This window comes from Helianthus annuus, chromosome 14 (assembly GCF_002127325.2).
Source record: "Helianthus annuus cultivar XRQ/B chromosome 14, HanXRQr2.0-SUNRISE, whole genome shotgun sequence".
NCBI classification, from domain to species: domain Eukaryota; kingdom Viridiplantae; phylum Streptophyta; class Magnoliopsida; order Asterales; family Asteraceae; genus Helianthus; species Helianthus annuus.
The window spans coordinates 108730413-108802501 of record NC_035446.2 but is presented as its reverse complement, the minus strand read 5'-3'; the positions used below and the strand labels follow the sequence as shown (position 1 = coordinate 108802501).

The following is a 72089-nucleotide window of genomic DNA, read 5'->3' as shown; positions in this document are numbered from 1 at the left end:
AAAAGAAAGACTTATGTGGCTGTCCGATCGGATGGTAATCCGATCGGATTGCCATTCGGTCCGAGTGCGCATAACTTGGTTGCTCCATTCAGACGGTTGTTCGACCGGACGGCTGTCCGATCGGACGGCTGTCCGTTTAAACTCCCAATGTTTGCAAAAATCCTAAGTTTGAAAATTAATGGTGACGTCTCGGTGCAGACTGAGGCAACAGTTACTTGTCATTTCACAGACATTCTAAGCGGTCGGGAATCACCCCAGTCCGACTCGTTTGTCTGTTGGTGACGGGTTTATGTCGGAATCCATCCCGTGATTGTCTTAAGAAATGTTTAGCGGACGAATCGCTAGTCATACCGCAATCTGAAGAAATGTTTAGCGGACGAATCGCTAGTTATACCGCATTCAGATGTGCATATAGACGAAAGCTTAAGGTTTGTAGAAAAACCTGTGTCAATTGAGGACCGACAGGTAAAGAAGCTTCGAAGGAAGCATGTACCCATTGTCAAGGTCAGATGGGAGGGCCGCAGAGGTCCTAATTATACGTGGGAGTTAGAATCCACGATGAAGGAGGAATACCCTCAATTGTTTCAGTAAATCTCGAGGTCAAGATTTCTTTTAAGGGGGTGAGGATGTAACACCTCGAAAATTCCTGTCCAATAGAAGAAAGACACGTGTCATTGAGGACACGTGTCAGGAATCCGGATCAAATAAAGAGATGTATGGTAGGATTTTAAAGAGGGCGTTATGTTATTAAAATACCTCTGAACGACCCAAGGGTGACATGTTATTAAAGCACCTCTGAGCGACTCGAATTATAAATCCCAAGGTCCATAAATCATTTGATAAACATCTTATGTTCTAACCGGTTGATTTCCGAATAAATAAAATTTCCATCTTTATATGGAAAATGGACTATTGATATTGTTACTACAAGAAAATCTAATTGTAATCCTAATCTATTTGGGAGATATTGATTAATCTTGTTCAATTCAAACTTCCTTGGTTTTTCCGTCAAATTACTCCCACAAGAATCCACTATGAGAAAGGGGAGATGTAAGAGCCCTTCTTCCATGCAATGGCTGTGCAAGAGGTCCCACAAACTGAAAAGAGATAGCATGTTTCGGATATTGTTGGTTGCATGGTCAAGACTTAAAAGTTTTCAAACTTTTGTCTTCTGGCCATCGCTTACGGACCGCAAGACCCCAGGTTTACGGTCCGTAAGCAGGTTACCTGGGTGTGTTCAGCAAGGTCGGTTACGGACCGTAAAGGTTTAGGCTTACGGTCCGTAAGGAAGGCATACGGACCGCAAGGCCATGTGCTTACGGTCCGTAAAGGCGTCGCTGGCAGCAGATTTTGGACAGCTGCCTGTCCAACCCGTTTAACCGACTTAAAACGTAAAATTATGAAACCATTGGCTTGCTAGGCAGTTTATAGGCCTCTAGGAACACCTGGGATGATCCCCTAACCATTGTAGACTTGCTTGTCACAATCTTGGACCTCTTGGCTCACTATATAAAGACTTGAAATTGTAACCATTGGCACTTGCTCTCTTGGCACTTTTGTTCAAGACTCTCTGGAGCTTTCCTGGTCAGCAACCCATTTTCTTTAGGTCCCTAATCCTTCTTAGGACTCTTGTAAGTGCTCTTAACCTCCTTTAATCCATTCTAGCTTAGCTAATTAAGTAAAAGTCAAACCATCGTAATTAAGGTTTGACTTCGTGATTAATCATAATGTGCTCTGTCAAATCACGAATTAAAAATACCTTTAGGAAGGTAATTAAGTGGGTAACAAACCCTTAAAAGGGTATTTCCCGATTCCCACTCTAAGCATGTCAATTGTCGAGTCAAAGCTAACTATAAAAAGTCAACAGGATGCTAAATTTCAAATTAATACATAATTAGCAATGTAGGTTGCATATAACCTGTTTGAACATTAATATAACTTGGTAATAAGTGTAAGAACATGTTCCAACATGTTCAACTCGACAATTTTCTGTTTAGACCCGGTTCGGAACCGAAAGTCGCATAGTTTGACTTTCACTTTGACTTTCAGTTCTGACCCGTTTTAGTCAAGATTAAGATTGCCTTAGAGCTTCTTTTGGACCTAATAACATGTTAGTATATCCTCCAGTGATTATACAACTCGGTTCATTAGATATCTTGTTCATATGCATGATTCCGCTAAATGCACATATGTTGACCATTATGCCCAAAGGTCTAAGAATCATGATTTTTGAAAATGTAAAAGGGTAGACATATTAGTTACTGAAATATAGACTTGTCTCCAAAATTCAACATCAGTTTGAGGTCTAGATTAGAAGTTATGCTCATTAGCGTAATTAGAAGCCTTCTTAGTAAATAATTAGCGTATTTAACACATAGCCTATCAAAACCCAGATTTTTAATCAAAACTTTATACCCACTGTTATATAATAATATTTTGGGAATTTTAAAGATTTTTATTTATTTTTAGGCTGAGCATAACTTAGGGTTCTAAGCTTAATTCGGCTTATGCCGGTTTTGCCCTTTTCGACTATAAAATGAGTTTTACAAAACCTTTTGACCCCAAACCTTTTTCTACTGAATTATTATGTTAAATATAATATTTTGAGCCTTCTGGAATTATAAAAATATCAGCTTTTCTTTTAAAACCCGGAAATGGCTCCAAATCGCCTTTTTAGGCATTTTTACGACATTGTATATGTCAAAACTAGTTTTTATGGAAAAGGTCTAATACCTACTGATATATTTAATAAAAATTTATATTATAACAGTAAACTAAAGTTGGAAACTCAGATTTCCAGTTTTGACCCTTTAAGCTTATGTGAGATTACCAAAATGCCCTTTCGGTGCATAAGATGGTTATAATCAATAAAATTCACATATATATGATACCCTACTGTTATAACATAATAAACTAAGTATAATTACTGATATATTCAGATATATGACTCAGAATCTTAGTTTAACTCTTTTATACCCTTTAAAATGACCAAAATGCCCTTATAAGGCGTAAATTGAATTTAAAACCATTTAGGGCATAATTGGACATACCTTAATGATATTACAACATATTTGGTGCATATAATCACAGGAAACTTGCATATGACTTATATGGTTACTCGTTACGCACTTTCGCGTTCGGATCGGCTTATGTGACTAGTTCACGTATACTAGCCGAAACGGGTCAAACCTTATCATCTTAGTCTCTAAATCCAGAATGTGTTTAGTTTACCCATATTATACAAGTATCCAAGCTTGTAGGGTCTAAGTCACATTCCTTCCCGGTTTTCGCATTCCTCACGATTAAACCATATTTACTCTTTGAAGCTAACCGGTCTAGGCTTAGGCTATATTAAAGACCCATTAGGATTCTAATAGGTTATTCTAAACCTTCGTTCCAGAATAGGAGCCCAGTAAAAGACACTTGCATTTTTGCTTTTGTGGTTATACTTGCTCAGGTAAATACTTTTAACTTATTTTCCCTTATATGGGCTTGGGGGTACGGTATATAAAATACCGCTTGGTCGGGCAATTGACCCCAACTCATTAGTAGTTGGGTACTATCAATGTGACCCGTTTGAAAAATTGGTTTTGTTTGTTTTTTTACGCCTTTGGGAGCTTAATGACCATGTCCCGGATATCCTTGGCATCATTTTTGGCCACGACCTTGACACCCGGGTGTAGGCGTACACCCGGTACTATGTCCATATTATTAAGGTATAAACGTTGGCTTCCCGCCGCGGACTTATACTAAGTGGTGTGTCATTTAACCTTAAACCCGATACGACTCGGGCGACTGAACGCACAACAAACATGTAAATCTTTTACAAGTTTAACTTTGATTAATTATTCCCAAGTTATAAAATGTTTTGTGCCTTGTGCATTTAAAATCATTTTTTCCAAACCTTTTCAAAATGAGTCAGTTAAATTGTATTTACCAGTGCAAACTGACGTATTTTCCCCAAAAAGATTAAGTGCAGGTGCTACACATAATAGGCTGGTTTCTCCTTAGCATCGTAGAGTCTCGCAAGCTTTGGGATGCATTTATCTGTTGAACAATTTTCTTCTTTTTACTCCGATCCGCCTGTGGATCTATTTCGACTATTTGTGATACTTGATATTACACTTAATGGTTGAGATAAATCTATTTTCATTTGCTTCCGTTGTGCATTATAATTTGTGTTGTTTGACAATGATGATATCAACTACGTCACGATACTCCCCCGCCGGGCCCACCGGTGACACGTGGAAATTTGGGGTGTGACAGGTTGGTATCAGAGCCAACACTGAGTGAATTGAACACTAGCCTTTTGTGTTTAATCTCAGTGCACAAATTGCACATTCTTCGAGTTCCAAGTCTAGACATTGAACATAGGACCAACTCTGTTTTGTTTTATTTTGAGTCTTTTTGTGGTTGTTATCTAAATCATGTATGCAGGTCATCATGCCACCAAGATTTCTCCGCGGTCGAGGCAAGGGACCCGTCACGGGTCATGATCACGAAGCCGGGCCTTCGCACCGGCGTACCCCATCCATTACTTTGAGCACAAGCCCGCAAGAACCATGGAGGCTCTATGTTGAACCTGGAAGACGGTCTGTCTCCCTTAGCTCTTCACCTTCTTACCAGCACTCCTTTGGGCCCCAATCGGAAAACGAGCCCAACAACCACCCGCCAGCCTTCATACCGCTACAGAGATCCAACTCGCACCATGCGTATGGCGATCCCACTCCGATCTTTCAGAGCCGATTCAACCCGGCTAACATCTTCCCTGAACTTGTGGGTCATAACCCACTTGGTCCTGAGGATCACTTCCCAGGCGAACACGCCGATGATATGGATGAAGACACGGATCCAGTGGAGCCCGCGTCCGGAACACCCAATCACCCGATAGAGATCTCTGACGGGTCATCATTTCACGGATCACCTTACCGTGGTCCAGATAGCTTCCAGGAGAGGTTTAACCAGTATGACTGGTATTTCACCCCGTCCGAGCACTCGTCGTCCCACCAGCAGTATCAGCAGCAACAACCTCAACAGGATCCATCCGAGGGTTCGCGATTCAGGGCAGTCACGCCACCACCGCCACCGCCAGTAGAGCAGCAACCGCCTCCGGAGCCGCCGAGGCGGAGAAGGTCGAACGCACAGATGTCCGTGCGAGGAGGAATTCGGATCAGTACTCCCCAGCCTTCAAGTGGCAGCCATTACCCGCCACTTCAGGAAGAAGAGGACCCACAGATGGGTGGTCCATCAAGCCCTATTCCAGACGTCAACTCTGTACCTGTGATACCACAATTGGGTTTCGATAACCCAATTCCTGCATACGCCGGGTCAGCAGCGTACAACCCCTTCGAGCAGCCGGCGCATACCCACTACAACTATAACTACGGTTATGCGGAGGTAGATCCGTATCAAGTAGCTCGGGATTACAATGCTCTTCACCCTGAAGGACCATACGGAGGGCCATGGACCACTGGTTACCCGACTTATGGGTACCAGCATCAGCCACCTCCTCCACCGGTGTATCAACCGCCACAGCCACAGCTTCAGCAGGAGGTTCTTGATAGGTTGAACCAAGTTGAACAGGAGGTTCGAGAAGACCGCAGAGAGCGGCAAGGCTTCTTCAAGGGTCTGTCAGATTTGCTAAAGGGGAAGTCCAAGAGGAGGGGTCATTGAAAACCCTTGTTATTTTTATTTAAGTTGTAATTCAGTCCCTGCGTGGACTTGTTGCTTCAGTATTCAGCTCCTGCGTGAGCTTGTCATTTTGTACTCTGCTCCTGCGTGAGCATGTTTGGTTAGTTAACCCCTGCGTGGGTTTGTTCTTGTTTTCCGCCCCTGCGTGGGCATTTATTTTCATAGGAGTCCCGTTTTGGGCAAATTTTGTACTTGTTTAAAACCATTTATCAGGTGTTTTAATTAAGTTTTCATTTTGATTAATTATCTACATGAAATATGAAAATTAATGAAAACTTAAAAAGATCTGCCATTATATTAAAATTGGTAAAATCTAAAGAGAACCAAGACCTAGCCTTTTGATTTATAAAAAGGGCTAAGATGGTAGTTCCATAATTAGGTTAAGATCCATAATTAACATCTCAATTTAGGACTATTCTGCGTTAATTATTAAAGAATCTTGGAGGTAAAACCTAGCCTTTGTGTTGTTGCAAACCTGGCCAAAATGGTACAACCCACATAATAGATTCCAATTATTGTTAACATCTATTGATATGTTAACAATCTTGGCAAACTGTGAATCAGTAAAGTCACACAGGCCATCCCTCATAAAGGGTTAATTTTAAATTCCCTTAAATTATTTAACCACTTCTTTGAAGTGAAGTGCCTGTGGGCAATAATTAAATGTCCTCCGTGACTAAGGACAGTGGTAGCTTATGACTCCCTGTTAATAAATGGTAACGAACTATGATTCAACCTAAAACACCTAGATACTATAAAATCTTGGTTTATTAAATATTCTAACTGTCCTTGTGACTAGGCCTTATGTGCTAATAATAGAGTATCATAGGATAATAATAAAATCCTAAGGTTCTAACAAATTAACCTAAAATGGCAATTTAAAACCTTGGTTAATAAAACATAAAATACTATAAGAGCCTTTAAGTGAAAACTTTGTCCATTATTTATATGTAGCGTTTGAAGCTACATGGCTGGATCAGATGAACTCAATAGCCATCCGGTAGGGAACCGTGATGATGCTAAATTTCTTGTAACTAGTGCTGAGTTAAAAGCAATCGTTAATGAGGCAGTAGCAAAAGCCTTAGAACGACAGTACAGTGAGTACAGTGAGAGCCGTAGTAGAACCCTGATGTGTGTAAAATGCAACATATAAATCACATCAATTAAGGCATAAAACTAACCCTTTTTAAGTACTAATGTTGGAAAAAGAGTGTTTTTGTCTTCCTTTTGTATTTTCAGGATGAAATGAGCTCAAAATCACAAAAGAAGCAAAAAGACAACTAATTCTAGCATAAATACAAGAAAAGGAACAAAAGTAGACTGCCCGGACCCTTAACGGCACCTCCCAAGGCAAAGAAGAGAAAACAGAAGACTGAACACGCCCCGTGTCCAGCGAACACGGGGCCGTGCCCAGGAAGCAGCAGAAAAGACAAACTAGTAGAAGCTTCCATTGCCCACCACGGGGCCGTGTCCAGCGGGCACGGGGGCGTGGTGAAAGTACAGCAGGCGCATTAATTGTAATTGCGAATTACAATTAATGAAGAGAGAGAATGTCAGACGGGCACGGGGGCGTGTCCAGCGGACACGGGGCCGTGCCCAGCCTTCTGTTCAGCCTATAAATAGGGGTGCTTGGCTTCATTCCATCTCATCCCTTGGCACACCACCTCTCCCACACTTCATCCACCACCCACCACCACCATAACACCATCATCCACCACCATCATCCATTGTCCATCGTAGAGTGTGTGAGTCGTCTCGGGATCCAAGATTGATAGTGAGAGTTCTTGACAATCAAGGCCATGTTTGCCTAAGTCTCTTACATCACTTGGTGAAGACAAGTGTTTAGTATAATACTTTTTATTTTTAATCTTTTGCACTTTTTATTTGGTTTTGTATTAATGACTTTAATAACTAGTTACTTATGTTGAAGGTGATCTTTCCTTATCGTTTGTCCGTGGTGTCTTGGCGTTATTTTACTGTCTATATAAAATAAAAGATTTTCACCATTCATATCTCCACGGTCTATATGGAGGTATGTTGGCTACCTGGTCGGGGGTTAAGGGAACGGTTTGGTAAGGGTCTTGCCCTTGTTCAGCGTTTAGAGGTCCTGCTTGGGACCTGGGTCAAATTTAGTAGGATCTCCTTCAATACCCATAGGTATTGGATGGCGGGGATCCAAACTCTTTGACCCCCTCATAAGTTAACTACTATTAATACTATAACCCGGCTATTTAGGACTGTATCCCTGCTGACTCAGACTACTTAGCCGAGGGTAACGTCACCGCCAAAAGCGGGGCCTACCACAATTTGCATTAATAACTTAATTCATTATCTTTCAATAATCCGACCCTTTAGGATTGTATCCTTGCTGACTCAAACTACTGGGTTGAGGGTAACGTCGCCTTCAAAAGAGGGGCCTACTACAATAACTAAGATAATCTCTTAAACAAGTGCAAAAGTGCGAAAATAATCAAAGGTTATACTAATACACGTGTCGGATCCAAGTGATTCATCTTGTCTATCTGTTTTTATTTTATTTTTCAGCATTTAGTTAGTTTTTATTTTTCTTAGTTTAAAACATTTTTCTCACTTTTTGATTTGATTAGACGTTGAGGATAAACCGGTATTAAAAGCTCTTGTGTCCTTGGACGACCTCGGTATCTTACCAACACTATACTACGTCCACGATGGGTGCACTTGCCCATATGTGTGTTTAGTGTTAGTGAATATCGTGTTTTATAAATTTAAAACTTGGCTAAAAGTGTAAAAAGGGGCTTAAATATACATCAAAATTATAACACACTTCACGCACATCAAGTTTTTGGCGCCGTTGCCGGGGACACAAGGATTTTATGAAAGCTTAAAATCGACGGCCTAATCAGTTTTTCAAAACCTTTTTAAAATGCGCGCACATTTTTCTGCATTTTAGTTTAGTTTGCGTTTACAGTAGCCTGAACACGGGGCCGTGCTCACTGAACACGCCCCCGTGCTGCATATTTTTAGAGTAGATACCCAGATACAGAGTCTGAACACGGGGCCGTGCTCGCTGAACACGCCCCTGTGCTCAACGTGACCAGTAACTTTAATTAAAACGCCCAGATACAGACCCTGACCACGGGGCCGTGTTCACTCAACACGGGGCCGTGTCCAGCTTCTGTTTCCGTCTTATATTTGTTTTCTGGTCCCGAGACTCAGTTGTGGTCTGTTGAGTGATTCTTATGGATCAATACTCAAGAGGTTACAACTACACCTATGATGAGGATGATTATAGGGGTAATTATTGCACTAATTGTCGTAACGCATGCTCGGTTCAATATAATACTTCATATCAACCATCCAATTCATACAACTACTATGAGGAGCCCAGGTACGAGCCATCAACTTCATACATATCCTATGAAGACCAAAGGTATGAACCTCCTCCCTCATACTCATATTTTGATGAACCAAGGTATGAGCCTTCATACTCATACTTTGAAGACTCAAGATATGAGCCACCACCTTCATATACTTATTATGAGGAACCATGGCGTGAACAACCCACCTCATATGAGTACTATGAAGAACAAAGTTTCGACCCTTATCCATCATATACTTATAATGAAGAACAATGGTGTGAACTATCTACTTCATATGAGAATTATGAGGAGCCAAGGATCGAACAACCGGATTCAAGCTTTGAGGATCCAAATTCTTTTTCTCTCACCGAAGTGACCAATAGGATATTAGAACACATTAAAACTATCGAACGTTACATGAAAGAATCTCACGCAAGGGAAGAGGAATCCCGCGCAAGAGAAGAATTAAAAAATGATAATAACGTAGAGATAGTTGAAAATGTAAAAATGGAAGAACAAGAAAGTGAAAAACCGACACATGAGTTAAACAACGGAAAAGGTGAGGTCGATAACGCTAAAATTCAAGAAGAGTCTAATTTTGAAGAAATTAATCTCTTGTCACCTACTTTCGAAAATCATTGTTTAGTAACCCCTCATGCTAAGTTTTTAAAAGAGTTAAACACTAGTGCTAAAATCAAAGAAATAGTGAGTGTTAAGTTAACTAATGATCAAACCTCGCTAATAAAAGAAGATCCTTTTGAAATTAACATTACACCGGTTCCATGTTTCTTTCAAAATTCCTTTATTAGTAATATCACCATTGATAAAGATCTTTGTGTTAACATAATGCCTAACTACATTTTTGAAAAATTAAGTATTAGTGATTTTACTCCACTTCAAATTCCCATTTTTCTATCCGATCGAAAAGTAATGAAATCAATCGGTGTAGTTGAAGATGTTTTGGTTCAAACAAATCAAATGGTAATCCCAACCGACTTCGTCATCCTTGATGACACTCCACTAGTCTTAGGAAAACCTTTTGTACAAACTCATAAAGCTTTGAAAAACCGGAAATTCAACAAACTACCTCTTCAATTAGGGGCATTCAAAAGGAGCATAGATCTTGAGCGTTCAATGAAATATCCTTTTGGCAATAATGACCCCCTAATTGAAGATGAAGCAGAACCACCCGATACGACTAACGAAGAAGACCACTTTGTCGAAGAAGAGATAGCCATAGAACAAACTTTAAGGTTCTTAATCTAGATGAGCCACAAAATAAGGTGTCTTCTAAAGACCCACCCATTGAGCTCAAAGAACTTCCTAAAGGTTTGGAATATGCTTTTCTAGGCAAAGATGGTAGTTTACCTGTAATTATTTCATCGAAATTAAGTAACGTAGAAAAAGAGAAATTAGTTAACCTGCTTAAAAAACACAAAAACGCGATCGCTTGGAAGCTTGTAGATATTAAAGGAATAAGCCCTTTCATGTGCACGCACAAAATTTTAATGAATGATGACTACAAAACGGTAATTCAACCACAACGAAGAGTGAACCCCAATGTTCAAGAAGTGGTTAAGAATGAAGTCATCAAACTACTTGACGCCGGACTAATCTACCCTATCTCTGATAGCCCGTGGGTAAGTCCCGTTCAAGTAGTCCCAAAGAAAGGAGGAATGACGGTAATAACTAACGAGAAAAATGAATTAATACCAACGAGAACCGTCACAGGATAGAGAGTTTGTATAGATTATAGGCGATTAAATGAAGCAACAAGGAAAGACCACTTTCCTTTACCCTTCATTGATCAAATGTTAGAAAGATTATCCGGTCATAAATTTTATTGTTTCTTAGATGGTTTTTCAGGTTACTTTCAAATACCGATAGCACCGGAAGACCAAGAGAAAACAACTTTCACATGTCCATACGGAACTTTCGCATATCGACGCATGCCATTCGGTCTATGTAATGCGCCTGCAACATTCCAACGTTGTATGGTCGCCATTTTCCATGATATGATCGAAAAGACATTGGAAGTCTTCATGGATGACTTTTCCATCTTTGGAGACTCATATGACCAATGCCTCGATAATCTTGAACGAATGCTATCCCGATGTGAGGAAACTAACCTCGCCCTTAACTGGGAAAAATGCCATTTCATGGTAACAGAGTGAATAGTACTCGGTCACAAAATCTCAAGCGAAGGAATGGAAGTTGATCGAGCAAAAATAGAGACTATTTCTCGATTACCTCCTCCATCCTCCGTACGAGCAATCAGAAGTTTCCTAGGACATGCCGGATTTTATAGAAGGTTTATCAAAGACTTTTCAAAAATCTCAAGGCCTCTAACAAAATTACTTGAAAAAGATGCACCCTTCATCTTTGACAAGGAATGCAATCAAGCATTTCTAACCCTCAAGGAAATGCTAGTCAATGCACCTATCATGATAGCGCCAGATTGGAAATTTCCTTTCGAAATCATGTGCGATGCAAGTGACTTTGCTGTTGGAGCAGTCTTGGGACAAAGAAAAGAAAAGCATTTCCACCCAATTTATTATGCTAGTAAAACTCTTAATGATGCAGAAGAAAATTATATAACTACAGAAAAAGAATTACTAGCAGTGGTATTTGCTTTTGATAAATTTCGTTCTTATCTTGTTCTTTCTAAAACAGTAGTCTATACAGACCATGCAGCCATCAGGTACCTCTTCAAGAAGCAAGACGCAAAACCCCGTTTGATCAGATGGATTCTACTCCTCCAAGAATTCGACATCGAAATCAAGGACAAAAGAGGAGCAGAAAACACTGCTGCAGATCACCTCTCACGCTTAGAAGACCCAGCTTTGGAGATAACCAGAGACGAGCAAATTACCGAGAAATTTCCCACGGAATCCTTGGAAATGATGGAGAGTAGACAAGAGCCATGGTGTGCCGACTACGCTAATTTCCTAGCTAGCGGTATAGTCACCAAAGGATGGCCACATCATCAAAGAAAGAGATTCTTTGCTGATGTAAAGCATTACTTTTGGGAAGACCCCTATCTTTTCAAAATGTGTGCCGACCAGCTCATCCGAAGGTGTGTCCATGGTAACGAAGCACGAAGAATTCTCCGTCATTGTCATGAAGGTCCATACGGAGGACATCATGGTGCCGCAAGTACCGCACGAAAGGTATTTGATTCTGGATTTTACTGGCCAACCATTTACAAGGATGCACAAAACCTTGTAAAAACATGTGATGCCTGCCAGAGATCAGGTAATATTTCTTCCAAAAACGAAATGCCTCAAAATGGCATTCTCGTCTGTGAAATCTTTGATGTGTGGGGACTCGATTTCATGGGACCGTTCCCACCTTCAAAGGGAAACAAATATATACTTGTGGCAGTCGATTACTTGTCTAAATGGGCGGAGGCCGAGGCTCTTCCAACAAATGATGGAAGAGTAGTGGTAAAATTTTTGAAAAAACTGTTCTCTCGCTTCGGGACACCAAAGGCTTTAATAAGTGATAGAGGTACCCATTTTTGCAATCATCAACTCGAAAAAATATTAACAAGATATGGGGTCTATCACCGGGTCTCAACAGCATATCACCCTCAAACAAATGGGCAAGCCGAAGTGACTAATCGAGGTTTAAAACGAATACTTGAAAAAACCGTAGGAATAAATAAAAAAGAATGGGCCGACAAGTTAGACGACGCTTTATGGGCTTTTCGAACTGCTTATAAAACCACTATAGGCACAACCCCATATAAACTCGTCTATGGAAAAAGTTGTCACTTGCCAGTAGAAATAGCTCACAAAGCCTACTGGGCAATAAAAAACGTGAACTTAGATTTAGAAAATGCCGGTAAAAATCGATTTTGTCAAATAAATGAATTAGACGAGCTAAGGAATTATGCATATTCTAACTCCGAAATTTATAAAGAAAGAATGAAAAATTTACATGATAAATATATTAAATCTAATGAATTTCGGGTTGGAGATCAAGTTCTATTGTTTAATTCACGACTTCGATTATTTCCTGGTAAGCTAAAATCTAGGTGGTCAGGACCTTTTTCCGTCACCCATGTTTTTCCACACGGTGCGGTAGAAATTAAAACTCGAAATGGGATACCATTTAAAGTCAATGGCCAACGACTAAAACTCTACCGAGGATCCATTGAGGATGAGGAAGAGGAGATCTCACTTCAAACGGTTAACGAATAAACTCATACCCGACATGTTACAGGTAAGTGTACGTTTAAAAACCGGTAAGTCTTCTAGCCATTTTCGGAAATAAGGGGCATGCACACGAGCACATCGTAAAAAAAAAAAAAAAAAATTCAAAAACTTTGCTCGGCACGGGGCCGTGTCCGCTGGACACGGGGCCGTGTCGAGGCAACTGTCGGGATAAAACCCTCTTTTCCTATCAGTTACACCATTCCACACGCCCCGTATAGCCGAAAACGCTCTGGTTTTAGGCGATTTTCTGCAGTTTTCCGACGTCACTACCGCGTTTAACAACGTCAAGGTATGATTCTATCATCTCTAGTAGTTAGATTAGTTACTTGCATGTAGTTAAAACATCAAAATTGGGGAAAAATCTAGGGTTCTTCATGTTCATTCGGATCGAACTCAAAATTATTGATGAAATTTGTTAGTAGTAGTTTAGATTAGTATAGTAGGAAGTAAATAAACATGTATTGTTGATAGATTCGTTCGATTTCCAACTAAAACCCCAAACCCTTGTTCTTGAACCGAAAAACACGAAATTGACAGGGTAAACGATTTGTTTTGGGAAAAACGACACTTAGGGTTTCATTTTCGGGGGAAACCGCTACTATTGGGCTAAAAATTTTCAGGTTTTCGAAACCGGGACGAAAAATGAAATTTTTGGGTTACAGACGCCTGGACACGGGGCCGTGTCCGCTGAACACGGGGTCGTGTCCAGCCCACTGTTTGCAGTTTCGCTCCAATTATCCTTGTTTCGTACTAACTTTTGATGTATTCTTTCAGATGTCGAAATTCACAAGGTTTAACGCAAGCGAACTTGACGCTAGGGCACGATACGAGATACTACAAACAAGACCGGAGGAGTACCCTAGACGGGCGTGTACCGACTTGCTAACCATGGTGAATCAACTTGACCGATTCAACAAAATTGTGAGAGGTCCACTGGCTGTCGCATTGAACACCCGGCTTCGGTCGGTGCATCAATGCACGATGGAATTCTACAGCACCTTCATTTTCAACTCAAGGTGTGAACCGTTTGACCATGAGGCGGTCACATTCCGATGTGGAGGGACCATGTTCACAACCTCCATGGCACAGTTTGGAGCTATCATAGGGCTATATAGTGAAGAGGAATCGGGAAATGAAGAGAATACTGGGGGATTACGAGACTTGGATGCAACTGAACGCCAAGCCGCATGGGCTCAAATAGGTGAAGGAATCTACAACCCGAGCAGCACCAAAAGCACCAAACTGAGGGACCCGCTTTACCGCTACATTCACAGGCTCCTCACCTACTCGCTGAACCAGCGTCACGACAATAGTGGCGTTGTAGGGTTAAAAGATTTGGTTGTCCTTCACTGCATCCACAACCAGAAGCCTCTCGATGTTCCTTATCTCTTGTTACGGAACATGCACCTAAATCGCCTTGCTCACGCTCCTACACCTATCTTCTTCGGGGGATGGGTGTACCGTCTTTTCAAGCATTTCACGAATATCCCAAGGTCCTTTGAAAGGAGTCCATGGTCGGGACGAGTTGACTACCACATTTGCCGAGCCATGAACTTGCTTTATGAGGCGGAAGACGGAACAGTGAGCTTTCAAAGGACGCAAGGCTATGCATGGAACCCGCAGGAGGCTCTAGTTCTTCACGCACCACCTCCACATTTTCAGTACCCACCCCAAGGCGATCCGGGTCAATCCTCCTCTCAAGGAGGCGGTTTTCCTAACTTTCAAAGTTTACATGATCTTTTGCAGGAAAACCTCATGTGCACCAGGAACACCTACAATCTCGCCAACAACACATACCACCGGGTTGGAGCTATCGAGCGCAACATTAACGATATACAAGATGATATCGGTAGCATCCGGGAGTACATGGCGAAGCATGGGGATGGAGGTGATGGTAGCGATGAAGACATGGAGTAGGAGGCTTGAAGGAACAAGGGGCAGGTTGGTGATAAGCCCACAGGTTTAAGTACCCTTCTCTATCAAACAATTTACGGCCTGCGTGCCGCTTGTTGAACAATTTACTTTCCTTAACTATTTCTTTTATCTTTGTTTTATTTTTACTTTATGCGTGGAGACAATTAACGTTGGTAATTTAGGATGGTTTATGTTTGTTTGGTTTGGTATTGAGTGATTAGACAGGTACAATGCAAGGGTTAGAGTGCTAAACATTAGCACTTGCAGCCCCGAAATGGAGAAACCGGGAGACAAAACCTGTTTTTCAGGCTCACAGACTGTCCACACGGGGACGTGTCCAGCCGACACGCCCCCGTGTTCATCTCCCAGACCTGCTGTTTGGTTACTGACCTGCAATTTTTTGCCAGACACGAGGCCGTGTTCACCCAACACGCCCCCGTGTTCATCTTCTGTAAGTTCTCAGTACTGGCAGTTCGCCACGGGGCCGTGTCCAATGGACACGGGGCCGTGTCCAGACTGCCAGTAACAAAAATCTTTGCTTTTTAAACCACTTTTACACATTCTAATCAACCAAAAACCTTATTTTTGGACACATTGAGGACAATGTGTAATTTAAGTGTGGGGGGATGCTAAAACCTTGAATTTTGCAAATCCTAAACACAAGCCTTACACAAAACTCTATTGGAACCGCTAAACACCCCAAATTTTTTCAAAAACTTTTTCATTTTTTTTATTTTTATTTACTTGTCTTAGTTTAAGTTGGGAATAACAAGTTCTAAAAAGGTTATATTTTTACAAGTTTACAACCAATAGCGTCGTGATAACAAAGAACCAACATAAGAAAATTATGAAACGGCATAACAAGTCTAGTTAAAAATTCGATTATATATACTTGATCACATTAAAAACCCATTCCCACAAAAGTGAGTTTTGAGCCTTTATTGAGCATAAAAATATACATATTTAGATTAAATGCTCATTTTTCGTTTCTTGTGTGAATAGCCGCTTGGTTCTTACAAATCTAGAACTTGCCACGACAATACATTCCCGGTCCTTACCAACTTAAACCCACGTAAGTAAATGATGGAGGCATTAGGACTAACCATTTTTCTTTCAAAACCATTATTTTTCATTTTTTTCACCTACCCAAAATCCCCCTAGATAGCCCCTTTGAGCCTAAACCTTTTCATTTCATTACCCCAAAACCCTTTTCACTCACCAAAAACCTTTTTTATTTTTCACCCTTTATTTTAGTAACAAGCTCGGTTTTTCGTAAACTCGCCTTTTTATGTGATAAAAAAAAAACAACAACAACAATGATGAAGTCAAAAACAAACAAAAGCTATATAAAAGCTTGTTTGGAGAAATACTTTAAAATAAAAAGTCGCTAAAGACAAGGTATTTTACGAAAACCGACGCTTTTACGATTTTTCGCCCTTTTTACTAACCACTAACCCAACCACCCACCTTTAACCCAAGCCTAACCCTTCACCCAAAAGTCCTCTTGATATTTACAAAGGTAAAAAGTTAAAAAGGAGGAGGATTGATTGCTTGGCAAGCCTATGGAAGGCGTAAGTTCCATGCCGCTCTCGAGTGATTCACTAAAAATATACACCTTCGGCCGAGTGTTGAGTGATCCCCGTGAGGTATGTGAACTTGTATATAAATGGAATTTTAATAAGGCATGCTATGCCCAAATAAGTAATTTATCTTATGAAACGTTCAAAATAAATCATAACGAATAGGATTGTAAATAAATAAAAATAAAACTTACAAAGACCTTGGATTCCCGACACTCTAGGACAAGCTAAAAACTTTCTCTTCTACCTATTCCATTTGGGAGTGTAAGCCACATTTAAAGAGTTTTGCTTGAGGACAAGCAAAAGTTCAAGTGTGGGGGTATTTGATGTGTGTAAAATGCAACATATAAATCACATCAATTAAGGCATAAAACTAACCCTTTTTAAGTACTAATGTTGGAAAAAGAGTGTTTTTGTCTTCCTTTTGTATTTTTAGGATGAAATGAGCTCAAAATCACAAAAGAAGCAAAAAGACAACTAATTCTAGCATAAATACAAGAAAAGGAACAAAAGTAGACTGCCCGGACCCTCAACGGCACCTCCCAAGGCAAAGAAGAGAAAACAGAAGACTGAACACACCCCGTGTCCAGCGAACACGGGGCCGTGCCCAGGAAGCAGGAGAAAAGACAAACCAGTAGAAGCTTCCATTGCCCACCACGGGGCCGTGTCCAGCGGGCACGGGGGCGTGGTGAAAGTACAGTAGGCGCATTAATTGTAATTGCGAATTACAATTAATGAAGAGAGAGAATGTCAGACGGGCACGGGGGCGTGTCCAGCGGACACGGGGCCGTGCCCAGCCTTTTGTTCAGCCTATAAATAGGGGTGCTTGGCTTCATTCCATCTCATCCCTTGGCACACCACCTCTCTCACACTTCATCCACCACCCACCACCACCATAACACCATCATCCACCACCATCATCCATTGTCCATCGTAGAGTGTGTGAGTCGTCTCGGGATCCAAGATTGATAGTAAGAGTTCTTGACAATCAAGGCCATGTTTGCCTAAGTCTCTTACATCACTTGGTGAAGACAAGTGTTTAGTATAATACTTTTTATTTTTAATCTTTTGCACTTTTTATTTGGTTTTGTATTAATGACTTTAATAACTAGTTACTTATGTTGAAGGTGATCTTTCCTTATCGTTTGTCCGTGGTGTCTTGGCGTTATTTTACTGTCTATATAAAATAAAAGATTTTCACCATTCATATCTCCATGGTCTATATGGAGGTATGTTGGCTACCTGGTCGGGGGTTAAGGGAACGGTTTGGTAAGGGTCTTGCCCTTGTTCAGCGTTTAGAGGTCCTGCTTGGGACCTGGGTCAAATTTAGTAGGATCTCCTTCAATACCCATAGGTATTGGATGGCGGGGATCCAAACTCTTTGACCCCCTCATAAGTTAACTACTATTAATACTATAACCCGGCTATTTAGGACTGTATCCCTGCTGACTCAGACTACTTAGCCGAGGGTAACGTCACCGCCAAAAGCGGAGCCTACCACAATTTGCATTAATAACTTAATTCATTATCTTTCAATAATCCGACCCTTTAGGATTGTATCCTTGCTGACTCAAACTACTGGGTTGAGGGTAACGTCGCCTTCAAAAGAGGGGCCTACTACAATAACTAAGATAATCTCTTAAACAAGTGCAAAAGTGCGAAAATAATCAAAGGTTATACTAATACACGTGTCGGATCCAAGTGATTCATCTTGTCTATCTGTTTTTATTTTATTTTTCAGCATTTAGTTAGTTTTTATTTTTCTTAGTTTAAAACCTTTTTCTCACTTTTTGATTTGATTAGACGTTGAGGATAAACCGGTATTAAAAGCTCTTGTGTCCTTGGACGACCTCGGTATCTTACCAACACTATACTACGTCCACGATGGGTGCACTTGCCCATATGTGTGTTTAGTGTTAGTGAATATCGTGTTTTATAAATTTAAAACTTGGCTAGAAGTGTAAAAAGGGGCTTAAATATACATCAAAATTATAACACACTTCACGCACATCAACCCTATCTACACCGCATGCTAAACCAAAGAATCATTCTGAAGCTCACAACAAACCACCACCTACTCCACCCAAATCTAAGAAAGATGATGACCGACACTCCTCGAATGAAAACAGTGTTCACCCCAAGAAGATTGTGTTTGATGAAGCCCCACGTGCTAAGGGTTGCATGTATAAATATTTTGTATCTTGTAAACCTCGGGAGTTTACTGGAGAAAAAGGGGCAGTAGACTGTATGACATGGCTTGATGAGATAGAGAAAGTGGTAGACATCAGTGGTTGTGCTGAAAGGGATATGGTTAAGTTTGCATCCCAGTCTTTCAAGGGTGAGGCTTTAGCTTGGTGGGGGGCGTTGATCCAGGCTTCTGGAAAAGTTGCCTTATACAATATGACATGGAAGCAATTTGTTGCTCTTGTTAAGGAAAACTATTGCCCTCAGCATGAGGTTGAGCGAATAGAGTCTGATTTCCTGTCTCTAGTTATGAAGAACTTAGACTGCCAGGCATACCTGACCAGCTTCAATACTTTGTCCAGATTGGTTCCTTACCTGGTAACCCCGGAACCTAAGAGAATCGCGCGTTTTATTGGGGGTTTGGCCCCAGAAATCAAGGCCAGCGTGAAGGCTTCTCGACCTACCACATTCAGATCTGTCACCGATCTATCCTTGTCTCTCACTCAAGATGGGGTGAGACAGAGAGCTTTAAGAAATGCGGATTCTGACAAGAGGAAACGTGAAGATGACAATTCACGTCGGTCGAATAAGAAACATAAGGGGAACCGTGATGGTAAGAAAGGGTTTGAAGCCAGGAGGAATGAGCATCAGTCGGGCGATAGGCCCAAGTGCAAGATTTGTAGGAAGCACCATTTTGGGAGGTGCAGGTTCGAACAGAAATCCCAGCCCAAGATGTGTGGGATATGTAAGTCTTCTGAGCACAGAACTCTTGAGTGCAAGAAGTTGAAAGATGCAACTTGTTACAGTTGCAACGAGAAGGGGCACATCAAGACCAATTGCCCAAAGAATGTCAAGAAGACTGAAGATGGGAAGAAGACCAATGCTAGGGTCTTCCAGATGAATGTACAGGAGGCCATCCAAAACGATAACGTCATAACTGGTACGTTTCTCATTAATGACGTTTACGCAAGAGTATTGTTTGATTCTGGAGCAGATAAATCTTTTGTGGATAGTAAATTCTGTGAGCTGTTAGGATTGCCTGTTAAAGCCTTAAGTGCAAATTATGAGGTAGAGTTGGCAGATGGGACTTTAGAAACCGTCTCAACTGTATTAGATGGATGTGCTATATCCATTAGGAACCACTCTTTTCCTCTATCCCTGCTACCCTTTAAGTTAGCCGGCTTCGATGCAGTATTGGGCATGGATTGGTTATCGCATAACCAGGCCCAGATTGTATGCAGTAGGAAGCAAGTAATAATCAAGACTCCATCTGGTGAGCCACTCACCATTCAGGGAGATACGCGTCATGGATTGCCTGAGCAGGTGTCTATGCTCAAAGCGTCCCAATGTTTGAAGAATGGTTGTGTCATATATATGGCACATGTAACCATTGATGAGCAGAAGCCCAAGATTGAGGACATTCCCGTTATATCAGAGTACCCTGAAGTTTTTCCAGAAGAACTGCCTGGTTTGCCACCAGACAGGCAAGTGGAATTCAAGATCGATATCGTTCCTAGAGCTGCACCTATTGCTAGAGCGCCTTATAGACTAGCACCAACGGAGATGAAGGAATTGAGAACGCAGCTAGACGATTTGCTAGCCAAAGGTTTCATTAGACCTAGTTCGTCTCCTTGGGGAGCGCCGATCTTATTTGTCAAGAAGAAAGATGGTTCGATGCGTTTATGTGTCGATTACCGAGAGCTTAACAAGGTTACTATCAAGAATAGGTATCCTTTGCCCAGGATCGACGATTTGTTCGATCAACTTCAAGGAGCAAGTTACTTCTCCAAGATCGATTTAAGGTCAGGGTATCATCAGTTGAAGGTTAAGGATGAAGATGTGCACAAAACTGCGTTTAGGACTCGTTATGGTCACTACGAGTTCCTAGTGATGCCTTTCGGGCTCACAAACGCACCTGCCGCATTCATGGATCTCATGAATCGCGTTTGCAAGCCATATTTGGACAAATTTGTCATCGTCTTCATCGATGACATTCTCATTTATTCCAAAAATCAAGCTGATCACGAGAAGCACCTCCGTTGTATTCTGAAACTGCTTCATCAAGAAAAGCTATATGCAAAGTTTTCCAAATGTGAGTTTTGGTTGAGAGAAGTCCAATTTCTTGGACATGTGGTCAGTGAGCGTGGTATTCAAGTGGATCCCGCTAAAGTTGAAGCTGTCATGAATTGGCAGGAGCCAAAGACACCTACGGAAATCCGCAGTTTCCTAGGTTTGGCAGGATACTACAGAAGATTCATCGAGAATTTCTCAAGAATTGCAGCACCCCTAACTTTGCTGACTCGCAAGAATAGCAAGTTCAATTGGGGACCTAAGCAGCAAGAGTCATTCGACATTTTGAAGCAGAAATTGAGTAACGCTCCCGTGTTGACGTTACCTGATGGGATTGATGAATTTGTAGTCTACTGTGATGCATCACTTGATTTCGTACGAAACCACTTGATTTCGTACGAAATAGGGTTCACAAGATTGATTTCGTGCGAAATAGACACTTACTATTTCGTGCGAAATGATGATGACATCAGCATATCGGCCACCATTTTGTCAAATTGATCCAGTTTTTGTTCGAATTATGGTCCTATTCTTTCAAGGATTCATTAAAACAGTGTTTTACGTGATATATGTGAAATTCAATCCATTTTGTCCGTTAAATCTCGATTAATTTTGTAAAGAATGAGTAGAAGTGAGAAAATTTGATGAAAACAAGCTGAATTGGTATGAACTCTTCGTCCTGAGCTCTGATACCACTTGTTGGATCGTCGTGTGACCCGAGCGAGTCAATCAGAAGAGTTTTACATCAATACCAAAGGCGGAATCAGTGATATCGACGTGATTACAGCTTGATTCTTCCTAATTATCTTTCTTTTATTGATTTCAAAGCTTTTACAGATCGTTTGACAAATCGGCAGCACCTCTGCTCAGAAATCGGAAAGTTACAAATGAACCAGCAGCTCAGGTATTTATAGACTGGGTATTTCGCACGAAACCAACATACTTCATTTCGCGCGAAATGACCTTGTACCATTTCGTACGAAATGACTTGCTCATTTCGTGCGAAATGACTCGGTACCATTTCGTACGAAATGAATTGTTCATTTCGTGCGAAATGACTCATGAACATCCAAATCCTAATTTCTAACCTGCTGAGCACTGATTTATCCTATCTAGACTCAAGACTCTATAAAGACGAAGTTAACAGACATTAGTGCACCAACATATACTAAGGTTTAAGGATTTTATCCCATTTGGTTTTTTTCTTTAGGGTTCTATATCGAGTAACAGTATCGTAACGAATCAAACTAATACTGATCTGTTAGGATTTGAGTTTGAATTGTTGTAAATAGTTAAAGATGGAAACTGTCACACCCCAACCGATGGCGAAAACATCGGGGTGCGAGCACTAGGCGTTCAGATTGCTCATGAGATTTCCATAACACTATTGCGACGATAGAGATTAATAGATTTCATGCATAAGTTTGCCTTAAACAAAATCCAACATCAACATCAAGTACAAAACATAACAAAGATTTTTCAAATTATTCAATAAGTTTCTAAGTTCACTAGGGGTCTGTTTGGTATGGGGTAATAGAATAGATGAGAGAATGGAATGGACAACGGAATGAAATGGATCATTCCATTCCATTGTGATGTTTGGTTACTCATATGTGAATAGAATGAATTATTACTTTGTACAATTTGATAAACAAAAAAAGATGAAGTAACGAAACATAACTGTATTAAAAACGACAAAAATATAACTGACTCAATAATAATGATAATAATAATAATAATAATAATATATTAATGATAATAAATTAGTAATAGATTTTTCATATATATTAATATTAGTATGAATATTAATAAATATAAATATAAATACAAATACAAATAAAAGTATAATAATAATAATAATAATAATAATAATAATAATAACATATTTCTTTCCATTCCTTGAGGGAATGAAAAAAAAAAACACCTACATACCAAGGAATGGAAATTATTATATTTGGAAGGAGTTACATTCCATTGGAATGCTCCATTCCATTACCACATGATAACCAAACATGTTTATTTTCATTCCATCAGAATGATCCATTCCATTCCATCTTCCATTCCTTCATACCAAACGCTACCTAGGTGACGTTTCTAGGCATTCCCCTAGCTTGATTTCCATGATCCATCGCTACCTATCAACCTGCAACATGTATTAAAATATCAATACAAAAGTATTGGCGAGTATATAAGTTTGATAATAGAATAATAGATTAAAACAACTCATATCCATAGTGTAAGCAATAAAAATAGTTTCAGCCGTGCTAGTGTCGCAGTCCACGCAGTGATAGCCCAAGTATCCCGATGCTTTAGTGTTTACCCAAGACTCAAGGTAAAATAGAATCCTCCTAACAATACCCCCGAAGAATAATGGGAGAGGTGCACCCCCTATAGCGCTACTATTGTTAAGGCGGAACTAAACACCCTAGATTAAACGTCACATAGCACAAATAGAATACTAGAATGCACAAGTTTTCAGAAACACACAGGATAGAGTATAGATTGCCAAAAGTATTTAGTTTAATAGAATACATGTTACACCCCAAAAGTTTAAAGTAAAAAGGGGATCGAGTATACTCACAGTGATTGCTTAACAGTCGCAACTGTTATTGGATCAAAGGGAGCTCTTTAAGGATTAACCTGATTAGGTTACAATAGGATAAGAGTCGGGCATAGTATCGAGTTTGAACAAAGTGTTTAACCAGTCACCGGATCGGCTGGCTGTCCAATCGGATGGCTGTACGATCGGAAGGCTGTCCGATCGGATGGTCAGTCGGTCGGATGACCTTTTGTGTGTGAGGTGACAGTGTCTGCCCCGATCAGATAGCCATCCGATCGGGTTACCACTCGTTCGGGTGAGACATTCATGAATAAAAGAAAGACTTATGTGGCTGTCCGATCGGATGGTAATCCGATCGGATTGCCATTCGGTCCGAGTGCGCATAACTTGGTTGCTCCATTCAGACGGCTGTTCGACCGGACGGCTGTCCGATCGGACGGCTGTCCGTTTAAACTCCCAATGTTTGCAAAAATCCTAAGTTTGAAAATTAATGGTGACGTCTCGGTGCAGACTGAGGCAACAGTTACTTGTCATTTCACAGACATTCTGAGCGGTCGGGAATCACCCCAGTCCGACTCGTTTGTCTGTTGGTGATGGGTTTATGCCGGAATCCATCCCGTGATTGTCTTAAGAAATGTTTAGCGGACGAATCGCTAGTCATACCGCAATCTGAAGAAATGTTTAGCGGACGAATCGCTAGTCATACCGCATTCAGATGTGCATATAGACGAAAGCTTAAGGTTTGTAGAAAAACCTGTGTCAATTGAGGACCGACAGGTAAAGAAGCTTCGAAGGAAGCATGTACCCATTGTCAAGGTCAGATGGGAGGGCCGCAGAGGTCCTGATTATACGTGGGAGTTAGAATCCACGATGAAGGAGGAATACCCTCAATTGTTTCAGTAAATCTCGAGGTCGAGATTTCTTTTAAGGGGGTGAGGATGTAACACCTCGAAAATTCCTGTCCAATAGAAGAAAGACACGTGTCATGGAGGACACGTGTCAGGAACCCGGATCAAATAAAGAGATGTATGGTAGGATTTTAAAGAGGGCGTCATGTTATTAAAATACCTCTGAACGACCCAAGGGTGACATGTTATTAAAGCACCTCTGAGCGACCCGAATTATAAATCCCAAGGTCCATAAATCATTTGATAAACATCTTATGTTCTAACCGGTTGATTTCCGAATAAATAAAATTTCCATCTTTATATGGAAAATGGACTATTGATATTGTTACTACAAGAAAATCTAATTGTAATCCTAATCTATTTGGGAGATATTGATTAATCTTGTTCAATTCAAACTTCCTTGGTTTTTCCGTCAAATTACTCCCACAAGAATCCACTATGAGAAAGGGGACATGTAAGAGCCCTTCTTCCATGCAATGGCTGTGCAAGAGGTCCCACAAACTGAAAAGAGATAGCATGTTTCGGATATTGTTGGTTGCATGGTCAAGACTTAAAAGTTTTCAAACTTTTGTCTTCTGGCCATCGCTTACGGACCGCAAGACCCCAGGTTTACGGTCCGTAAGCAGGTTACCTGGGTGTGTTCAGCAAGGTCGGTTACGGACCGTAAAGGTTTAGGCTTACGGTCCGTAAGGAAGGCATACGGACCGCAAGGCCATGTGCTTACGGTCCGTAAAGGCGTCGCTGGCAGCAGATTTTGGACAGCTGCCTGTCCAACCCATTTAACCGACTTAAAACGTAAAATTATGAAACCATGGGCTTGCTAGGCAGTTTATAGGCCTCTAGGAACACCTGGGATGATCCCCCAACCATTGTAGACTTGCTTGTCACATTCTTGGACCTCTTGGCTCACTATATAAAGACTTGAAATTGTAACCATTGGCACTTGCTCTCTTGGCACTTTTGTTCAAGACTCTCTCGAGCTTTCCTAGTCAGCAACCCATTTTCTTTAGGTCCCTAATCCTTCTTAGGACTCTTGTAAGTGCTCTTAACCTCCTTTAATCCATTCTAGCTTAGCTAATTAAGTAAAAGTCAAACCATCGTAATTAAGGTTTGACTTCGTGATTAATCATAATGTACTCTGTCAAATCACGAATTAAAAATACCTTTAGGAAGGTAATTAAGTGGGTAACAAACCCTTAAAAGGGTATTTCCAGATTCCCACTCTAAGCATGTCAATTGTCGAGTCAAAGCTAACTATAAAAAGTCAACAGGATGCTAAATTTCAAATTAATACATAATTAGCAATGTAGGTTGCATATAACCTATTTGAACATTAATATAACTTGGTAATAAGTGTAAGAACATGTTCCAACATGTTCAACTCGACAATTTTCTGTTTAGACCCGGTTCGGAACCGAAAGTCGCATAGTTTGACTTTCGCTTTGACTTTCAGTTCTGACCCGTTTTAGTCAAGATTAAGATTGCCTTAGAGCTTCTTTTGGACCTAATAACATGTTAGTATATCCTCCAGTGATTATACAACTCGGTTCATTAGATATCTTGTTCATATGCATGATTCCGCTAAATGCACATATGTTGACCATTATGCCCAAAGGTCTAATAATCATGATTTTTGAAAATGTAAAAGGGTAGACATATTAGTTACTGAAATATAGACTTGTCTCCAAAATTCAACATCAGTTTGAGGTCTAGATTAGAAGTTATGCTCATTAGCGTAATTAGAAGCCTTCTTAGTAAATAATTAGCGTATTTAACACATAGCCTATCAAAACCCAGATTTTTAATCAAAACTTTATACCCACTGTTATATAATAATATTTTGGGAATTTTAAAGATTTTTATTATTTTTAGGCTGAGCATAACTTAGGGTTCTAAGCTTAATTCGGCTTATGCCGGTTTTGCCCTTTTCGACTATAAAATGAGTTTTACAAAACCTTTTGACCCCAAACCTTTTTCTACTGATCTATTATGTTAAATATAATATTTTGAGCCTTCTGGAATTATAAAAATATCAGCTTTTCTTTTAAAACCCGGAAATGGCTCCAAATCGCCTTTTTAGGCATTTTTACGACATAGTATATGTCAAAACTAGTTTTTATGGAAAAGGTCTAATACCTACTGATATATTTAATAAAAATTTATATTATAACAGTAAACTAAAGTTGGAAACTCAGATTTCCAGTTTTGACCCTTTAAGCTTATGTGAGATTACCAAAATGCCCTTTCGGTGCATAAGATGGTTATAATCAATAAAATTCACATATATATGATACCCTACTGTTATAACATAATAAACTAAGTATAATTACTGATATATTCAGATATATGACTCAGAATCTTAGTTTAACTCTTTTATACCCTTTAAAATGACCAAAATGCCCTTATAAGGCGTAAATTGAATTTAAAACCATTTAGGGCATAATTGGACATACCTTACTGATATTACAACATATTTGGTGCATATAATCACAAGAAACTTGCATATGACTTATATGGTTACTCGTTACGCACTTTCGCGTTCGGATCGGCTTATGTGACTAGTTCACGTATACTAGCCGAAACGGGTCAAACCGTATCATCTTAGTCTCTAAATCCAGAATGTGTTTAGTTTACCCATATTATACAAGTATCCAAGCTTGTAGGTTCTAAGTCACATTCCTTCCCGGTTTTCGCATTCCTCGCGATTAAACCATATTTACTCTTTGAAGCTAACCGGTCTAGGCTTAGGCTATATTAAAGACCCGTTAGGATTCTAATAGGTTATTCTAAACCTTCGTTCCAGAATAGGAGCCCAGTAAAAGACACTTGCATTTTTGATTTTGTGGTTATACTTGCTCAGGTAAATACTTTTAACTTATTTTCCCTTATACGGGCTTGGGGGTACGGTATATAAAATACCGCTTGGTCGGGCAATTGACCCCAACTCATTAGTAGTTGGGTACTATCAATGAGACCCGTTTGAAAAATTGGTTTTGTTTGTTTTTTTACGCCTTTGGGAGCTTAATGACCATGTCCCGGATATCCTTGGCATCATTTTTGGCCACGACCTTGACACCCGGGTGTAGGCGTACACCCGGTACTATGTCCATATTATTAAGGTATAAACGTTGGCTTCCCGCCGCGGACTTATACTAAGTGGTGTGTCATTTAACCTTAAACCCGATACGACTCGGGCAACTGAACGCACAACAAACATGTAAATCTTTTACAAGTTTAACTTTGATTAATTATTCCCAAGTTATAAAATGTTTTGTGCCTTGTGCATTTAAAATCATTTTTTCCAAACCTTTTCAAAATGAGTCAGTTAAATTGTATTTACCAGTGTAAACTGACGTATTTTCCCTAAAAAGATTAAGTGCAGGTGCTACACGTAATAGGCTGGTTTCTCCTTAGCATCGTAGAGTCTCGCAAGCTTTGGGATGCATTTATCTATTGAACAATTTTCTTCTTTTTACTCCGATCCGCCTGTGGATCTATTTCGACTATTTGTGATACTTGATATTACACTTAATGGTTGAGATAAATCTATTTTCATTTGCTTCCGCTGTGCATTATAATTTGTGTTGTTTGACAATGATGATATCAACTACGTCACGATACTCCCCAGCCGGGCCCACCGGTGACACGTGGAAATTTGGGGTGTGACATGAAACGTACGAAATTGATGAGAAAATGAAGAAATAGCGTGCGCGCGTGTGCTTGGTCGAGCAGAGCTGTCACATCACTAAAAATGGTGATGTGACAGCCTATTTATAGGTGAAGGAAAAGAGAAGGGAAAGGGTGGTTCGGCTTGGGTGGTCATCCGATCGGATGGTCATCCGATCGGACGCCCACTCTGGCCAATCCATCCTTCCGCGTTCCCGGTTTTGATTCGCTTTACGCGTTGGGTTAGGCATTGCATTAAGTTGAGTAATAGAATAAGTAGAATATAGCATGCACATCGAGAGTTTTCAAGATTAATAGGTTCAGCCAGTGACAAGGCTCCAGTCTCTCGTTCAACCAAGAATCAAGTTTCACGAGTCTAAGGAGTCAAGCACCAAATAGATTTAGGCATTCCAAACATAGCTTTAGGCATTCCACACGTAGATTTAGACATTCCAAACGTAGATTTAGGCATTCCAATATAGGTTTAGACGTTTCAAGCACATAGAGTTAGACATTCCAAGTGTATAGACATTTAGGCATTCCAAGTATTGTGATTTAGACATTCCAAGCATGTAGACATTCCGAATAGGCATTTTAGTCATATAGAATTAGACAATCCCACACATAGACATTCCTTATTTAGGCATTCCAACATTAGGCATTCCAGATAGGCATTCCAATCATATAGAATTAGGCATTCCCAACATAGTCTTAGACATTTCAAGAAATAGAAAATCCACATAGACTAGGGGCTAATTATAGACAAAAGTTAAACTTCAGGGACTAGTCTTGACAAGTTCCTAAAGTGCAGGGACGCTGGGCGTTACAGTCTCTCCTCCTTTAGGAGATTTCGTCCCCGAAATCTTAGAAGAAGACTGTTCAAAGAGATGCGGGTACTTGGCCTTCATATCACTTTTCAACTCCCAAGTGAATTCAGCACCACACGTTCCTTCCCATCGAACCTTGACAATGGGAATTTTGCTGCGCCTCAGACGCTTGACAGCTTGATCCATGATCTCGACTGGTTTCTCCACAAATTGAACAGCTTCATTTATTTGCAAGTCTTCCAGAGGAACTTGCAGTTCCTCATTGGCTAGACATTTCCGTAGGTTGGATACCTGGAAAACTGGATGCACGTTGTTTAGTTCCTGAGGCAAATCGAGCTTGTACGCTACCTTGCCAATCCTCTCAAGTATCACGAAAGGACCCACCTAGCGAGGAGCGAGCTTTCCCTTTTTACCAAAGCGAACAACATCCCTTCCAGGGAGATACCTTGAGAAGAACTTGGTCTCCAATAGCAAACTCCAGAGGCTTGCGCCTTCTATCAGCATAACTCTTTTGTCTGCTTCTAGCCTTGATCAAGTTATCATGGATCTGAAGAATCTTATCCGTTGTCTCTTGAATAATCTCAGGGCCAGTGAACTGCTTTTCCCCAATCTCATGCCAGCTGAGGGGAGATCGGCATTTTCGCCCATACAAAGCTTCGAAAGGAGCCATCTGAATACTGGAATGATAGCTATTGTTGTACGAGAATTCTATCAATGGTAAATGTACATCCCAGTTACCACCAAAGTCGATGACACAAGAACGGAGCATGTCCTCTAGGGTTTGAATAGTACGCTCGGTCTGTCCATCCGTCTGAGGATGAAAGGCCGTGCTAAAATTCAAGTGCGAACCCATAGCGGACTGAAAGGTTTGCCAAAGACGAGAAGTAAATCGACCATCAAAGTCAGAGATTATGTCTAAAGGTACACCATGGCGACTTATAATCTCATCAGTATATATCCTAGCAAGTTTCTCCACTTTATAATCTTCACGAATCGGAAGAAAGTGGGCTGATTTAGTCAAACGGTCTATGATCACCCAAATGCTGTCATGACCGGCAGGCGTACGGGGTAATTTAGTAATAAAGTCCGTAGCAAGGCTATCCCAATTTCCAAACTGGGATTTTAGGTTGCTCTAAAAGTCCGGAAGGACGCTAATGTTCAGCCTTCACCTTCAGACAGGTGAGGCACTTAGAGACATACACAGCAATGTCCTTCTTCATGCCGGGCCACCAATAAGTCATACGCATATCCTGGTACATCTTATCGGCGCCTGGATGGATAGAGTACCGAGATTTGTGAGCCTCATTCATAATCATCTGTTGGAGTTCATAATCATCTTTGTTACATTAAAAACTCTGTTGAGCAGTATCTGTTGGAGTTCATAATTATCTTTGTTAACATCGATCCAACTCAGCATTCCGTTGCCTGATCATAGATTATGTTAAAACTAGTTTTTAGTTCAAGTATAATACTCTGAGAAACGATAAATATTTCTAATTATTATGCCTAATTAATTACTAAAATATTATGATTTCAACCAAAGGGTATCTACCCCAATGGCATCTTCATGTGTTGAATGGTGTCCCTCCGGCCCTCTCTTAGAGGTCTTGGGTTCAAGTCCAACCATGAAGGCATGCACTATGGACTAGAGTTAAGAATAGATTTCATGGGTGTGTGAGTTGCCATTCTTAAAAAACAATATAATTTCAACGCATTTTAAGCGTGTTGTGTATGAGTTAATGGAGATTCTTCGGTTAATTAGTTAAGCGTGAGCTTGGTGAAGGTAATCAAATATCTGGTGAATATCTTCGAAGTTTACACCCGAGTAAAAAAAAAACAAACTCATGACCTAATAGTGAAAAAGGAACAATGTTGGCTGGTACGAGCGACAACTATTTCTAATATCCTTTTTAACAACAATCTAATCTTTTTCTAGTTCTACACTGTTATCCATTGCAGGACTTGCTAGAGGGGCACCATTTTACACAACAGGATACCACTATGTGGTAATTAATGCTAACAACGTAACTATATAAAACTCCAAGGTAATATAATGTTAAAATGTAATAAGGAAATCTAGTTAAGTTACTTTCGGATGGTACCTGAATTGACAAAGAAAAGCATTTCTGAATAAAAATAAGCCAGGAGGAATCGAGATTGAGGGTCCATGGTAATAAAATGGCGGTGATAACAGCTATTCATGCCATCACTAATCTTAACGGCTGAAATATCACCAATCTCCGACCACACTAACGACGACCACTTGTTAAAAAAGCTAAGTATTTCCTTTCCAATTCAATTGCTTTTATTTATGTTTGCTATGCTAATTGTTTGGTAAATCTTTAGTCAAGGAAGTTTAGGGGCTTGTTATGTCAAGTCTGCAAGTCTGAGGCTGATTTGAAGTCAAATGTGATAAAGGTCTGAGTTTGAAAGTTGCAAATACATGAAGCTCGCTTCCAGGCTCTAGCTAGCGTTATTAATATTCATCGGTTATGAACAATTCCCGAGTTTAATAAACAAAAGAAAAGAAGAGAAAATGAATTAAGGTGAGAAAAGAAATGAGTGAAAAGAAAAAATTTAATTAAATATCGTGTTCCCGAGTTTGAGAGAAATGAAAAGAAAACTAAAGATTTTATGTGTTAAAAATGTTTTCCTTCCAAATCTCTCCAATTTGGAAGGATTAAAATGAAGGAAAATTACTTAAATTTTTTCTTTAATTTCTCTTTATTTCCTTCCTTAAAAAAACCCTGGAACACGATTTTTTTTAAAATCCCTCCAAATCCTTTCTTTTCCTTCGTTAAATGAAACCCGGGAACACAACGTTAAAGTTATATACAAGAATTTGTAGTCTTCGTCTTCTTCGGTCTATAACTAGGGCTCATGTTAGTATGCATGTTTATATTTTTTTTATTTTCGTCTATCTTGACCACAATTGTAAACATAGGGGTAAATAAATCCGGTTCGGGCATTCTCAATTGTTCGATTTATGTTTTTTGACACCTCTCATCTTTCCTCACTGTAGGTATGTCACTCATTGGTATCGAGCCGTCACCACCACTACCTAAAGTTGTGGTTGCTATTGCAATTGTATCGGGGAAGTAGAGAAAGACTTTAGGAGGTGTTGTTGTTGCTTGGGCTTAAAAAGTGAGTTGTGTTCATGGGCTAATGTGCTGGATGAATGGAAGGCTTGTTGCGAATGGATCAGGTCATCTCCAGGTTCCTTTATAAGGGCTTGCTGTAATCAACCCCTTCATTCAACAAATTTTTGTTTAGATATCTTTGTTGTCTTCCTTTCGAAGTCTCCGGGTTCTTGTTTTAGATCTAGGGTTTTCTCGTGTTCAAACCGGTCTTGTTGAGTTTGTAGTCAGATCATCAACATGATGATCTGATTCGTAGAGATATGTTAGGTTGTTTGAGTCTTTGTCTGTTTGTTGAGAATAGTTAATAAGATTCGAAAGTTTTTTCTTATTGTTATAGACATTGATTTACCAAATTTGACATGGTACCAAAGCATTAGGCTTTGATTTGATTCTTTCATGTAGCATTAGGCTCTAATACCTCTAGAACCAACATACCCCATGGAAGCTCTAACTTCAGACTGTCCATCCACAATCAATGGTTTTTTTTCTCCTCCTCTTAGCTCTTCTATCACTTCCTCCGGCAACTAAAATAAGACAACGCTTCATGATTTCCAATGCACTCAAAAATCTAGAAATTGTTCATACAAGCTTTTAAGTTTTACCAGCAGAACACTATATATTGCCAGAACACATAGAACAAAATGAGTAATTCAGTTGTTCAATCTTAAAATTTTAAAATACACGAAGATGGTAGAGATGCAATGTTTATTCAACTCTAGTTAAATTTAAAAATATGAGCAAAGTTCGTTTATATAACCTACACATATAATTAACTCACGCGCATGTTATATTTCCTACACATCACCTATGTAGAGAAAAACTAAAAAAACTTATGAACAAATTGGTTTTGATGGTTTCTTATACATATTTGTATGTAAAAAGTACAAATTCTAACAAACATGAACCATTGATGTAAAAAATTAGACGATTTGCATTTGTTCTTTTTGTTCCGGCAATAAGTTAGTGTTCTAATAGGTAGAGAGAGTACACTGAGAGTTGATTGAAGGACTTGGTTGTCAAACCCTAGTACTAAATCATGAACACCGGTGTATGCTCTGACGAGTAGATCATTCTACAACATGTAAGCATAGTTAATTTTGAATTTCTAATAAAATAATTTGGCACACTATGTGTAACATAATTTATTTACCAAGTTAAAAAAATCACACATAACTTGTTTCAAGCTTGGATTAAAAAGTTACATAGATATAATTTTAATAACTTTGCAATGAAGGATTTGCACAAGATAATGGAATCCGATCGTATTGACCTAACAATCTGCAACCGATTAGAAACACATGATAGGAAGTCATCTCAATGAAAATCAATTCGTACAATATGAGATCCAGAAAACAACCAATGGTAAATGACGAATAAAAGACAAATACTAATTACCGTCAATAGACTAAAACTTTCCCAGTTCTTTTCTAGCAGATCGTGCCATCAAAAAGCCCAATTAGACTTTACCGTTAGTAGCCCACTTCAAGTCACTCAATTTTTCGTTGGGCCTTTTTAGTTCAGCCCAATAGAACCTACTAATGTGATCCACCATATGGTATTTTATTCCTTTGTTTTCTTTTGTTCATTTGTTGTTTCCTTAATTCCTTCCACACACCAATTTTACTATATTGATTTATTAATTCAAACCGAAGACTTTATTTTTAACAATAAAAAATATTCTTTTGATGAATATTATTCTTTTGAAACCTTAATCTATTGTTATATGTTTCATGTCTTTAACTCCCTCTAGTTTAATCGTGTCTTTAAAATTAAGGTTGGTGAATGGCGCATGATTTAGAAAAGAAATTAAGAAGAAAAAACTAAATTTGATCTTCAGTAACATTAATGTGGTGGTACCATAGTAAAATGTAAACTAGGGAAGGTATATTTAAACTAGGGAAGGTATAGATATATGAAAATATGTTTTTCTTTCCCACTAGATCGATAATTAACTACCATAATACTCTTTTAACAATTGTTATTGTCAAAAATTTTAAAAAATGGATTTTGCCGATGGTTGTTAATAGGGATGGCAACAAAAACCCATCCATGATATTTTGGGTTATTTTATGCCCTTTTAAAAAAGGAAATAAGTCAGAATGAGCTGGGAAAATATTCAAGATGGGTTAGGATGAGTTTTAAAATATCTATCTAAGCTTTAACATGGGCCAGGATGAGTTTTTAACTTTCAAACCACACAAAACCCTAATGAAGCCCTCTGACTTCCATCATATCCTATCATACATCATTCTCACCATCACACTTACCCCCCAATATAACAACCCTAGCGATTAGGTTTCCGAATCCGATCTCTCAGGTCACCGGAAATCCGTCGGATCAGTTCCTCAGAACCGCTATTTTGTCTCTCGGAAGCTTCTGGAGAGCGGAATCCATCTTAAGAAAAACCCATCTTGACCTAAACACATTCTAACCCATTTCTTAATAAACCCATCCTAACCCATTACCCAAACCTGCCCAACCAACCCATTTTGCCACCCCCAGTTGTTAACGATCACAATGTACACTCATTGAAGCATTACTCTCCAAGCTGACCCATTGAAGCATTAGGCTCCTAGTCGTCATATTAACAACAGGTCTCTTGCATTAGCCAAATAGATCTCATTTATTAACAAAAAAAAAGTTCACTAGATTGAAGAAAACATTACACATTCTTTATTATACATCCTCACATTACATGTATATATAATGCGGATGTCACCACCTTCCTCGGTCGCTCTGCTACCCTTAGCCTTCACCTACTTGACATCTTCATGTTTCCGTTACATCGCTTGCCACCCTCCTCTGCCACCTTCCTCCTCTCGCCACCCACCACCACCTCTTCCTCGCTCTTGCCTCCCACTTCTTCCTCCTTCCTCTTCTTGCCACCCTCCCCCACACCCTCCTCGTTCCTCTGGGGACTCGCCTCCTTGTCCTTCCTCAGCACACGAAACACATTCGTAGATGATATCTTCTTTTTCATTTGACAAAATCCAATCTATTGTTGTGTTCCTAACATTAAAAGACTTCGCCAACACCTTTCTATCCAGCCTTTGGAGAATTGACAACTTCCCTGCTAGATATTGAGGACTTTCTTTCTCTTGTTTCAACATGAACCCCATAAAAACAAAGGAGTCGTTGTTGTAGGACATTTGAGCCATCGGATGCGCTCTTGGCACCACAAACACGTCACCTTCTTCAACCATCAACCTTGAATTCTCGCACTTTGTTTCGCTTGCAATGCCAGGACAAACCACTTCAATCACTCCTTGTCCATGCAATACAATCGCGACTTCAACTGTGTCTGGAGTCCAATGTGGTGCCATCATCGATCCCTTTCAACAATAAAACATCATAAAACCTTAAACCAACGTGTTAGAATAAAACTATGCGACATAAATTCAAGTTCCAAACAACTAACCTTGGCTAGATTCACCATGAACACACCAAAATGAGTGTCTTTCAACACATCCAATTCTTCACTAGTCACTACTACACTCCATCCAAAGCAAGTGTCAACATCATGATCCTCGTTGAAAACATTATATGCCTTCATTTTGTCTTTCTTTTTCTTTTTCTTTTTGTTTTCTACGTTGTATATGTCATTGGTTCCTATTAAGGCTCTAATACCCTTGGAAGCACTAATTTCAAACTGTCCATCCACAATCAATGGTTGATTTTCTCCTCCTCTTAGCTCTTCTATCACTTCCTCCGGCACCTGAAATTAGACAACGCTACATGATTTCCAATGCACTCGAAAATCTAGAAATTGTTCATACAAGCTTTTAAGTTTTACCAGCAGACTATATATTGCCAGAACACAACGAGTAATTTATTTTTTCAATCTTAAAATTTTAAAATACACGGAGATGGTAGAGATGCAATGTTTATTCATCTCTAGTGAAATTTTAAAATATGAGCTAAGTTGGTTTACATAACCTACACATATTCAAGTCATGTGTAGATTATATTTCCTACACATCACCTATGTAGAGAAACATTCAAAAAAATAAAAGAAAAAACGTATGAACAAATTGGTTTTGATGGTTTCTTATACACATTTGTGTGTAAAAAGTAGAAAATCTAAAAATATGAACCATTGATGTAAAAATTAGATGATTTGCGTTTGTTCTTTTTGTTCCGGCATGTTCTAAGAGGGAGAGGGAGTACACTGAAAGTTGACTGAAGGACTCGGTTGTCGAACCCTAGTACTAAATCATGAACAGCGGTGTATGCTCCGGCGAGAAGATCATTCTGCAACATGTAAGCATAGTTAATTTGAATATTCTATTTGTAGAACTTATAACATGTAGCATGCAAATGTTGTTATTAGATAATTTTCATACTTGTAGCTCAACTTCTGAGGCAGGGAAAATGGCATAAATTTGAAGGTTTTGGAGATGGTATCCATAGGTCTCATCAACATTGTTTTGTAAGTAGAAAACAGTTTCGCTAGTCAGTCTGAAAATATCTCCGCGCTTTAACACCACTTGTTGAAGCTTGTCATCATCATCTGCCTTCACATTGATCCAACTCAAAGTTCCATTGCCTGATAATATCAACAACACAACAAGTTCAAATATCCATTAGCTATTTCAATGTATTTTGTTCAAACTCATGCTTCACAATATACAATATCTCATTTTAAATTAGACTAAAATAAATACAATTTTTATCCTTCAAAATCTAGCTGTTTACTCATCATTCACTTCTAGTAATTAGTAGTGAAAATCACCAAAATGATTATCTTGAGTAATGAGTTTAACAAAATAGCCCGCACTTTTATAATTTCAAATCAACCACATGTGGAAGCTTACGGTTGGCTAGAACAATTTGTTAACTAAAAACAAGGAAAATCAAATGACGACATTTTTCTAGGAGAAAATAAGGTAACGCTAGTATTTTGTGAAAATGATTAATGTTTAACGAATGCAATAATAATAATACCTGAGTTGACATAGAGAAGCATCTCCGAATGAAGATAAACAGGCAGAAAGAGAGAACCAGGATTCATAGTAATAAAATGGAGGTAATAGCACCCATTCTTTCCATCACTAATCTTAACGGCTGAGACTTCACCGCACTCCGACGACATTAACGGCCACCTCTCATCCTTCCTCACCGTAGGTCCGTCACTCACCGGCACCGGACCACCACCTAAAGCCGTTGCGGCATGAGGAAAGTAAATAAATACAAAGTAAACCGAGAGTAGAAGACCAACTGCAAAGGAGTTGAGCCTCATCTTCGTAATTGTTTTCTTGGTAGGATGATGATGATGAATATAAAGCGGGGGAGTGTAGTGTAACGTGGCATTTGGTGTTGAACAAGTGGATATGAGGGGGGTGAATGCGTGTACTATGCGTTAGAAATTAATGTCGGTAGTAGTCGTCTTTTACCTGCAGCAGGGGTTACATCTTATCGGCAATCTGCTGACTGTTTGAGTTAATTTCCGGCCAGTTTTTGGAAGGGTGATCTTTTTCTTTTTTTCATAGTTTAAAAGATCATTACGTAATAATTTGACTAACTAAAGAACTATAGAAGTATTATATGTACTCTAACATGACGATGAAACGACAAATATATACTATAATGAAACGAATTGTTTACAAATTCAATGTGATCGTTTGATTTTCAAATGTTATAATGTACGTTCCGATTTCAAAAGGGAACCCAGTAAAAAACCCGGAACTAGGTAATTTTAGCACTGGGTATTTAGGAACCAGACCCGGAACTGACCCTACCCACCGATATGCATAGGGTATGCATTTTAGTGATAAACACTATACCGAAACCTGACCATAGGGGTGCATTCAAGTCGAGCCGAGCCGAGCCCGAGAGCTCCAGCTTGCTCGGTTCGAGCTTTGTTTTCAAAGCTCGAGTTCGGCTTGTTTATTTTCTAATTAATTAATTAAATATATTAAATAAAAATAATATAAATAATAGACTCGTTGAGGCGCGGAAGCTCGATAAGTGAAGCTCGGGCTCGTTTACTAAACAAGCTTATTTTTACCTTCGGCTCGTAAACAAGTTTAAATAAGCTCGACTTGGCTCGTTTACTACACAACTTTAAATTAGAGGTAAATACTATTAAACATTAATAAAAACTAATATTATACTAAAGCTCGATAAGGCTCGACTAGCCTGCCGAGCTTCACATGTCAAGCTCGAGCTCGGGCTCGATAAATAAACAAGCTTTATTTTAGGCTCAAGCTCGACTCGGGCTCGATAAAGCTTGGCTTGTTTGCACCCCTACCAGACCCAATGTGTACCCGATTATACCTGGGAACAAGTTCCAGTTCAATACCCGAAACCGGTTATGGTTTTTTTGTACAAGAACCAAAACCGTACCCAGTTTTTCTCTACATTTTTATGTTTTTAAATTATATATCTTTATATGTTACATACGGTTTTTATGGTTTTTAGGAAACAAAAAAGAGTAGAGTTAAAACACTTAAAACTGTTGTAGCCCCTGGACAAGGTACGCAATGTATGTTTTTTTTTTTGTCAAGAACCTAAATCGGAACCCTACCCGGTTCTTTCGATGCTAGTTTTTCTCTACAAATCAATACCCAGAATACGGTTCATAGGATGTGACAAATGAACAAATGTATACTTTGTAAAGATGATGCGTCTCTAACAACACTCTTTCAAAAGGTTAAGCAAAATAAGTTGTATGTGTTTTAAACTCTTTTTTTTGAACGGCACATCTATGACGGATCATTGGAGTATCAGCTGTCATCAGCAGAATCACCCGATCGTATCCATCTCTATTAGGCAATAATGCCTATACATCAATTCATGATAAAATTGTTTCGTTGGTTGACTACGTTTTAAACTCTTATCACAAAACTGACACCTTGGGTATGTTTGGCAAAAGTAGCTGTTGGCTGTAGCTTTTTAGATATATTTAGATGTTTGACAGAGTAGCTGAAGCTTTTAATAAAATATATAAAATGACTAAAATGGACATAACGAAAAAGTTTATTATCTTTAGAGGTTAAGGGGCTGTTTGGTAGCCTCTGAATGGTCATTAAGAGGCTACATCTTAATGGAACCATTAATAATTTTACCAATGAGAAGGTAGAAAAATGTGACATGTGATGATTTACCATTCAGAGGTTACCTCTTAACCATTCAGACTTGAGGTTACCTCTTATTCATTCAGAGGTTTTAAACTATTAAGAGATTGCATCTGAATGGTCATTAAAAGGCTACCAAACAGCCCCTAAAATAGTTATTTTTTCTCTAAAAGCTTGTAGCTTCTCCTAAACGCTACTAGTAGGAGCGTTTAACAAAAAGCTTCAAGCTCCTAACCTAAAAGCTTCAAGCCTCTCAACCAACAAGACTTTTTCATTGAGTAGAACTTTTTTTTTAAAAGCTTAAAACTAGAAGTTCCTAAAAAAACTCAATCACAAACATACACCTTGTACATCAACCCTTTGGGCACCCAACAATCGGGCTCGCGGTTAGTTCACGGACAAAACACTATTAATTCGGATATCAAATTGAGACTAGGTCGGCCTATAGTATGAAAATATGAAATGAAAGAAGCATGTGTTTTAGGCCCTTTAGAGGCCCACCCAACTTTTTTTTTTCCGTTTAACGTTTAGGACATAGCACAATTGTTCATGCTTCAACAACCGAGATTTTGTTGAGCGGTTTACTGGGGCTATCCACACAGTTATAATCACCACCAACTATGGATTTTTGGGTTCGGTTATGTTTGTGTTGATTAAATCTATTGCCCGTGGTTTTGGGTACGGTAAACTTTTTTACAAGTCTAAGATTTTAAAATTCACAGAGCAGCTGTTACGTGAAACAGTTTATTGAAATGTAAGGATTCAATAATGTTGCCAAGTCTTTATTAGGATATTACGCAAAATAATTCTTATTCTCCTATATATTAATTTAAGAACTGAAGGAACAGTAAGTTCATTAACGGATGAACAAATAGTATTGGGTACTGGTACCGGTACTCGCTTTTACCAAATCGGGTGTATTTTCGATACCGGTTCAGCACCGGTACTCACCGATTTTTACCCTCAAATACCAGTGCCATACCAGTACCGACCGGTACCGAGCCGTACCGTACCAGGTATATTCGGTACCGTTACACACTTTTGGAGATTTCGGTAACAGTATTTTCGGTATTGGTTGGTACCGAGCTCATTAAATCCTGTAGCAACGTAGCAATGCAAGTAATTACACCGTTTAAATTATTTTTTCATACACACAGTAACTTCATTAAGGGATGAACAAATAGTATTGGGTACCGGTACCGGTACCCTCTTTTACCAAATCAGGTGTATTTTCGGTACCGGTATTCGCTGATTTTTACCCTCAAATACCGGTGCCGTACCAGTACCGACCGGTACCGACCGGTACCGAGCCGTACCGTACCGTACCAGGTAAATTCGGTACTGGTACACACTTTTGGAGATTTCGGTTACGGTATTTTCGGTACCGGTTGGTACCGAGCTCATCAAATCATGTAGCAACGTAGCCATGCAAGTAATTGCACCGTTTAGATTACTTTTCATTCACACAGTAAGTAAACTGTATTTCGTTTGATTGGGATTTTATATACACAACAACTTATTTTGCTTTCTTTTTTGCCTTTTTTCTGTAATGAATGAATTGTAGCATGTAAAATTAACTTGGATATTTAGATTATTGATGAGCAAATCATATCAAATCCTGTAATCAAACCGGTATCGTATCGGTACTAAATTTACTATTACCAAATCATTTTCGTTACCAATTTGGTACCCACCTTTTGTGACAACCCTCACAATTACAGGTATCCGTACAATTAATTAATATTTAATTTGTGCTTAATGACTGTGCTTGATTACAACTGTGATTAAACTGTTTTCTGATTTCTTTTACATACATACATATGCATCATATTTCATACTGTCACTCCATTTATTACACACAAACTTTAGTGACGAACTTGATACACAAAGCACAGTTAGCACAGTGAGTGGATAACCCAGAAAACATGCTGATAATGCCAGCACCTAGACATACAATGTTTTTGAGGCCAGTATGAGCCAGAGACAGGATACTATACTAGTAGGGAGTGTAGGGAAGGGAGGACCATAAAACTGCGTCACTATGTGATAGTTATAGTGCCGGGAAGTGCCTAAAACACACTCTAAATGCAGAATTCTGCACTTAATATCAAAATTTAGCATTTAACTATGCTAGTAATGTGAAAAAACTTGACAAAATGGTCCTATATACTTTCCAAAGTATCGGAAATTAAAAGTGTCACAAAAGTATTATAAAAGACACCTTACGGATTAATTAAGCACTTTAACGGAACGACACCCAACCGAACAACCGGACATTACCCGGAACACCAAAATAATGCTAGAAGCATTGTTTTTACTTTTCTAAGCTAGTTAGGGTCCCCGAACACTCTAACACACTATATATTACTTAACACACATAAATCACTAACTATTTCACTTATCTTCTAACTAGATCACTAACCATCCATTACAACCCAACTAGACACCCCCCCCCCTGGGACGGTTACAAGGGTGGTGTCCCACCCTTGATTTTCTTGAATTGTTTATTGATATTGTTAAGTACTTAAGAGACATATTAACTCATGGTTAATAAGATGTTGGAGTTCACTTATAAAAGACACTAGACTATACACATTATCATCATTCAACTCTCAACAACACACAAAAACTCCTCCTCTCTCCCTCTTGCTCGGTCGAGAGCACCACCACTATCATCACCATCTTCAAGTTTCATCTCATGCAATCTTTAGTGATCCAAGGGTGTTAGAGATCATACAACTAAGCTCGGTGTGTTCGGAAGCTCAAGGACCTCTCTCATCTTCTTTTATCCACCACATTTCACCACTTGAACTCCCCTAGCCTTGAGCTAGTGGTAAGAACTTAGATCCTTGCATTTTTCATCTTGTTTTAGTGGTTAATGATGTATCTTGATCAAAATGTTAAGAACCCTAATGAATCTTATGAAAAAGTCATGAACATAAACTTGTTAGATGAAGAAATCATGATAAATACAAGTTGTTATGCATGTTGATCATTGTTTGCTAGTAGAAATGATGTGAATCATCATGTAGTCTTGCTAGAACATGATTAAAAACATGATCTAGCAAGATGAGAAAGTAAGAATGTTGTAGGATGATGAAATCATCCACACATAAACCATGAACTTGCATGAATGAATGTTTTCTTGAAAAATAAAGATCAAAGTAGGTTATAATCATGTAGATCTAAAGATCCATGAGTGGTTTTTCAAAAGAACCAAGTGAAAAATAGAAGTTTCATTAAAACTTGGATCTTACATAAACAAATCACATTTTTTGGTGGATAAACAAGTGTAGAAACACTTGTAAGACAAGAAAATTTCATGAAGAAATATTTTTAGAAAATAAGATTGGAAGTTGTAAACACACAAACTCTTTAAAAATATAGTTTTTAAAGAACTAATCACATTTTAAAAGATAATAAGACTCACTAAGTATGCTAGTAAGTTACTACATACTTTTATAAATTTTCAAGTTCACGAGTTTATAGTTTATGCTTGTTTTTGGCAAATAGAGGTTGTATATTGTTGATTGAGAATTGTTTGAATGAATTTTTGAAAAGAAAATGATATGCTAGTAAGCATGGACACCTCCGTTTACAAAGGAAACTCTGGCGAACTTTTCTAAAAATCCAACACTTAGAAAATATTTTTCTAGCAAGTGTTTACAAACATATTTTTAACCTTGTTTTCAAAATAAACTTCGCCATGATTTTTATTACAAAAATACCAAGTGCCGGAGGTTGATTTTCATAGATAAAAATATATCTAGAATATATATTTTGTACTAAAACTCTTGTGTGATTGTTTGTTTATTTTGTGAACTAGTTATATTATTTTTAGGGTAAAATAATATAACTTATGAATACAATGAAAAATTATAACTCTAAAATAATACCAAAACTCTCACGAAATAAATATTTAAGTTACGCATTTGTTATTGCAATACGAAACGCTAAAACGTAACTTATGTGATACTTCAGAAAATACTCTTACACGTACATTTTTGGTAAAATATTATTTTGGAAAATTTATGAATTAAAATATAATATTTTTGGGAAAAATATGTATATTTTGAATTAAGATGTTTTAGACAAATAATTTAAATATATTTTTCTAAGTGGGACTTAAAATATATTTTTCGGAATTACAAGTGTACATGTATAAATACCCCATCCTTGGGAAGGAAATACACATATAAAATACTTAAGAAGTGCGGATACGAAATAGTTGCCTAACTATGATTCCTAAAAACAAAATTTAAGTTAAAATAATAATTATTATTTTAACGAGTAAAATGCACCAATGTTCCCTGTGGTTTGGTAAAATAACACCTATTGTCCCCAACTTTTGGAAATTACACTGGTGGTCCCTGTGGTTTGACAGTTTGTTACTCGGATAGTCCCTGGAGTGGATGAAGGTTAGTTTTCTCCGTTAAGTGGCTGTGAAATGACTTATTTACCCTTAATAATAAAACAAAATAAACTAATTAAATATTAAATTATATATATATGTTTTCCCTGGTCTTCCTGGTCAATAATCATCATCATCCAGTCATCATCATCATCATCATCTCAATTCAAAAACCAGTTCCACGAATCTTCATCCAATGAAATTAATCAAATGGTGTTACCCCAACAAATCAAATAACAGTCATAGATCATAACTGACCTCCGTCCTTTAATCTTCTCCGGCGAAGAAACACCACCCATCGCCGTCGTCCAATTTCACATACAATCAGACAACCACTACCTTGGCGTCCGATTTCACAGAGTTTCCCCTTGTTATGCTTTAATTTGGCCACGAATTGATGGATAAAAATAGCGATTGCGTTTATTTTGGGGTTTCATCGGCATCACTAAGAATCGTCATCAACTTTATTTGGGCCGAGTTTGCTTGGGGACTTATCAGGTTCGTTTTTACAAATTAGGTTTCGATTTACTTTAGTATGAATTAGTGGTCGGAGTCGGAGAAGGTGTTGTTGACGGTGGTTATGGTGGAGAGGATTGTTATACCTTTGAATGATGGTGGTTGTAGTGGTTATTGACGGGAGGTGGACTGGTCGTGATGGTTGGTTGTATGCGGGTAGGTTGTCGGATTTGAAGGTGAAAGGTGGGTGGTGGTGAGTGGTGTTAGCCTGTTAGGTAGTGGATGATGGTGAACGCAGTGGTGTATGGTGGTGACGACGGGTGTTGTGGGGGTGGGTGGTGGCAGGTGTTTGTGTGAGGGTTGTGGCAGGTGTTGGGAGGGTTTGCCTGAGAAAGAGAGAGTAGAGAGAGTCAGAGTGTGCATTTTAGAGAGAGAGAGAGAAAGAGTGTGTGTTTATATATATATATATATATGTGTGTGTGTGTGTGTGTGTGGGTGTGAATTATTTCTTAAATTTTAATACAAGCAAGGGGTAATTTTGTAATTTCACATGGCCTTAGCGAAGAAAACTAACCCCAATCTACTCTAGGGACTATCCGAGTAACAAACTGTCAAACCACAGGGACCGCTAGTGTAATTTCCAAAAGTTGGGGACTATATGTGTTATTTTACCAAACCAGAGGGAGCATCCGTGCATTTTACTCTATTTTAACAAAAAGTCACAAACTTGGTATAATATCAAAGTAACGCAACTCAAAACATTAAACCCTAAACCAAGGCACGACCAGTTCGTCTAATAGACATTAGTACGTTGTAGGTCGCCGGGTAGCTGATCAAGTTTGAGATTGATGTTACGATACAGGAGACGCACTTCAGTGAGTTCATGTCCCCCTTTTCTCTTAACTGTTTTCAGTTTTATACTTCGGGGGTGAAATACATGCTACAATTATTACAGACATTTAATTACATGGTATGGTTAGCTTAGGGAGGGTTTTTACTACTAGATCATGTGAAGGGTGGGTACAACACTTAAGGCCATCAATCTTCGTTGTTAGGACCGAGGGACATGAGTGATAGATCTATTTGGGTGTAGCGAGCCCACACCCATGAGGCCGGGGCGGCCCATAGAGGTGACTGTGTCTTACAGCCGAAGCCCGGTAACAAATTTGCTAGGTTTGAGTCTTCTTGCACCTTTTTCACACATACCAGTGGCTTTGCAACCCATTGGTGATCTCTCTTTTTTTTTCCTTATTCCTACATACCAGGGATTTTATTTCATACTTTGAAGGTTTATACATACTCACTTTTACATGAACTCGCTCAACTTTTGTTGATTTCTCAAACTACATGTATTTCAGGAAATTAGTGGATCTGGCGGAGTATGCGTTGTTTCAAGGCTGCGTAGTGAATAAAGATGTCATCCGGGTTGTAACAACTCTCACCAAAATTATTACTTATTATTTTATTTTGTTCAAATAGGAAACCCTAATTAAGACCCCCAAGAACTGTTGCATAAACTCTAAATTTTTCAGAACAATCGGAATCAGGATCAGGGCCCCTAAAACTCAGGGGGGGGGGTATCCCCTACTTGACGATTATCTTCATATCTCGCTGTAAAAATCGAATTTCTTCGATCCGTCGACTCATTAAGGCTAGTTAAATACGTGGCTACCCTATGCTAAAAGGGTCCCCGTCGCGTGGCGCGACCGCACCGTTTTCTAGGTATAAATAGAGGAGTTTGGCACTTGAAATTCAGCGTTGATTCGACGTTCAAATTCGTTTCCTACACTGAGTTATTCACTTTCTCGTCCAAAACACACACAGCACGAAATTCTGCCGCAATATCAGGGTAATAACTCGATCACTGCTACGTTTTAAGCTTCTCAATTCTTTTCTTTCCTTCAGCTTTTATTATAGTAAATAGTAGCTCGGGTATTATATTCTAAATCCCGAAACTCTGCCCGTTATTAGGGTAATAACTCTAAATCACTGGTACGATACTTTATCCGATCGATTGAAACTATCCGATGGATGTTTAAGTGCTGCTCAAACTCGGGTTATACTTTGTCATTCGTCGTGAATTCGATGGATGTTTAAGTATCGCACTTTGTCATTCGTTGTGAGGGTTTCTATCTCGTGATTTTTGTTAAAGTTGAATTGAGTTAATACACTAATACGAGTTCTTGTATCTAGAAATTAGAACTCATAATCAGGAAGCTGTTAAACTAGTATATCGAACTTAGCTATTAAGATAATTTAGCGATTTAGGAAAACTTAATAGCTACGGCAACTTAACAGGAAAGGAAACTTAGCAGTTAAGTAAGTTAAGTAAGTTAATTAATCAGCTAGTAACGTTATTTAATTAATCGGCTAAGTAAATTACTTAATTAAACCGTTAAGGAAGATTAATCAGTTAAGTAAGATTAATTAAGTTAAGTATGATTAATTAATCAGTTAAATAAGATTAATTAAGCTAAGCAGGATTAATTAAGTTAAGCAAGATTAATTAAGCTAAGCAAGATTAATTAAGCTAAGTAAGATTTATTAATCACCTAAATAGATATACATGAAAAATAGATATATATGGGGTAGATATTATCTAAGGAAGATTTCATCTAAGGGAAGTATTACCTAGGGAAGGTATTATCTAAGGAAAGTATTATTCAGGAAAAGCTTTATCTAGGGGAAAACTTATCTAGGGAAATTCTATATAGGGGTAAGACTTATGTTCTTACCTATAAATAGGAAGCTTAGGAATTCATTTCCTTTGCTCATTTCTTTTATTCTTCTCTCTATACGTTAGTGTTCTAACCAATAATCGCCGATGCGATGTTCTGTCCGATCGATTCAGGAACCAACTAACCAATGCCAAAGTGCTGTACTTTGTGAATTTCGTTAAACGGAATCCAAAGTGCTATACTTTGTGAATTTTGCTAAGGTTCGAATCTCGTGACTACCGTTAGGTTTGATTTGGGTTTTACACAAATACGTATTCCATTCTGTTAAACTATATGTTTAACTACCAGAATACTCCCAACTACACACTTACAATCAAATAAGCTGTTAAATCATCAGAAGATTCAGAACAATAAAGTATATACTTAATTATCAGAAGGGGTAGAATTAAGAAGATTGTTAAGTGAATACTGCATGCTTATACTGTGAGTCATTCTCTTTTTACCAAACTTGCTTTCAAAATCATGTTTGTTTCCAACGTTATAATTACAGGGATTATGTCTTTGTAGTCTTCATTATAGCCGGTATGTGGGGTTTTGTATACATTACTTGTTATCCGTCACCATTGGACAACGGGTTAGCCAAGGGGTGATATGACCATAGTCACAGACACCATTGGACAACGAGATAGCCAATAGGTGGTCGAGTGACAAATACCGTGGGTATATGGTTTACATGTATAAACATTGTAATCGCTCTTAATACTGTAAATTATAACAAAAGTATCATTTTAGACAAAAAGAATGATTCACTCAGTATTTCCTGCTGACAAAACCTTTTTAAAACACGTTTCAGGTAATTATGGTAGATTGGAGTAAGAGTTGGATACGACAAGACTTACAGAAGTGGCTCATTTTTATCAAATAAATTAAATTAAGAATTTTCCTTTTATGTAATCAAGTTTATATTAAAAGCTACCTTTGTAAAACATGGGTTTATCCCCATCTGGTTAACAAATAAAATCCGGTGTTTCTAAACTCTGATATTTTTCCTAACTCACGGTCCTGATGAAATTTCCGCTGCAATGTTTTTAAATTAACCACCGGTACCACTTGGCTGTTCGCGGCTCCCGATGCCGTCCAGGGTGGGGTCGGGGGTCGTGACACGGGTCGTCAAGTTTAGGAGGTGGATCCCTTTCCTGGACGGGATGCACAATTCTAAACTTGGGTTTTTATTTACGTGCTTTTGATGAGTCATTGTGAACTCTGTTAATCATGTCATGGTTGTAACTTACTTTATGTGTCAACATTTTCAAACAATGTCGTTGTGGTATTTTGTTTTAACTTAATGAATGGATGAACATCATGTGTTTTATCATATAGCATTGTTATGATTGTTGCTATGGTATTAAGAAGTCACACCAAAATAATCCACGCTTCCGCAAAAGCCAGGGTGTGACAACTTGGTATCAGAGCGTCGATCATAGCGAACTAGGATTCCTTCTCGAGTCTAGACTATGATCACTAGGGCTCTCACGAAAACATTTTTACATTGCATACACTAAACGTCCAGATCCAGGGCACAAACATTTTTACAAACAAAAAGGCACAAATGCACTTTTCAAAAGTTGTATTTCAGTCTTAGAGACTGAGGGAGTTTAGCCTTAGAGGCTAGGGAGGTTCAGTCTTAGAGACTGAGGAAGGTTCAGTCTTAGAGACTGAGGGGTTCAATCTTAGAGATTGGGGAGGTTTAGTCTTAGAGACTGGGAGGTTGGTCTTAGAGACCAGGAGTTAGTCTAAGAGGCTAGGAAGTTCAGTCTGAGAGGCTAGGAGGGGTAGCCTGGGAAGACTAGGAGGATTATTTGCTTGCATTATTGTGACTTACATGTTTATTTGATTTCATGTTGATATATGTGCCTATGTGTGGTTGTGTTACAGACACCATGCCATCATCTTCAGATACTGGAGTATCGGACACTTTGGATCCTATAGCGATCGTGTCGGACGATGAGATTCTGTCAGAGAATGAGGTTTACACATCAGACACTACTAGCACGGATGAGGATGACTTCCAGCCGTTTGCTCTTCCTGATTTTGGGGATGATATTCCTATTGCTGATGGCCTTTTCAGCGGAGACCTACCTCTTCTTCAGGTCCCTGCTCCTCTACCGCTCGCCGCAGTTCCTCTCGAGGATCTGCCGCATGATGAGTTTGCTGATGATGACATCGACTTGTTCATAGAGGGTCCCCCGGAGGGTGACCAGGATGGTGTGGCCCTCATGGATGCCGATGTCCCTCTTGCTGATGATCCCGTTGTCGATCCTGTTATTCCCCTGGCTGAGATTCCTGCTTATGTGCCCATTGCTGATCCCGTTGTTCCAGTCGAGGCTCCCATTGTGGAGGCTCCTTTTGATCTGTTCGGTCCTTACTCTTTCGAGTCTGCAGCGTCCGCTTCACTGCACGCCTAGGGCATACAACACTATTCCTCTGACTCAGACATGGCGATGTCTGTTGCGCCCCTCGTTCCCCACGACGTTGACCCAGATCTGGAGGTCGAGTTTTTACCTGATGAGCCAGCTCCAGTTGGTCCAGAGCCGGTCGTTGCCCATGACCCCATTGATGCCCCAGCTGTTGCACATTTGCCAGACCCTTTACCTGAGCCTGATCATGTCGATATACCAGACATAGCACCACCTGTCATTATTGCGCTCGTTGATTTACCACCGGTTTCTGATGTTCCTATTATTGATGCACCCATTGTTGCACACGTAGTACCTGTTTCGGCCCCTATGCATGCTGACCATGCACCGGTTGCCGCTCACATTGATCCTCGTTATGTTAACACCCATAACGGGTGGATCGAGGATGATGATGACTACCCACCGTTTGTGCTACCCGTCACTCCTCCTGTAGCACCTGTTTCCGCACCTTTTGAGATTCCATTGTTCCACCCACACACCTCTGACGTCCATCGCACTGATCTTCCCATCACATTCCTCCAGGACATTCCACCACCTCGTCCTGGGAAGGGTTCATCGAGGCAGCCGCCTGTTTTTGTTCCACCTGTATCGTCATCTGTTCCGTTCATCACCCAGTTCCCTCACACTACACCACCTTTTATACCTTCGGGCGAGCCGTTTCTGTGGGCTTCGCCCATTGTTATGCCGTTATCAGACCCGTACCACCCTTTTCATGTGGGGTACACGACAGAGGATATACTCATCTCTCTACAGCTACAGCAGGACGCACTGAGTCGTCGCATTCAGGAGTTAGAGAGAGCTCCACGTCCTCCATGTCACTGTCAGACTCCTTTTGCCGCACCACACACTCCCCTTCCGCTTCCCCCTGATTCGGATGTTCGTTTCCTTACATCTGAGCAGCAGATTGCCTATTTGCAGCGCGTCATTCATGCCTTATAGGAGGATTGGGTGCACATGCGCCGTTTTTTTTCTCTCATCTTCCTCCTCCTCCTCCGCCATCAGCGTAGATATTTTTGGTTTGATGCAGGTAGATCATTTTGGGGAGAAAGTCGCAATTGGGCTAGCATACGAAGACCTTTGGAGAACGACCACACTTTTGTATATGATATGTGTAGATTGACTTGTATTTTGAGGGTGATGTAACCCTATTATTTTATTTTGGATGTACGATGTACTGTAAAACTATATTGCGGTCGTGATTAATGAAAGCTCAATGGCAACGTTCTCACTACATGCTTTATTGAATTACTTGTTTTATATTATAACATAGAATGTTATGTGGTTGATGGATATTACTATATATGCATATTTATTATACTTACTATGACCTGACCAATATGATCATCTTTTAGAAGATGCCTCCACGACGAGACGCGCGCATACCCACTACGGTGGCGGAACTCTAGGGGATAATTGCCGCAGCTATAGCACAGTATGCGGCCTCTAAAGCAGAAACAAGCATGAATATCTCGAACAACAACGGCAAAACAATCCACCCAATGGTAATGTTAAGTCGCTTGAGACATATTACGATACATTTGGATATTTCTAGCGCATCCGCTAATACCATCTGTAAATTCTAACGTATGTGCAGGGTGCACCTACAAACAATTCCTTGACTGTAAGCCCGTAAATTTCAACGGTACGGGAGGTGCTGTTGCATTCGTCAGGTGGGCAGAAAAGACAGATTCTGTCCTAAGGATGAGCAAGTGTACTCCTGAGCAACAAGTTACATACATCTTAGGGCTGTTTCTTGATGGTGCCCTATCATGGTGGAATCTGCAAGTGCAAACATTGGGTGAAGCGGCGACATATGCGTTAACATTGAATGAGCTGAAGGAGCTCATGAGGAAGAAGTATTGTTCGCGGGCTGAAATATAGAAGCTAGAAACTGAGTTCTGGCACCTAAAAATGGAAGGTCCTAAAATTGCAGAATATGTTCAGAGGTTTCATGATTTGTCCCATGTGGTGCCGTACATGGTCACGCCCGAATTTAAACGCATTGAGCGCTTCATCTGGGGATTGGCACCCCAGATCATGAGCATGGTAACCACGTCCAAGCCCTCAACGATTACTGAAGCCATCGATCTCAGTGTGGCACTTATTGAGGAAGCTATTAGATTGAACAAGTTTTCAATTTCTGAACCGAAGAAGAAGGAGACTCATGTGGAGTCGTCTGGTGACAACAAATGGAAATTTTCCAACTTCTAGCAAGGTACCGGCAGTGCCAGCAAGAAAAGAGATACAAATCCGCCAGCTGAAGTAAAGACTGCCAGTGAAAACAAGGGGAAAGGTTACATGGGCACTTTGCCCAAGTGTGAGGTATGCCAGCGCCATCATTCCGGCCAGTGCAGATTGAGGAAATGCGAGTCATGTGGGAAGAACGGCCACTCGAAGGATACATGTTGGGCCAGAACTAGTGCTGGGCGTGGTGGTAATCGAGGCTTTGGGAATGGTAATGGAAACCGCCAACATGGAGGAAATGGCGGAAATGGAAACCGTGGAAATTTTGCGAACCAAGCTAGGAGTGGAAATTGCAACCAAAACAACACTCAAGGTGGAAATGGAAATGGTAATGGTCGGGGACTGGGATGTTTCAATTGTGGAGACGTTGGGCACTTTAAGAGGGAATGCCCAAAACTGAATCAAGCTCGTGGAAGGGTATTCAACATTGGAGTAAGGGAAACGCGCCAGGATCCAAACGTTGTCACTGGTACGTTCCCTATAAACCAACGCTTTGCATCTGTTCTGTTTGATACTGGTGCCGACTATAGCTTTGTATCGTTAGAATTTAAGAATATGCTTGGGTTAACTGCTAGTAAGTTAGACATTCCGTACTCGATCGAACCGGCTAATGGAAAGCTAGTTGAAGTGAATGAAGTCGTCAGAGGATGCGTAATAGAACTGGGAGGACACGAATTTACGCTAGACCTTCTGCCAGTCGAGTTGGGAAGCTTCGACGTGGTAGTAGGGATGGATTGGTTGTCAAGCAACAGAGCTGAGATTGTTTGCCACGAGAAGACCATCCGCATCCCAATGGAAGATGGCGAGACGATCGTAGTTCATGGAGAAAAGCGCGATACGCCTCTGAGGATCATTAGCTGTCTACAAGCGAGAAAGTGTTTACAGAAGGGATGTGTTGCCTTCTTGGCACATATCATAGATGAAGAAGCCGCTGAGCCAAAGATAGAAGACATTCCAGTCGTAAAAGAATATCCTGAGGTCCTTCCAGAAGACTTGCCAGGATTACCGCCAGAAAGACAAGTCGAGTTTCACATTGACCTAGTTCCAGGCGCCGCGCTTGTGGCTAAGGCACCCTACCGACTTGCGCCTTCGGAGATGCAGGAGTTGTCAACGCAACTCCAGGAGCTGTTAGACAAAGGATTCATCAGGCCAAGCTTTTCACCTTGGGGAGCTCCAGTTTTGTTTGTTAAGAAGAAAGATGGTAGTTTTTGCATGTGTATCGACTACCGGGAACTGAACAAGTTGACAATCAAGAATAGATATCCCCTGCCGAGAATTGATGACCTATTTGATCAGCTGCAAGGTTCAAGTTTCTACTCAAAGATCGATTTGCGATCAGGATATCATCAGTTGAGAATTCAAGAGGAAAGTATTCCCAAGACTGCTTTTAGAACTCGATATGGACATTAAGAGTTTCTGGTGATGCCGTTTGGGTTGACAAACGCGCCAGCCATTTTCATGGTTTGATGAACAGAGTTTGTAAGCCGTACCTCGACAAGTTTGTGATTGTGTTCATCGATGACATTTTGATCTACTCGAAGACGAAGGATGAGCATGAACAGCATTTAAGGGCTATTTTGGAGCTACTTAAAAAGGAGAAATTGTATGCCAAGTTCTCGAAGTGCGAGTTCTGGTTACGCGAAGTCCAATTTCTTGGACATGTGGTTAATGGAAATGGAATCCATGTGGATCCCACAAAGATCGAAGCGACAAAGAACTGGGAAACTCCAAAGACGCCAACCGAGATTCGACAGTTCTTAGGTTTGGCTGGTTATTATCGAAGGTTCATTGAGGATTTCTCAAAAATCGCTCAACCTTTGACCTCCCTCACGCAGAAAGACAAGAAGTTTGATTGGGGAGACAAACAAGAGGAAGTGTTTCAGTTGTTGAAAAACAAACTTTGTGACGCACCGATCTTATCGCTACCCGAAGGAACGGACGACTTCGTGGTATATTGTGACGCCTCGTGTCAAGGTTTGGGTTGCGTATTGATGCAACGACAGAAAGTTATAGCATATGTTTCTCACCAGTTGAAGGTCCATGAGAAAAATTATACCACGCACGACTTGGAATTAGGCGCGGTGGTATTTGCGTTGAAGATCTGGCGACATTATTTGTATGGCACGCGATGTACAATCTTCACTGATCATAAGAGCCTGCAGCACATATTTGACCAAAAGGAGCTTAACATGAGGCAAAGACGCTGGGTAGAACTGTTGAACGACTACGATCGTGAGATCAAGTATCATCCAGGGAAGGCGAATGTGGTCGCCGATGCCCTAAGTCAAAAGGAAAGGATCAAGCCCATAAGGGTTAGGGCTTTGGAAATGATTGTCCAGACAGACCTCTCACTGCGCATTCGTGCCGCACAGAGAGAAGCTCTGAAAGAAAGGAATATTGAGGATGAGTATCTCCGTGGGATGGAGAAGCATTTGGTACCAAACGAGGAAGGAACTTTATGCTTCATGAAACGAATTTGGGTTCCTTTGTTTGGTGGATTGAGAAAGGTTATTTTCGATAAGGCTCACAAGTCACGGTACTCGATTCATCCAGGAGCGGATAAAATGTACCAAGATCTTAAGGATTTCTATTGGTGGCCGAGAATGAAAGGCGATGTTGCGGTATACGTTGGTAAATGTTTAACTTGCGCCAATGTGAAAGCCGAATACCAGAAGCCTTCAGGTCTTCTGCAACAACCTGAAATACCCAAATGGAAATGGGAACAGATTTCAATGGACTTCACAACAAAATTGCCAAGGACGCCCAAGGGCCACGATACGATTTGGGTAATAGTAGACCGTTTAACAAAATCTGCACACTTTTTACCAATTAGGGAGAAAGACAACACGAGCAAACTTGCCAAGATATACCTAAGAGAGATTGTTGCACGTCATGGAGTGCCTCTCTCAATCATCTCTGATAGAGACGGAAGATTCGTGTCAAGGATTTGGCAATCCTTTCAAGAAGCATTTGGTTCTCAGTTAAATTTGAGTACTGCCTTTCACCCGCAAACAGATGGACAGAGCGAACGAACAATTCAGACATTAGAAGACATGCTGCGAGCTTGCGTAATGGATTTTGGTTGAATTTTCATATAATAACAGCTATCATGCAAGTATTCAAGCCGCACCGTTCGAAGCTCTCTATGGACGCAAATGTTGATCACCGATTTGTTGGGCCGACGCGAGAGATAGACAGTTAGTTGGTCCGGATGTGGTTCAAGAAACAACAGACAAGATTTTCCAGATCCGGGAACGCACCAAAGCGACTCGTGATCGTCAAAAGTGTTATGCGGATCGAAGAAGGAAACCTCTGGAATTTGAGGTAGGAGATATGGTATTATTGAAGGTTTCACCCTGGAAGGGTGTGGCACGCTTTGGGAAGCGTGGGAAGTTGAATCCACGTTACATTGGCCCATTCAGAATTCTGCAAAGGATTGGGCTTGTAGCATACAAGTTGGACCTACCTGCTGAACTTAATGGCGTTCATGATACATTCCACGTATCAAACCTGAAAAAGAGTCCAACACAAGAGACAGTGGTCATCCCTGCTGACGAAGTTCATATCGATGACACGCTCCACTTTATTGAAGAACCAGTTGAGGTCACTGATTGGAAAGTTAACAAAACACGCAAGAGTAGTGTCAAGTTCGTCAAAGTTCGATGGAATGCAAGACACGGCGCAGAATTCACGTGGGAACGTGAGGATCGTATGAAAGAGAAATACCCACATTTGTTCCCCAAGACCCCTGCAACTAGAAGCAGAACCTAAAATTTCGGGACGAAATTTTCTTAACGGGGGGAGAATGTGACAACCCTCACAATTACAGGTATCCGTACAATTAATTAATATTTAATTTGTGCTTAATGACTGTGCTTGATTACAACTGTGATTAAACTGCTTTCTGATTTCTTTTACATACATACATATGCATCACATTTCATACTGTCACTCCATTTATTACACATAAACTTTAGTGACGAACTTGATGCACAAAGCACAGTTAGCACAGTGGGTGGATAACCCAGAAAACATGCTGACATTGCCAGCACCTAGACAGACAATGTTTTTGAGGCCAGTATGAGCCAGAGACAGGATACTATACTAGTAGGGAGTGTAGGGAAGTGAGGACCATAAAACTGCGTCACTAGGTGATAGTTATAGTGCCGGGAAGTGCCAAAAACACACTCTAAATGCAGAATTCTGCACTTAATAACAAAATTCAGCATTTAACTATGCTAGTATTGTGCAAAAACTTGACAAAATGGTCCTATATACTTTCCAAAGTATCGGGAATTAAAAGTGTCACTAAAAGTATTATAAAAGACATCTTACGGATTAATTAAGCACTTTAACGGAACGACACCCAACCGAACAACCGGACATTACCCGGAACACCAAAATAATGCTAGAAGCATTGTTTTTACTTTTCTAAGCTAGTTAGGGTCCCCGAACACCCTAACACACTATATATTACTTAACACACATAAACCACTAACTATTTCACTTATCTTCTAGCTAGATCACTAACCATCCATTACAACCCAAATAGACACCCCCCCCCCCGGGACGGTTATAAGGGTGGTGTCCCACCCTTGATTTTCTTGAATTCTTTAGTGATATTGTTAAGTACTTAAGAGACATATTAACTCATGGTTAATAAGATGTTGGAGTTCACTTATAAAAACACACTAGACTATAAACATTATCATCATTCAACTCTCAACAACACACAAAAACTCCTCCTCTCTCCCTCTTGCTCGGCCGAGAGCACCACCACCATCATCATCATCTTCAAGTTTTATCTCAGGCATTCTTTAGTGATCCAAGGGTGTTAGAGATCATACAACTAAGCTCGGTGTGTTCGGAAGCTCAAGGACCTCTCTCATCTTCTTTTATCCACCACATTTCACCACTTGAACTCCCCTAGCCTTGAGCTAGTGGTAAGAACTTAGATCCTTGCATTTTTCATCTTGTTTTAGTGGTTAATGATGTATCTTGATCAAAATGTTAAGAACCCTAATGAATCTTATGAAGAAGTCATGAACATAAACTTGTTAGATGAAGAAATCATGATAAATACAAGTTGTTATGCATGTTGATCATTGTTTGCTAGTAGAAATGATGTGAATAATCATGTAGTCTTGCTAGAACATGATTAAAAACATGATCTAGCAAGATGAGAAAGTAAGAATGTTGTAGGATGATGAAATCATCCACACATAAACCATGAACTTGAATGAATGAATGTTTTCTTGAAAAATAAAGATCAAAGTAGGTTATAATCATGTAGATCTAAAGATCCATGAGTGGTTTTTCAAAAGAACCAAGTGAAAAATAGAAGTTTCATTAAAACTTGGATCTTACATAAACAAATCACATTTTTGGTGGATAAACAAGTGTAGAAACACTTGTATGACAAGAAAATTTCATGAAGAAATATTTTTAGAAAATAAGATTGGAAGTTGTAAACACACAAACTCTTTAAAAATATAGTTTTTAAAGAACTAATCACATTTTAAAAGATAACAAGACTCACTAAGTATGCTAGTAAGTTACTACATACTTTTATAAATTTTCAAATTCATGAGTTTATAGTTTATGCTTGTTTTTGGCAAGTTTGGTAAGTAGAGGTTGTATATCATTGATTGAGAATTGTTTGAATGAATTTTTGAAAAGAAAATGATATGCTAGTAAGCATGGACACCTCCGTTTACAAAGGAAACTCTGGGGAAATTTTCTAAAAATCCAACACTTAGAAAATATTTTTCTAGCTAGTGTTTACAAACATATTTTTAACCTTGTTTTCAAAATAAACTTCGCCATGATTTTTATTACAAAAATACCAAGTGCCGGAGGTTGATTTTCATAAATAAAATTTGATAAATATATATCTAGAATATATATTTTATACTAAAACTCTTGTGTGATTGTTTGTTTATTTTGTGAACTAGTTATATTATTTTTAGGGTAAAATAATATAACTTATGAATACCATGAAAAATTATAAACTCTAAAATAATACCAAAACACTCACGAAATAAATATTTAAGTTACACATTTGTTATTGCAATACGAAACGCTAAAACGTAACTTATGTGATACTTCAGCAAATACTCTTACATGTACATTTTTGGTAAAATATTATTTTGGAAAATTTATGAAGTAAAATATAATATTTTTTTTTTTGGAAAAATATGTATATTTTGAATTAAGATGTTTTAGACAAATAATTTAAATATATTTTTCTAAGTGGGACTTAAAATTTATTTTTTGGAATTACAAGTGTACATGTATAAATACCCCCATCATCGGGAAGGAAATACACATATAAAATACTTGAGAAGTGCGGATACGAAATAGTTGCCTAACTATGATTCCTAAAAACAAAATTTAAGTTAAAATAATTATTATTATTTTAACAAAAAGTCACAAACTTGGTATAATATCAAAGTAACGCAACTCAAAACATTAAACCCTAAACCAAGGCACGACCAGTTCGTCTAATAGACATTAGTACGTTGTAGGTCGCCGGGTAGCTGATCAAGTTTGAGATTGACGTTACGATACAGGAGACGCACTTCAGTGAGTTCATGTCCCCCTTTTCTTTTAACTGTTTTCAGTTTTATACTTTGGGGGTGAAATACATGCTACAATTATTACAGACATTTAATTACATGGTATGGTTAGCTTAGAGAGGGTTTTTACTACTAGATCATGTGAAGGGTGGGTACAACACTTAAGGCCATCAATCTTCGTTGTTAGGACCGAGGGACATGAGTGATAGATCTATTTGGGTGTAGCGAGCCCACACCTATGAGGCCGGGGCGGCCCATAGAGGTGACTGTGTCTTACAGCCGAAGCCCGGTAACAAATTTGCTAGGTTTGAGTCTTCCTGCACCTTTTTCACACATACCAGTGGCTTTACAACCCATTGGTGATCTCTTTTTTTCCTTATTGCTACATACCAGGGATTTTAATTCATACTTTGAAGGTTTATACATACTCACTTTTACATGAACTCGCTCAACTTTTGTTGATTTTTCAAACTACATGTATTTCAGGAAATTAGTGGATCTGGAGGAGTATGCGTTGTGTCAAGGCTGCGTAGTGAATAAAGATGTCATCCGGGTCGTCAAGTTTAGGAGGTGGATCCCTTTCCTGGACGGGATGCACAATTCTAAACTTGGGTTTTTATTTACGTGCTTTTGATGAGTCATTGTGAACTCTGTTAATCATGTCATGGTTGTAACTTACTTTATGTGTCAACATTTTCAAACAATGTCGTTGTGGTATTTTGTTTTAACTTAATGAATGGATGAACATCATTTGTTTTATCATATATCATTGTTATGATTGTTGCTATGGTATTAAGAAGACACACCAAAATAATCCACGCTTCCACAAAAGCCAGGGTGTGACACCTTTTGGCGTTTTCGGAATCGTTACTTTCGGTTCGACACCGGTCTAGCACCATACCTGTATTTATTGATTTTTACCTTCAAATACCATACCGTATCGTACCGAGAATTTTCGGTGCCGGTACCTAATTTCAATGATTTTACGGATCGGTACTTTCGGTGCCGTTACCGGTACCGAGCTCATCCATATTTTAACGTGTTAGCACCATAATAACTAAATTGAAAACAACCGGATTTTCAACGTGTAAGACGTGTGGGTCCTATTATTATATATTAGGTTATTTAAAATCGTTTTTAAGGATGGAGTGACCATCCTCACGTCATTTTTATTTATGTTTTAATATTCGGTATCTGCTGCTGACACGCGTTTTGCAGACATAAGGTACACGCCGCAACGTGCGGGCGAAAAATCAACTAGTTTCAATGAAAAATAGTAAAAACTTCAATTTTCAAATTCATTATAGTCCATAATTGAGACATCGCACCAATATACCATTAACCATATGTGTTGTTACCGGCAAGATAATTCAAGAATATAGTACTATTTTGAAATGGTTTTGTAGATAAAACTAGTTTTTGATTCATAAAGTTAGTTGCGTAGTTATGTATTATATAAAGTATCAGTTTAAACAAAGGTCATGTCACCTCAATATCGAAAGCAAGAATTGTAGTGATAATATTACTCAGCTTTGTATGCTATAAAAATAACCACCTTAGTAAATTTAATATCAGGTAACTAGTCAAACTTTTCTTAAGCCAAATTTGCAGTCACATATATTTAAATAAAGAGTAAATTTCCGTTTTGCTTCCTGTGGTTTGGTCATTTTAACGGTTTTGCTCCAATAGTTTAAAAATAGTTATTTTCCTCCCTGATTTTTCTAACTTATCTTTATTTTGCTCCCAGCCTCTAACTCCATTAGGAAGGAAACTAGCGACAAACTCGAAAGATTAGGGAGCAAACTGGCGACAAACTCGAAAGATCAGGGAGAAAAATGACTATTTTTAAACTATTGGAGCAAAACCGTTAAAATGACCAAACCATAAAGAGTAAAACAGAAGTTTACTCTTAAATAAACTAATACAATCTGAAAGATAGATCATTTTTAATGGTTTTGAATTTGAATACTTGCACGTGTGTATTAATTTCTATCCATATTATGTCTAGTACTTTCTTTAGAATTTGCGAAACAGCTTTAGGAATAATCAGTCAATAGCATGTTATTCACAATAGGTATAGCCAATGGCGAAACTTGACCTGAATAATCGAAGGAGGGGGTCGAAAACGTATATACCTAAAAATTTCTATAGAACGGGGGTCGAAAACGTATATGCCCAAAAGTTTCTATACGAAAACTACATATATAACACTACTGAGCGAAAAGTTCGGGGGGTCGGGTGTCCCCTCTCGCCCCTTCTATACTTCGCCCGTGGGTGTAGCTTGTTTATTATTATTCTTATTTTTATAATTTTAATTAAAAACCATCCTATCATAAATAAAAACTTCTTATTCTTTATCTTTATAATTTAAATAAAAAAATTTAAAAATTAATGCATTTAAGATTCTACTCTTTATTTCCATATAATTTTATGAACAAGAAAAATGATAACGACAGTAGGGTAGTTTAACTCAAAGCTTATTTTTTACTTACAATTTAAGGATATGGTATATACCAATTCTAATGTGGATGATCTTATAAATTAATTTATAACTACGTATGTCATATGTTATAATTTTGTGAGCGCACGCTTCTTTTATATCACTTACTAGGTTATAACCCCGTGTATTACACGGGTTGAATAAATGTAATTTTATATACTAAATTAAAAAAATTATTCTTTAAAAATCTCGTTTATTACACGGATTGAACAAATGTAATTTTATATATTAAAATTATATCTCTAAGAATCCCATGTATTGTACTGAATAAATGTAATTTTATATACCAAATAATAAAAACCCGTGATTTGTACGTGTTGAATAAATCTAATTATATATACTAAATAATAAAAAAAAAATTATATCTTTAAAAACACTGTGTATTACAAAGGTTAAATAAATGTAATTTTATAACCTTGTATATTACTCAAGTTGGATAAATGTAATTTTATAAACTAAATAATAAAAAAATTATATCCTTATAAACCTCGTGTATTATACGGGTTGAATAAATCTAATTATATGTACTAAATCATCATCATCATCATACTCAGTAAATCCCACCAATAGCAAAGCTAAGGTAGGGTCTGAGTAGGGTAAGATGTAGAAGCTGCTTTCAGTGAGACCCTCGACTCGATAGTAGTTTTGCATCAAGCCTTGGACATAAAGCACATAACACTCGGCAATCGGGACAAAGACCGATTAGTGCATGTTCCCTTTTGTCTTTCTGTTATCAACGCCACCACATGATGATGATGCATTATTAACCGTACGCCGCTTTTAACGTTATTTTCACGAACTTAGTAAAATAACGTTAAAATTAGTGCAATTTCACTTTTGTCCTCCGAACGTCCACACATATATATTATATGCGCATACCGCAAACGGGGCAAATATATGATGTTCAATGTTTATAAAAAAATATATAATATGTGCAACATCTTAAATGTTTGTTGTTAGAATCAATTCAATATTATTAATAAATAAGAAAGATAAAATACGAAGGGAAAGAAAACATTATTTAAAAAATATCTTTAATTTATATCTTAAATTTGAAGATAATATATTATTAGAAAAAATAGAATATTTATAGCTTAAATTTTAAGATAAAATATTATTAGAAAAAATAGAATGATTCTATCCGACATTCAAAGTAAGATAAGATTTAATATTAATTAATTATTATTATTTGATTAATTGATATAAGATAAATATGAAAATGTAGGAAATTACAAATGTAGACACGTGTACAAAACTTGGTTTCTTTTATTATATAGTATAGATTTTTGTAAATATATCTTTATTTAGGGTGTGAAAAAAACTGAAAAAACCAGAAACCGAATCGTTTTCGTAAACGAAAAACCCGATTTGAATTGGGATTTCAGTTTCCGGTTCAAATATTAAGTAAATCTGAATTCAGAATTCGTTTCAGGTATTATGCGAATCCGAATTCGGAATTCAGTTTTGGATCGCACATCGGATATGCAATTTTTTTTAATTTGATTACTTCTCTTTTTATGGTTTAACCAACTAACAATTTAACAAATAAAGTAAATATATATTTACTTATAATTTCGTTAATGTCTAGCTCCATTAATTAGTTCAATAACCAATCTATATGAACTCATATATTTCTAACAAAAGACCTAAATCATATTCCATCTCTGATACTCTTCAACTGTTGTAAATGTAAACAACAACTTGCGATTCCCTTCAGCCAGTGCAAATAGAAGACTTAAATCGATTCCTCATGTACGTTCACGGTTTACGTATTGTTCTACATCCACAGTTCACATCTTTCAGTTACTCGTTTGTTTGAGGACATTATCAGAGTGATGTAAACTGATGGAACTCGGAAGTTTAGTCAGTTGTATAAGTAGGTCATGACTATCGTCATGATCCGCAAAAGTTGTTCTTCTACTTTGTGAGTGATATCATGTTGAGGGGGAACACTAGTTTGTACTCGATCTACTTTAGTGAATATAAACTTGTGTTGACTTTTGCTCATTATGGGTTCTTAATATGGAGAATTGATTGAATGATGAAAAGCATAATTACATTAACGATTTACAGTGGCTTAAATAAGCCAAGATACAACAACCTCATCAATGACTAGGAGTGAGTTTAGGCTAGAGTTATGGTGGTCAAATGCTATCAAAAAATATACATAAGGAAACTACTAGAGTCACGATATTATTTTACATTAATATATTCTTTAATATGCCCCGCAAGATGGAGGAGCCATCGGATACTCCAATCTTGGATCTTAGACGAAGAAACGGGCCGCGGCCTAGAGGTTTCGTAAGAACATCGTCTAGTTGATCTTCAGAATGAATGTGTTGAACACGTAAGGAACCATTTGCAACTTTTTCGCGAACAAAGTGATAGTCTAGCGCCACATGTTTCATACGCGAGTGGTAAACTGGATTTGCACATAAATAAGTAGCGCCCGCATTATCACAAAAAAGTGTAGGTGATTTCGACGTAGGGAGACCAAGTTCCAACAGTAAGTTTTGAACCCATGAAAGTTCTGCCGCACCATTTGCTAACGCCTTGTACTCGGCTTCGGTGGAGGAACGAGAGACGGATTTTTGGCGCGAGGAACGCCACGAGAGGATGTTGGACCCGAGATAGATGATGTAGGCAGTAGTGGACCGCCCCCCATCCGCAATACCACCCCAATCAGAGTCAGTGAAAGCCTGAAGGTCAAGCCGAGGGCCACGGTTAAGAAACAATCCGTGATATATTGTACCCTTGAGATACCGAAGAACACGTTTTAATGCTTGCCAATGAAGTTCAGTGGGAGAATGCATATACTGGGAGAGCCTATTGACAGCGAATGAGACATCGGGTCGTGTAAAAGCAAGATATTGAAGGGAACCCACAAGCTGCCGATATGGTGTGGGATCTATTTTGGAGGATCCATCAACAAGGGCTAGTGTCTCGGTAGAGCTGAGTGGGGTGGCCACGGATTTTGCACCATCCATGTGAAACTTGGTGAGTAAATTCTGAATATGAGCATGTTGAGATCGGAAGAGGCCATTAGCAGTGTGAATGACTTCTATCCCAAGAAAGTGGTGCAACATACCCAGGTCTTTGATGGAGAACTTGTCGGATAATGCACTGATGACCCGTTGGACAAAAGAATCGGTGTTGCCGGTAATGACAATGTCATCAACATAAACTAGGAAATAGCAAATAATGCCCCCGTGATTGTGAATGAACAACGATGGATCAGCCAAAGATTTTTTGAAGCCAAGGTGTAAAAGGAACTTGGTGAGTTCCAGATACCAAGCACGAGGTGCTTGTTTGAGGCCATAGAGCGATTTTCGAAGACGGCAAATGTGATTGGGGAAGTCTGGATGAACATACCCCGGTGGTTGAGACATGTACACCTCTTCATCCAAAGTACCATGCAAGAAAGCATTATTGACGTCAAGTTGTCTGAGAGACCAATTTTGAGATAAAGCAATGGTGAGAACCGTGCGAATGGTTACGGGTTTGGTGACTGGACTAAAAGTTTCGAAGTAGTCCTTGCCATATTCTTGGAGGAACCCTTTGGCAACAAGACGTGCTTTGTATTTGTCAATAGATCCATCCGGACGTCGTTTTACACGAAACACCCACTTGCATCCAATCGGTTTGTGATGCAATGGGGGAACAAGTTCCCACGTGGTATTTTGTAGAAGTGCATTGAATTCACAGTCCATAGCTTTTCGCCATTCGGGATCTTTCAGGGCTTGGGTGTGAGTGGTGGGTTCAACTGATGGCGGAATGGGGTGAAGTGTGGTGGTGTTGACGAATTTGGAATTAAAATATTTTGGATTTGGTTTTCGTTGGCGAGGAGGATGTGAAGAGGAGGTTTGGTTGTTGTGAGATGAGGGAGAGGTAGATGATGAACTATGTGTGGGATGGGCCGAGAAAGAAGTATCAGTAGTGTATTGGGACGTGAGAGGAGAGGGTGGAGTGGATGGTTGGACCAATGGTGGAGTAGAGGTAGGTGTGTCAGTGGGCTCAGTTTGGGATGGGACGGTTGTGTTTGGGTTGGATGATTGTGAAGGAGGCTGAGAGGGTGTAGAAGCATGTAGGCTGTTGGGCTCAGGTTCAGGTTCAGGCCCAGAAGAGTGAGATGGGATAGGAGGAGCGGAGTGAGGCTTTTGATGTGGGGAAGGAGTGGAATGTTTTGTAGGAGGAGGAACTCCTAAAAAGGAATCCAATGTAGGAATACGAGGGGAGGGGCCTTGTTGAGTATGAAATGGAAAGTGGGTCTCCACAAACTCAACATGACGTGAATGAAATAGGCGACGGGTGGTGGGAGCATAACATTTATATGCCGATTTAGAAGGTGAGTAGCCCAAGAAAATGCATTGCTCGGAGCGAGGGTGAAGTTTGGAATTTGCATATGGGCGAAGCCACGGGTAGCAAAGGCATCCAAATGGTTTGAGTTTGGTGTAGGTTGGTTCTTTTTGGAAGAGAAGGGTATAGGGAGTTTTGAACTCAAGCATGGGAGTGGGTAAGCGATTTATTAAATAAACGGCGGTTTGGAACGCATGCGTCCAAAAGGTTAGTGGGAGCCGAGCATGATGTAGGAGAGATAATCCAGTCTCAACAATGTGCCTATGACGACGTTCGGCAACACCATTTTGTTCGGGGGTATGAGGTGGGGTGGTAAAGTGTGAGATTCCTTGGGTTTGTAGATAGGTGGTTAATCCAACATATTCGCCACCATTGTCAGTAAAAAGTGAGACTAAAGGTGTTTGAAAGAATTTTTCGACAAGAATTTTGAATTGAGGAAATAAGATGGACACATCGGATTTGTGCTTCATTGGGTATAGCCAAATATACTTGGTGTGAAAGTCAACAAAGATTACGTAGTAAGTGAAACCGTCAATGGATTTTTCCACCGGTCCCCAAACATCCAAATAGATTAATTGTAACGGTTTGGTGGTGGTGAACGAATTAATGCCAAACGAATCTTTATGACTTTTATTAATAGAGCATGAGTTACAATGAAAGTTTTGGAAGTTGAAATTTAAACCTAAGCTTTTGGCTAATTTTTTGAAAATCCGAATGGATGGATGGCCAAGCTTGTGATGCCAATCAAGAGACGATGTAGTGGACACCGCATTTATTTGGGGAGACGATGGAAGATTGGCATAGTAGACATCAAGGTAGTTCTCTCCCCGCATTAGGCGTTCCCCCGTGCGAAGATCCTTAACAAAAAAATGGGTGGGAAAGAATTCCACCGAAACATGGTTAGTTTTACATAACTTAGCAACGGATATGAGTTTATTTTTGAAACGAGGAACACATAATACATCTTTTAAAGAAAGAGAGCCATTAGATATTGGAAGATATGATTGACCGATATGAGTTATGGTAAGAGTATTACCATTGCCAAGGACAATTTCATCGGGTCCTCCATATTCGGATATGGAGTGGAAAGATGCACGGTCGTGATCAACATGATTCGAGGCACCTGTATCGAACATGTAGGAAGAGGTAGCAACGTTAGCAGTTGGTGAGGCTTTTGGTGGGTTCATGGGACTTCCTGTTTGAACATGATTTTCCCGAAGAAACCTAGCAAGCTTCCTACACTCCTTTGCTTCATGACCTGGAAAATGGCAAAACTGACAATAAATATTAGAGCGATTTTCTCGGGTGCCACCATTAGAGTTGGTAGACCACTGAGGCCGAGAGTTTTTGGTGTTGAAATTTCCTTGAGTGTTGCGGCGATCCGGTGTAGATCTGAAGTTGGAGCGAGATTATCGTTGAGTGTAGTTGGCAGTGGTCAAGGTGGGTTGTGGTGGCGCAACTGTTTGGTTTAATTCTCTTTCATAATCTAGAAGCTTTTCGAATAGTTCCGGAAAGGTAATTTTGGAATGGAGTAGGCGAAGTGAGGTAGTCATTGGTTTAAAATCATCACCTAGTTGGCAGAGAATATTAACCATTAGATCCTCATCCTTGACCGGTTCTTGCACCAAGGCAAGTTCATCTGCAATGGATTTCATTTCACGCAGATAGTCGGTAACATTGCGGTTTCCTTTCGGGTTCGAAGCAAGTTTTGATTTTAATGAGATAACTCGAGATCGAGACGTATTTGCATAGCTCATAAGGAGCCGTTCCCAAGCCTGTTTGGAGGTTTCGGCAGAGGCGATCATTGTTTGGATGGTCGGTGAACAACTACCGATGAGAGCGGCCAGAATGGCTTGGTCTTGGCGGTACCAAGCATAAAAATCTGGGTTGGACTTGGTTCGTTCTGGGTCAAGAAACTGTGTCGGAGCCGGTTTGGTTCCGGTAAGGAAGTGAACAAGATCCATTCCAATAAGAGTGGAGTGGACGTGTTTTCTCCAAACAGAAAAGTTGTCGTTCGTAAGAGTGACATCGAAATGGGTTGAGGCAGAGATTGGGATGAAGGTGGGTGGAGCCATGGTAAGTGGAGCTGTGATTGGGAAGAAAAGGAAAAAAAAGTCGTGGATCGAGAATTACTCGTTTGAGTATGAAGGCTGTGATACCATATGGAGAATTGATTGAATGATGAAAAGCATAATTACATTAACGATTTACAGTGGCTTAAATAAGCCAAGATACAACAACCTCATCAATGACTAGGAGTGAGTTTAGGCTAGAGTTATGGTGGTCAAATCCTATCAAAAAATATACACAAGATAATAAGGAAACTACTAGAGTCACGATATTATTTTACATTAATATATTCTTTAATACTTAAATATCATGACAGTTGATTGTAACGACACAGAGAAGATTACCATGGCCCATTGTTATTGAAGAACACCCTAAAAATCCCAACAAAGAGAGTTGAGCATTCCTTGTGAATCAAGAATCTCTCATGATCAAATGATGTGTGATTTGCCTAGGGTGTTACAATGGGCTATGGTAATTTTCTCTATATCGTGACAGTTGAGAGAAGATTACCATTCCCCATTGTAACACCATAAAAAAATTCCACATCGGTCTTGGCCAAGAGAGATACTTAGTTTATAATGAATGACATGCATCTTAAATCACCAACGTATTTTGAGCGCATTGGCTGTGAACAAATGAAAACTCCGCAACTAACTGTGCTCAGGTAGGAGCATTACTAGAATGGGTGACCTCCTGGGAAATCTCTATCGAGGAAACAAAAAACAAATCTGTGAGATCCTGGATAGACAACCCACCAGGACAAAGCAGACAATATTGATGGTACGAGAGGCCGGATGTTACACGTACTTCAATATGTCCAAAGGCCAAAACAATGCATATATGTTATAAGTTTTGGTATAATGTGATAAGAAACTGAGGAGAGCAAATAATATTTGTGGTATGAGAGACGGATGTTACATATGTCGTTTGAGTTGGAAGGCTTTTCTTTCTTGAGTGACGCATACTTTAATCTATCCAAAGGTCAAGAAATTGCATATTATGTATCAAGTTCTGGTATAATGTGATAAAACCAATATCTGAAATTGGAAAGAGTTGATCACACATTGAATCTATGATCACCGCCGGTTGTTAGTAAATTAGTATCATCCTACAAAGATTGAATACCATTCATAGGATTTATACACAATCAATATTGTTCAAGCTACAAAATTATAAATGATTCACTAAAAAACTATTATGTAAGTATTAAATGGTTAGAAATGACTCTACCTTTATCTAACACGCATCACATATAGCATTCTCATGAGTAAGCCACTGGCATTTTTTAGCTTTCTCTACCAGAATTTTCAAAATTTGTTTCTAGCAAATGATGCGTGAACTGTAATTATGTTTGGCAAGTAGATATTCACTTGCGTTTTTTTGCGCTGCTTATTGTGTATAAGTAAGCACTATCATCCTCTTTGGTAACTACAAGAACATGAGTATTTTACCCTCTCTAAATAAGCCGTCTTCAATTTTTTTGAGCAATGAACAATTGCGTTTCTTGAAAAATTAAGGTTTCACGATAGATCATTATGTTAATAATTCCTTTAATTTTCTCCTTACAAGTATAAATGAGAATAGTACAACTAAACACAGTGAGATACTTGAGAAAATGCTCACAAATTGGTTCAAACCTTGCAAAAGAAGAAAGTCATTTACGAAAACGACTTGGTGGATCCTTTTTTCTTATCTTGTTTCATTGTCCATTATTAAGCTCTGACAGAAAGGAGTTTGCCTGCAGATGATCTATTTAGTGTTCTTTTGTGGTAAGAGTGATTTGGGCAAAGAGTATTCTTGAGAGATCAAATTTAGGGTTAATGTTACACAATCATGGATTAGAAAGGGTGAAGTAGGAAGTTGTAAGAGCTGATCTTGGATATGGTTTCATGAGGTATCCGTTTAGGGTTCTGGTAGTAGTGACGACAAAAATTGGGTGGAAGTGAAAACAAAAGGAAAAAAAAAACCCTAGAAAACGAACGAAATATGAATCGAACTCACGCACCACGGTAAGCAGGTGACATTTCAACCATCCGAGCATCACCAAGATTTGATAAAATGTGCACAGAAAAATTGATAAACAAAATTGGTGGTCGATATTATAAATACAGACCACAGGTATTCATAAATAGTATAACTAGTGCGAATCTCTTCCTTACACAACAAGAATTCAGTCGGTATTTGTTCGTTGCGGTACCTAAATTCGTTATAACAACCGAAAGATAAAAACTCAAAAAACAAAGTTGTGATATGCCCAACAGGATAGCAAAACATTAATCAAAATCCATAAACACTTATCGGTTACGTGTTCCAATAATACCGAAACTAGTACCGATGTTATTCGATCGAAATCGGTTCAGTTCGGTTCATCATGGTACATGTAAGATATCGACACTCGTATAGGTTATGATTCCAAAAAAAATACTTTATTTTGAGTAAAACTTTGTTTTCAACAAAATACATTCTAGAATGTCGCGAAATATAATTTAAACACGACTATATATTTAACATTTCTAAAAAAGTTAAAGAAAAGAAATTATATAGAAAGATTAGATTAAATTAAATAAAGGTAAATAGGTTAAAGGTTATATTATATATAGGATAATAATGGGGTAGTGGAGAGTTCAAAGAAAAAGAATTTTTTTTGTAAGAATAAAAAAAGAATAAATTTCAACCAATAAGAATACTTCATTCTACTTCATTTAATTTTTATATTTAATATTATTGTAATGGGTATATTAGTAAACTTAGATGGATCGTTAATTGGTAGTCTTCCTTTTTAATAGCTAATTACATTAAATTTTTTAACTTATTTTCAAAATAACATATTTTTTAAAAAAAATATATATATATATATATATAATTTAAAGTGTAGCATAAATTACGAGTTGTGTATGATGAATTACGAGCTGTGTATGATAAATTTCAATATGTGTAGGATAAATTTCAAAACGTGTAAGATAAATTTTAATGTGTGTAAGCAAAAATTTAAGTGTGGAGGATCATAGTGTTTATGACTAATTAATTAGTCAAAGATAATAATAAATGAATTGAGAGAAAAACTATTTAATGTTTTATATTTGTTCCATTTGCTCTTTTTCTTCTAAATTTAATTTTCTTCTCAAATGAACCTTCCCCTAATGGGGTAAATCTTCAAAGTTAAAAAAACGTGATGTAAAGTTGTGAATAGTGTGTAATGTAAAACTTCGCAACTAATATATATACAAGTTTTGAGAACTTAGAGAACTTGAAGTGGTGTTTTTCGGCCATTTACGACTAGTGAAAAAGCTGATGACATGATCACATAAGCATGACATCAACTTTTACAGGATTTACGGCTGTCGTAAATGAAGAAAAACTAGTTTTTTTTGGGAAAAGTTAATTATTTTTAGAATTTTTGGTAATTTTTTTGAAAAAACCTTTCATAAGGCCGAGTTCTCTAAGTTCTCACAACTCGTATGAGCTTTCATTTTACCCTAACCGTGTGTGTGTGTATATATAGGGGAGGGATAGAAAGAAAACTCATCTCAGTTACAAAAACTCTAGAAACCTCATCTCCACCATCCATTTAAAAAAACAAGGGTTGAGATTAGTCACATTACACTTTGTTGCTTTTTTAGAAAAAAGCAAAAAGCTGAAAGTCTGCAAAAGTCGTTAAACATAACATATGATAGTCTCTGGAGGTTACTATAACAACTCTCCCAAAACCCTTAAACATGTCCTATACGTCTTAAAATACAACCCGTATACGAAAAGCGGACCTTAAATACCTTTATTTTTACAAAAATCAAATAAAACAAATAATAATGGTGTCTCGCGGCCTGCGACGGACACACCTCAAGGGTGTCGCGGGGCGCGACGGCCTTTGTTTGCCGGACACACAATAGTGCCACGTGTCCTACTCGTGGCAGGTCTAATCCTTGACTCAACCAACCTACACCCTAGCTATAGGAGGCTCGCGGCCCGCGACGGCCTAGCCTTTATCTGTCGCGGGACGCGACGGAGTGGCGGATCAGCACTATAAATAGGGGCTTTCGGCTTCAGTCACAAATCGTTCAAAAATATTTTCTCTCTCTCGAATCTCTAATAATCAAATATTATCGGGTATAATACCCCCTAAATAGCGAAGCTCTGCCTCGTTGTAAGTATTATAACCCCCGGTTACGTATTAGTTACTCTGACCGATTGATCTAGAGCTCCGTAACGCATGTCAAGGCTCTGCCTGACTCAGTCGTTGGAGTTCTATCTCGGGGGGGGGGGGTATAGCTAATGTAAATTGGGTTATCTTACTAATACGTGTGCATTGTTTATTTTAATAGATTATAATTAGGAAATCACCAGGAATTATCTAATATAGCAATGTGAGTACATTCACTTTTTGTAAACTATTTTTACAAAACCTCAATTGTTTTAAATTACATTTAACACTGATCGAGTATTTGTGATTCTACAATTACTGTCGGTATGTTGGGGTTTTGTATACATTACTTGTTACTACACTGTGAGTAGTAGCATGGCCACAAGTCAGGATTGATAGTACCGTGGGTGGTAATTGAGTAGATATAAACAAATGTAATTGCGGATGCCCTCAATACTGTAACGTGATAAAAATGGTTTCGATTAAACTGGGATGCACTCGCCAGTATTTCTTGCTGATAGAACTTTTTAAAACGCATTTCAGGTAACAAAATGTGAAAGCCAAATAGAAGCCAGTTGGAGAGCACGAAGGCTTGGAAAAGTGGCTATAAAAGTTACATAAACAAGAAAGAAGTTTTATTTCAATAAATTGGGATTTATCCCTATAAATATATTTGTAATGGAAACTTGGATTTTTCCCACGTATTTTTTATTTATAAAATTGTGGTGTTTTACTCTGATAAACTATTTCCGAACTACGGTCCTGACATATTTTCTGCTGCCAAATTAATAAACACAGATACCACCCGCTCTGAGACTCGCGGCTGCCCGCTCCCGGGTAGGGGTCGGGGGTTGCGACAGAAGGTGGTATCAGAGCCACAGCCACTGATTTCAGCCACAGAAGTGTTCTGCTGACACCAAAATTTTATCATTTATGTTAGGAAATAATCTATGTGATTGCGTGTATATCTGTATATTATTGTTTTGTGTTATTTGACAATCTGTTAG

General features: G+C 38.9%; 1 protein-coding gene and 1 long non-coding RNA gene across 2 annotated transcripts; one reads left to right on the top strand and one right to left on the bottom strand.

Annotated features, from left to right (window-relative positions):
* Positions 1 to 34702: 34702 nt before the first annotated feature.
* Positions 34703 to 37391, bottom strand: LOC110864792 (vicilin-like seed storage protein At2g18540). The gene is made up of 5 exons (XM_022113938.2): positions 37043 to 37391; positions 36442 to 36644; positions 36266 to 36349; positions 35517 to 35813; positions 34703 to 35430 (listed from the first exon to the last, which is right to left on the bottom strand). Exons 1-5 carry the CDS (start codon positions 37335 to 37337, stop codon positions 34879 to 34881), a joined length of 1431 nt encoding a protein of 476 aa, XP_021969630.1. The 5' UTR covers positions 37338 to 37391; the 3' UTR covers positions 34703 to 34878.
* Positions 37392 to 57966: 20575 nt separating this feature from the next.
* On the top strand, positions 57967 to 58782 carry LOC118486297. Its single transcript, XR_004878324.1, has 2 exons — positions 57967 to 58025; positions 58505 to 58782. It is a non-coding gene; the product is annotated as an uncharacterized LOC118486297 (long non-coding RNA).
* Positions 58783 to 72089: the final 13307 nt, after the last annotated feature.

What these genes read in the sequence shown, in the direction of transcription:
- LOC110864792 (XM_022113938.2), bottom strand. Translation starts at nt 37,337, where the DNA reads ATGAGGCTCAACTCCTTTGCAGTTGGTCTTCTACTCTCGGTTTACTTT. An exon ending in GCTTCTCTATGTCAACTCAG is followed by an intron (nt 36,645 to 37,042) that starts GTATTATTATTA and finishes TGATATTATCAG; the next exon opens with GCAATGGAACTTTGAGTTGG. An exon ending in TCCTTCAGTCAACTTTCAGT is followed by an intron (nt 35,814 to 36,265) that starts GTACTCCCTCTC and finishes GTCTAATTTCAG; the next exon opens with GTGCCGGAGGAAGTGATAGA.